The sequence below is a fragment of the Cyprinus carpio genome, unplaced genomic scaffold (assembly GCF_018340385.1).
Source record: "Cyprinus carpio isolate SPL01 unplaced genomic scaffold, ASM1834038v1 S000000001, whole genome shotgun sequence".
Classification (NCBI taxonomy): Eukaryota; Metazoa; Chordata; class Actinopteri; order Cypriniformes; family Cyprinidae; genus Cyprinus; species Cyprinus carpio.
In genome coordinates this window covers 884,795-955,522 of record NW_024872754.1, presented here as the reverse complement: position 1 = coordinate 955,522, position 70,728 = coordinate 884,795, and the positions used below count along the sequence as shown (strand labels likewise).

Sequence of the window (70,728 nt, the reverse complement as noted above, 5' to 3'; positions counted from 1 at the left end):
TTTAAACTAGTATAGTAGATTATGGCTATTAAAAACATGCTTATAATCACTTAGCACCTCTTTATAAATGTTGCTGTAACAGATGTATCTCAAGAGACACAGATATAGCAATCAAAAAAGAAACGCAGTAATGTTCTAAAGTCAAGGGTCAGGAGCCCAATTAAAGCAAATACTGATCTCCACAATGTTAACGTCAAACAAAACAATAAAGACATCATCATCTAAATCTCTGTAACTCTCAGTAAGATCTTTTGATCTCTGATCTCTGATCTGACAGAAATAAAGTCAGTCTGTTTAGTAATGATTGAAGCTGGTAAAGCTGTTGGTTGATTGTTTAAATCTTCAGTTGATTTAATGTAAGGCTGTAGCTGAAGTCAGTTGTAGTTCTTGTGTTTGTCTTGGTTCTCTTTTCTTCAGTGATTCTGCTCGTTAACAGCAGCTGTTCATCAGTGTCTGAATTCACTCATTAGTTTTCATTCTCTCTGTCAGGTGGACTATATTAGTAAACTCATGTAGGGAATAGTGAATGAGGGTGTAGGGTGTGATTTGAAACAGCCTCTGAGTGTTATCTTTGAGCGTTGTTAATTTCACGACAAAGGCGGACAATCCAGGAGTCAGAAAGTAAAAGTCCTGCCATTGTTTATTCCAAGTCATCTTTATTTATATAAGCTTTTAAACAAAAGGTGCGTCAAAGCAACTGAACAACATTAATTAGGAAAACAGTGTCAATAATGCAAAATGACAGTTATAGGCAGTTCATCATTGAATTCAGCGATGTCATCATGCAGATCAGTTCAGTTTAAATAGTATCTGTGCAATAATTTGCAATCAAGTCAGCGATATGGCTGTAAATGAAGTGTCCCCCAACTAAGCAAGCCAGAGGCGACAGCGGCAAGGAACAAAACTCCATCAGTGAGAGAATGGAGAAAAAAACCTTGGGAGAAAGGTTCAGTCGGGGGCCAGCTCTCCTCTGGCCAGACGAAACCAGCAGTTCAATTCCAGGCTGCAGCAAAGTCAGATTGTACAGAAGAATCATCTGTTTCCTGTGGTCTTGTCCGGTGGTCATCTGAAACAAAGGTCTTTACAGGGGATCTGTCTCTGGGGCTGATTCACCCATGAACTCAGCAGCTGATTTCAGCAGAGGAGGAACCAAGTCATTCCTTTTAAGTCACAAACGAGTCTCAAGTCAAATCCCAAGTCTTCAAAGAGTTAAAGTTAATGAGATAATTAAGTGACTGATTAAATGATGATTGTGCATTAGTGATAAACACCTGCTTTTATTGAGAATTACAGAGGATCAGATGTTGATGTTTTATTGGTTAAAATGATGCCACCATCATGAAGATCAAGTGTTTGATTAGTTGGGCTCTTCACCACAAAGTAACTTGCTTTGTGGTGAAGGAGTCCAACTAAATCAAACTGTTATTTTTAATAGCGATTTTTTAACAGTGTACTGTCTAGATGAGGATTTGTGACACACTAGGGTGATTAAGCGTGGCTTTTTCTCAGGACACATCCCGGGCCAGGATTTCTATATTTCCTAAAACATCCATGTTTTGGCTTTGTTTGCGCTTTCATGAGACCAATTGTTTTATGTCAAAGACGGCTTCTTGTGCTTTTGAATTGCTCTCACAGTATTTTTGATGTCATACACCCGATCGGTATGCTCGGTGCTGCTTCAAGGCCAGCACTAATATGTACATCGTATTTGCATCGCTTTGACCATTCTCTGTAGATCCCACCTTCTCACGCAACACAATTGGTCAATTAAGTAAAATGTCTGCATGTTATTGGTCAAAACGGTCATTACCTTCATTAAGTATGAAAACAGAGAAACCAAAGCCGAAAACCTGGATATTTTAGGCAATATAGAAATCCTGGCCAGGACGTGTCCTGGGAAAATGGCATGTTTGGTCAGCCTATGACACACATTTATTCTGATTCATGTTCATATTAATGTCATGAAGAGCAGAGGTGGGCAGTCCAGGGGCCAAAGACTAAAAGTCCTGCCCTATTTTTGTTCCACCCATGAACTCAGCAGCTGATTTCAGCAGAGGAGGAACCAAGTCAACGAGTCTTCAAGTCATCAAGTCATCAAGTTAAATCCTCAAACAGTTAAAGTTAATAAATATGTGACTAATTAAATGAAGATTGTACATTAGTGATGAACACCTGCTGTTATTGAAAATTACAGAGGATCAGATGTTGATGCTTTATTGGTTAAAATGTTAACACCATCATGGAGATCAGTGTTTGATTTAGTTGTGCTCTTGTCTTGACCCTTGGTAGGATCTGTTTTTGTAGCGCTGCTTGTAATGTAATGAAGCAGAAATATCAGTGATATATAAAGTGGTCCCTATTGTCACAATGAGCTGGTTTGATTATATCCAAGAAAAAAAAAAAATATTTGTATGTTTCGATATTGAATAAACAATCCTGTGAAACTGCAGCATGCAAACAAAATGCTACTCTGATAATTAAAAATTGAATTAATTTTAAATCTATGTAACACATAAAGACATCACATAATTAGACACACACAGACATCAGAACCAGCATATGAATCTCTATAATGGTGACAATCAACAAAATGCTACATTTGCTTAATGATGTTACTATTTTCTTTAATAATCAAATGTTGTTAGTTGAGTGAAAGAGATTGGAGTGCTGTCTGCAGCCTTTGTCTCGCGCTGATCTTCAGATACAAATGCGTCATTAAAATGAACTGTAGCGATGTCCGTTTTCCACGTCTCCTTCATTATCTTCTAATGCGACCCGCCTGGCGCTGCCGGCGCTGTTTGAGATTCAAATGTTTCACTGACGCGGCTTTTGAATACGCCCACACAACAGAAGACAACGCACCCGAGACTGTTCTTCAAGTTTTTATTATTTTACTGTTTGCTTAGCGATGAGAGAATAAGACATAATTCACCCCAAAAGATGTGATGTGGTTGAGGATTTGAGATTTGGATTTCCTCAGAAAAAAGAATGAAGCACTTTATTCAGCCAGAAATCATAAACATGAGTACGTCTCTTTTTATTGATTTATATACTTGTACTGACTAAATGTATAATCAAAAACATTTTACTAGTTAGACTTTTTCCAAAGACTTTTTCCAAACTATAATTCCTGACTAAATGTATAATCAAGTGAAATATTATGAAGTTTCAATAACAATATACACTACTATACCATTCAAAAGCTTGATGTAAATAATATAAATGTACCAATAAATGTAACTGTAACAAATGTAACAATCATTGCTGTTCTTTCAATTTATCCCCCTAAAAAACCTAAAAAAAATATTCTCAGCTCTTTTCAACATTAATAATAATAATAATAATAATAATAATAATGATAATAATAACAATAAATGTTTTTTGTAGAAAATAAGATTGTTAAAAGGATTTCTGAAGGATTGTGTGACTGGAGTAATGATGCAAGAAAGTCAGCTTTGATTGTTCCTAATAAACTGTTTAACTGCACTCACAACTGAATATTAAATTATGTTTGTTGGATAATTAAATATATTCTAAATAAACTACAAACATCAAATTATATAGATTTATTTTGTCCTCACATTCTTTCTTGTAACTCATCCCTCTCAGTGACACAGCTGACTGAATGGCTCATTATACAGCTCATTATGCAGGCCTTTGTCTTCTCAGGTGTGAATTCATGATAGTTGGCCTACTACGCATATGACTTTTTACCAACAAAAGTGTCTTAGAAAATTTAAATCAATATATTGTTTTCTGTAAGTGAGTAAACAAGATGATTTTCACATCATTTAGAAAAAAAAAAAAAATTCTAGGCTACAAGCTCCAGTTCTCAAAATATCTGGGGAACCAATTTTCTGTATGTGTTTTTATTGCCTTATTCAAGTGATTTAACATTTTTAGTTTTTCACTAACCACGCATAACATTTTTTTTTTTCTCAAAAACACAATCATGTACATACATGCTGCTCACATATTATTATAGCCTAGTTTGTGCTGATTACAGTGAGATTAGACTTTAGCCATTTAGATATTTATAAGAAACTGAAAAAAAAAGCACAAATGTCAGGGCATGACAAAAACTTCTCCAGGCCCCAAAAAATACCCTTAGACTCAGAGGGGGTTAAAGTATTAACATACATCCATCAAAAGCATAAGTTAACCTGCTACTTCAATGTTTCTTACAGCAATGCACAAATGTTTACTATGAAACAATATTGCAATTGCTTATAAGGATTTTTTCTGAATTTTTTAACCCCTTACTTGTCACCCCCATTTTCAGCATGGAGACACAAATGACATACCCAAAAATTAAAAAGGTTGCTGCTTATGAGTCTTTCTTACTAGATACACAATCACCATATGTTCACAAAGCTGACACTTCAAAGTTTACTGTTCAGGAATCAGAATTACTCAGACTATTATGATAATAGAGATATATAAGCTCAAACATGAAAACAAAAACATATTAAAAACATATTTTTTTTAAATGTCTTAAAAAATTGTTGATGTAGGATATAGTGTTAGAAACATAATGAAGTTAAAGCCACAAGTCTACTAATGCTTCTTTTTTTGATGTTCAGACATAATCTCACAAACTGTGAAATTTGATGAAACATTTTCTAAGCCCATGTCATGTGTTTTTAGAAGGCTCATAAAGGCTAATAAAATTGATTTATGACCCTGCACAGCAAAAAAATCCAGAGTGAAATTAACTCTGCTGGGGTACATGTGAGACCACACTCAAAAGTGTGTAGAAAGTGTTAAAATATGAGTGTTAAATTAACACTGAAGCGGAGTTAAAGTTAATGAGATAATTAAGTGATTAATTGAGTGATGATTGACCATTATTGACGAGACCTGATGTTAACAAGCAGAATCAACAAAGACAAAAATCACAATTTTTTATGTCACCATTATAGTGTTCAGTGTTTGCTTTAGTTGTGCTCTTGACCCTTACGTTTTTAAAATTAGATTTGGTTTGGTTGTTATAACTCAGTTGTAATAGAGAGATGAGCAAAAATAAAAACATGATCATGTGATATTATTTATGTTTTTACATAATTATTTGACCTGAATCATTGAACATATTTAAAGCCTAAAACATTAAAGGAAATTACTAAGACAATTCAGGTAATAATTTATCCATGCCACAGTGCATCATGGGAGAGCCATGGATGAATTTTTGATAGGTGGCACCAGAATGCACTGCAACACAAGTCTCCTGCAACATGCTTTTTTTGATTGTCACCGTCGTTGAGGTTCACAGGTTGATTCTTGATGTTTGCATGTCTAAATGAAAGACTCTTTTTGAAAGATTTTGAACAAACAACTTTTAGAAATTCCACAGATTGTATTTAAAATGCTGGTAATCCTATGCTGAAGAATCATTAGGCCGCCAATAATCAACAATGAAAGTTTAACTCAGTGATTCAGGAAAACAAATATTTTTGTTTGTCCGTCTGTTTTATAACTCCATTACAACAGCCAAGCTAAATCTGACTTAAAAATATTAAGGGTCAAGAGCCCAACTAAAGCAAACATTGGCCACTATAATGGTGACATTAAAATAGTGATTTTAAGTCTTTGTTGATTCTGCTCATTAACATCAGGTCTCGTCAATAATGGTCAATCATCACTCAATTAATCACTTAATTATCTCATTAACTTTAACTCTGATTCAGTGTCAATTTAACACTCATATTTTAACACTTTCACACTCTTGAGTGTGGTCTCACATATACTCCCCAGCAGAGTTAATTTCACTCTGGATTTTTTTTGCTGTGTAAGGCACTCATGGAGTGCAAATTATCTCTTGTTTGGATTCATGATACACAGGTCATGATTCATGATTCTATTGTTCTCCGCAGCGAGCCTTTCACAGATCGGCCAGGTATGACACAAAATCCTCATTTTTTCTATCGTTATTGTTTGTTTTATTCCGCCTTATTAGCCTTCTGTCTGGTATTTCAGGTTTACCAAAGCCACATCGCTTTCAAGCCAGTATACGTTTACCCCACTATTATCACCAGCCTTACTATAAAAATACAAACAAAACATTTTCTTACGACCTTACGTGAATTATTATGACACAATACCATTAAGAAGAACTGCCACCTGCTTTGTAGCGCATTAGAGCTAACGTTAGCATCAAGCTACATAAGACTTATTTATGAAATTATTAGTACACTTTTACTCAAAAACTCACTTTTAAACCCGATTCGAATGTTTGTAATAAAATTACTTTTGCCCCCCCCCCGATCACATTGTTATATATATGCCCCAAAATCTCAAGGAAAAATCACATACCAACCATTTACCCCTTAACATAATTGTGTGTTTATTATTTTGATCACCCCTATTTCATGGGTACAATAGAGTACGTTTTCTGTGTTGTTGTGGGCAGGATAATCAACACGGAAGTGTTTATTATTTGTACTCCCGAATCTCTAATTACTAACATAACCATCATCTAACAACAAAGTTTGTATCAAACAGCTGGTCAAACTATCAAAGCTAGAGATCTTTAAACTTTCAATGATGCACAGTTTGCTCCAGATCACTGTAAGAGAGTGATGTTTAACATGCTGTGAAAGTGAAACAGAGTAATAATCTGGGCCGCCGAGTCACTATATATTTGACCACAAAGGAGTTTAAAAGGCTCAAGAGCACAACTGAAGCAAACACAGAGCACAAATAATGGTGGCAAGTTTTTTTTTTTTTTTTTTTTTTTTCTCTTCCAGTTGATTTCATCCCAAGGCCTGTGCTTGCTGAAGTCCAGTTGTAGTTCTTTTTGTTTCTATTGTCTTCGAGTGATGTTGATTGTTAACAAGCAGCTGTTCATCACTAATGCTCAATATATCATTTAATTAGTCACTAATTATCTGCATTAAACTTCTAAATCTTTGAGGAACTTGGGATTTGACTCAAGATTAGTTGTGTGTTGTGGGAAAGATAATGATGTTGGTTCTCCTCTGGTGAAATCAGCTGCTGAGTTCATGGAGGAGCAATAAATATGGCTTTTATCTTTGGACCCTGGTTTACCCACCTCTGATGAAGAGAACTGCTAGATAGGAAGCATTTCAACGATGTTACTGATTCATCATGCAGCTCAAAGTCATTAGGGTAGAATCTCTCGTCAGTCTCACACCACAGTTCGCTGATGATGCCTAGAACCCACCTAAACCCCCCAGGATAGAGATGGGTGTTCGGCCTCCGGAGTGAATGTGGTCTGGACTGTGTGGATGAGGCTCATTGAGTCAGAGACGCTGTAGAAGGACAGAGTTCCTGCACCTGTGATCCACATACACTCCTATTCTCCCAATATCTTCTCATCATCAAACATATTCTCATTCTACTAGAAACCATCATCATCAATCATCATAATCATCATCACCATCATTCATAAATCCTATACTTCTGATATAAATGAGCATCCTCCTCCTTCACTCCCCATTCTGCGGAAATCATCTTCATCATACACTCTTGTGGGCTTTACAGGGAGATCAGTCAGTATGTTATTGTGTTTGAATGAAGTAACTGTAAGGAGAGCAGCACAAAACTCCAGGACCTGATCTTAGATCCAAACACACACTCATTAACCTCTCCCTCGCCTCCTGCTGAGACGTTATGCTCTTATATGACACTGATATATCCACATCTCCACTCCACTGCAGCTCCCAGTAACACCTTCCACACACACTATCTTCACACAACACCTGTGGCACACCATCAAATCTGTCTGGATGATCAGGATACTGGTGATCTGTGTCAGTGAGTGTGAGTACTTTAATAACTGTCGCCGTTAGACAGACGGAGGAGTATATTCAGTGTGTTCAGATCGAGAGTGAGCTGATGGGTATCTGATGGAGAGAAAACACATCACAATCAGGAATTATGAATGAATCATTAAATCAAACACATGATCTTTAATAACAACTATAAAATCACTAATATACTATCATCCAGTCCTGCACTAAAATTAAAACCTATTTCACAGAAAACACATTCTCATACGTATGCATATATTCTTATATCTCTTATATGCATGTGTTAACAGTCTTATATGGGAATAATAATAATAATAATAATAATAATAATCTTTATTTTTCTGTAGCACCTTTAAATAGTACTTCTCAAAGCGCTTTACATAACAAATAAAATATCAAAATACACCATATAAAAACGTATGAAAATAAGCAAAAACGCATTCAAACCACATTAGAAATATAAACAATATAACATTTATATAAAAATTCAAATAAAAGCTACCCTAAAGAAATAAGTTTTAAGGCGAGACTTAAAAATGTTAAGAGAATTTGCTTTCCTTATTTTAGTAGGAAGAGAATTCCATAGTTTTGGAGCTAGAGAAGAAAAGGCACTATCCCCCATCGATCTTAGGCAGATAGATGGAACAATTAACAACTAAGTATCAGAAGAATGAAGGTTCCGCCTTGGGGTATATGGAGTTAAAAGCTCTGACAGATATTGCGGTGTCAAACCATGCAGAGCCTTGTAAGTGAGCATCAGAATTTTTAAATCAACCCTAAACCGTAACAGGAAGCCAATGCAAAGACTCCAAGATAGGAGTGACATGATCCCTTATCCTTGTTTTGTAGTAAGGATTTCTGCCCAGTAGTGTTTTTGCACAAAATGTAATGTTTAGGATAGCTGTTTTGAAACCCCGGCCAACAGAGCATTGCAATAGGTCAATTCGAGAAAGACACAAAGGTGTTTATCAACTTCTCAGCAACAGAGAAAGACTAGTGATGGCCAGATGAAGCATCATGAGGCTTTTTCAGCTTTTCAGAGAAGCACCCGGCTGCAACCTGCAGATCGAGGCGGGGCTGCATCTGGGGCGGGGCTTCACGTGTCACCCCGCCCCATACCTACTCTGATTGGTTCGATCGTCTTCCATAGACATACATGATAGGAAATGTGTGCGTAGTTGGTGTAGGACGGAGTATGTTGTTAAAAAAGCTAAAAACGCTGTGCAGTTTTACAGAGCCTTCATTATAATGCACAGAAGAAAAAATAAAACTGTAAAAAAAAGTGTAACTCGCCATGTCCCTGAAATGATTGTTTTGCTAAATTAAGCTGATCTTTAGGCTAACAGACGAACAACCAACTACTTTTAATAAATGAATTGGCTTTATTATCCACAGTGGGAGGATCAGGTCTTCAGATAGAAGAATGAATTATGAATTAAATATTTTTTTGTAAATTTGATTGTATCATATCATCACAGTATGAGAAAAGGAAATGAAAAGGATGTATCAGTATTGTTTAATTTATATAGAATGACAAGACAATTATTGTTACATATAATTATCTGTCATGCAGATGATAAATGACACCGCAGTAGGCTAATGTATCTGCGGTGTGCCATTTAACTTTTTATGAAACTTTAATTTTCTTTACTACATCACAAAGCATAGACTTTTCCTCACCTTTATTTCAGGAAAATATTCTGCTACTTTTATTTCTACCGGCCAGTGATGATTCTGAAAGGACATACCTGTAATCTGTTGCTATAGTAACGAACGCAATTTCATGCGCATCGTGCTCTTATTTTAGTGCAGTTGTCTCACAGCCACTGCGGTCAAATATTGAGATAAAATTTATAAAGTATCATCTTTGTATATTTAATTAATTGTATTAAATTGGTATCTTCTCCGATACCCATTTTGTGACCATTATTGAGTAGATTCTTTTGAATTAACTGGAATGATTCGGAATATTCTATGCTTAACGTGGCTTAATGCATTACATTTTTTTTTAAAGACCAAACTCATTAAACACATTATTAATAAAGTATTCTATTCACAGACAAGCAGATGAGTCCAAAATAAGAACGCAATGCATTTAATTAGGTGTTAAGTGTTTTCCTCCCATAGAAAACCGTTAGACTAAAAAGAAAACGCTTAATGTGGAATAATGCATTAAAACGTCTTTTAAAAAGAACAAACTCAGTAAACATTTTTAATAAAGCATTCTACTTACAGACAAGCAGGTTATGGAGGGAAAATGCTTAACGTGTAATTAAACACATTGTGTTCATATTCTGGTCTCATATCTGTTTGTCTGTGAATAAAATGCTTTATTAATAATTTGTTTACTGAGTTTGGTCTTTTCAAAACACCGTTTTAATGCATTAATCCACATACTTTCAAGTTAAGCTTTTTAGAATGACCCAATGATTCATTTATGTATTCGACTGGTCCAGAAGATTAAACTTGCAGCAGCTAACATCTCGTGATTCAGTAAATCAGACATAGTTAGTCAAGTTAACAATAAACAACTGTGCATTATAATGAAGGCTTTGTAAAACTGCACAGCATTTTTTTCTTTTTAAACAACATACTCCGTCCTACACCAACTACACACACATTTCCTATCATGTATGTCTATGAAAGACAATCGAACTAATCAGAGTAGATATGGGGCAGGGCGACACATGCCACCCCACCCCAGATGCAGCCCCACCTTGATCTGCGAGAAGGGTATAACTGCAGCCTGGAGATCTCCAAATGGGGGCGGGAACTCCAAAACGGGGTGGGAGCTCCAAAATAGGGCGTGGCTTCCTCCCATTGACAGACGGGCACATGACACGCAAGCGCAATTTTTCCCCCCAAGCAACTTAAGTGCAAACGCCGCCCCATAACTGATTCTAAAGATTTTATTGGTTGTGTTAATTAAAGTGTTGTTTCCTACACTATGCGATATGAGATCATTTTTATAAACTCCCCAACTGGACCTCGCCGGACAATGGCACCTTTTTAGTTACACCCAGCGTCACTACCCCCCTTTCTACCCTGCAAATTTCGAGCCCCAGGATGCCCCCGTTGCTGAGAAAAAAACGTAAGAGCTGCGCTGGGACGGCTCGCGGGAGACCTCGTGGGTGATTCACGTTTATATCATTAAGCAGAGGTTCAAACTCCAGTCCGAACATCACTGGCCACAAGCTTTGGGGTTGCTCTCACAGAGAATATTTATTTATATAGCATATTTTATTTTATGAAAATAAAATGAACTAGAAACAATGTTAAATTTATAAAATTTTATTTTGAAATGTAAGTCAATAACAATTGGCTTGAGCCAGAGCCAATGGTGAAAGTCTTTGCGCCAGGAGACCCCACTCCATTTTGGAGGTTCTGCCCAATTTTGGAGTTCACGCCCCATTTTGGAGATCTCCGGCCTGCAGTTATATCTACTTGTGATCTGCAGGCTGCAGCCAGGTGTACTTGGCTTTTCAGCCAAGTGGTTCACAAAAGGGTGAATTTCTGGAGGATTAATTAGCTCACAATACCACCTGCTGGACAAAGAGTGTAAAACAATCAGATATATTACAGACAGAGGTGTAAAGTGCAGGGGTCAGAAAGTAAAAGTGCTGCCATATGTTTATACCACCGATGAACTCAGCAGCTGATTTCACCAGAGGAGGAACCAAGTCATTCCTTTCAAGTCACAAACAAGTCTCGAGTCAAATCCCAAGTCCTCAAAGAGTTAAAGTTAATGAGATAATTAAGTGACTAATTAAATGATGATTGTGCATTAGTGATGAACACCTGCTTTTACTGAGAATTACAGAGGATCAGATGTTGATGGTTTATTGGTTAAAATGATGGCACCATCACGGAGATCAGTGTTTGTTTTAGTTGTGCTCTTCACCCTGGACTTTTTGTGTTAGATTTCTCTCTGTAGCTCTACGTGTGATGTTGTGAAGCAGAGAGATCAGTGATCATATAGTCACAATGAGCTGGTTTGATTATATCCAAAATACTTTTTTATTTCTGTATGTTTAGGTTTTAAACAATCAATCCTGTGTAACTACAGCATGCAAACAAAGTACTACTCTAATATTTACAGCAGATTAAGTTTAAATCTATGTAACGCATATAGAAACTTTAACTTAACAAAACCGTTTTTTTTTTCTTAATATTGAAGCATTATGGTGGCATTTCCTTAATGAGGTTTTTCTTTTCTTTAATAATCATATGTCGTTAATAAACCAAAAAGATTTAAATCAAGAACATACATTTATCAAAAGCATAAGTTAACCTGCTAATTCAACTCTTTTAATTGGAAAACAACACGGCTGACAGGAAACCAACTCAGGATGTTGATGTCACATGATTAGCTCATGATTCGTTTTTCTGATAAGCGGGGGTATTTGGAACAGACGTCCTCTGTTGTGGAATCACGTTATCACTTCTCTTAATGCTGACAACGGGTGCAGACAATCTGAGTTCCCTTTTAGCTAATCATTAATGGTGTAGCCGATTGAAGATGGGAAGAAATAGGCTCTTTTAATTCCTTTGGCAGAAGTAGCCGATTGTGCAGTTTATTTGTGTGATTGTTCACTCAGGTCCTACAACAAACAGGATGCACTTTCTGTCTTGAGCAGGAGTGCTCCACAAAAATGAGCTGAAACTCATTAGAAAATATATCTATTGAAAGTTTTAAAAAATTACTACTTTAAAACAAAAAACAAAATCATTCAAAAAGTGAGGGGAAAACCCTGAAATCATAAAAAAAAAAAAAAAAAACTCTTTAATTATGTAATCTGTAAAGATGCATTTCTCTCTAAAGGCGGGTCCAATTAGGAGATGGCGAGTCAGGATAGTCAACTTCATTGCGAAACTGATTCATAATACACTATGTAGTGGTGTAGCGGACTGGCATGCACTGCGGGCAAAAGTTAGGGTTGTTCATTTCGGTTAAATTTCCTGACCGACAACCGACACTTAGAACATTAAAATAGACTTAAATTAAATTAAAACTTAGTGCATGCACAAATAGCAGCACAAACATCAGAACTACGGAATAAGGATTCACACAGTCACCTCATGCACCTGTAGCTTCTGTGTAGGGAGAAAAACTGAATAAAACAGAATATATAAAAGGAATAAAATAAACAGTCCTAAAAAATATATTTCACATAAAAAAAAACATATTAACAAAACCAAATTAAAAACTGCACAAGTCTACAACGAGTTCCGTTTCATTTTTGTGACCGCACCACAAGTTCAAGGAAACCGAGAATGCTGAAAGCACACCCTATTTGTTTTCTTGATTATACAAAAGCGCAATGTTTTGTTTTTATTGTGAAAAAAAATAAAATAATAATAATTGTTGTAGTATAACAAAAAAAAATAAAAAAAAGTGCGTATAGCACGATTTTTTGTTTCTTTTTGACGTAATATTTGTACACAGAAATTGACTTTGGCATGCAGAAAATCACGCTACTGATACAGATTTTCATGAGATCTGGTTACTAACGGAGATATGGAGAGAGAGAGAGCAGTTTGAACGTAAATTTATGATGGCATGGCTGGTTCAGACGACAGAAATACGGGACACATATACCTAATAACATATACCTGTGTAGTGTCTGGACCAATCAGACACACCATTTTTCATTTGATTTAACAAATCAATTATTCATTAGATTAACTAATGATCACAGACCCCTCTAAACATACTAGGTGCCAGGATGTCTGGGAATGACTCCAGACCCCTGGTTACCATGGCAACCACGACACCTCACCCAGACCAGATAATTTTTACGTCCTTAGAGTATGTGGAGAGAATCTTCCTCCTACTAAGTTCTCTCTGAAACATACTGCTATAAAAATGGACTCTTCTCTAATTAAGTCATAGAAAAACCTTTCTTTGAATGAACACACATATACTTCAGGTCATTGTATATGTTGTTACTGTTCTTGTATATTGTCTTTTTGTCTTGTATGTATGTCTTGTTTTATGCATGCTTATGATAATACTACTCGTTCATGTAATTTTACCTATATGTAATCTTACACAGCAAAAAATCCAGAGTGAAATTAACTCTGCTGGGAGTACATGTGAGACCACACTCAAGAGTGTGAAAGTGTTAAAATAGGAGTGTTAAATTAACACTGAATCAGAGTTAAAGTTAATGAGATAATTAAGTGATTAACTGAGTGATGACTGACCATTATTGACGAGACCTGATGTTAACGAGCAGAATCAACAAAGACGAAAATCACTATTTTAATGTCACCATTATAGTGGCCAATGTTTGCTTTAGTTGGGCTCTTGACCCTTAATATTTTAAAGTCAGATTTTGTTTGGCTGTTGTAATAGAGTTATAAAACAGACGGGCGAACAAAAAATATTGGTTTTCCTGAATCACTGAGTTGAACTTTCATTGTTGATTATTGCGGCCGAATGATTCTTCAGCATAGGATTACCAGCATTTTAAATATAATCTGTGGAATTTCTTAAAAGTTGTTTGTTCAAAAATCTTTCAAAAGAGTCTTTCATTTAGACATGCAAACCATCAAGAATCAACCTGTGAACCTCAACGACGGTGACAATCAAAAAAGCATGTTGCAGGAGACCTGTGTTGCAGTGCATTCTGGGCGCCACCTATCAAAATTCATCCATGGCTCCCATGATGCACTGTGGCATGAATAAATTATTACCTGAATTGTCTTAGTAATTTCCTTTATTCTTACTATTCTATTTTTGTTTTCAATGCTACTTTTAGCAGTTTGTTTTCTAATGTTCAGACCTAATGTTTTAGGCTTTAAATAAGTTCGGTGATTCAGGTCAAATAATTAGGTAAAAACATAACTAATAACACATAATAATGTTTTTATTTTTGCTCGTCTCTCTATTACAACTGAGTTATAACAGCCAAACCAAATCTAATTTTAAAAACGTAAGGGTCAAGAGCTCAACTAAAGCAAACACTGACCACTATAATGGTGACATAAAAAATTGTGATTTTTGTCTTTGTTGATTCTGCTTGTTAACATCAGGTCTCGTCAATAATGGTCAATCATCACTCAGTTAATCACTTAATTATCTCATTAACTTTAACTCTGCTTCAGTGTTAATTTAACACTCCTATTTTAACACTTTCACACTCTTGAGTGTGGTCTCACATGTACTCCCAGCAGAGTTGATTTCACTCTTTTTTGCTGTGTACCATGTTTAGTATCTATGAATTCGTCTTCTGATGATCTAAACGAGAGTGTACTAGGGCTGTGACGGTGGCCGTGACAACCGCGTGTTGTCTACTGCCACCGGCGGTAGTGCATGTGACGTCACGCACTCTACGCACACTTGTTTTGTATACAAGTGTAATAAGAGTAATAGTTGCAAATTGTTTTATTTAGACTTTAAGTCTATGGTAATTTACAAATTACCTCAAACGCCATACACAGCGTTTCCTTTAAATTGGCAGGTTTGAGCGCAGAGAAATACAGTTTATGCATTCAGCAAATTGATTTTGTGTTGGGCGGACCTTGGTGGGAAAGCAAATACTAACGTTACATCGCCAATCTGTTGCCATCTCCATTCAGGTCACCCATCCACGTTTGTACAACTGTCTTAAAGTTCCCATGATCGCAAACGCCTGTCTGGTCAGGTTTGATGAGGCTTTCATTAGTTTCTCCAAACTGGCCAAATACAAACGAGACTGTGATAAATGAAAGATGTTAACAATAAACAATAAACAACGATTCCTATTTCAAAGAGAGTGCGTGCAGACAAGGAGTTAATGCCCCCGCGGGATTTATACTTTCGCCTGTCTCCTCTTCGCGAGCCTCTGCTGACTGCGCGCGCACCTTCCCAAACGGACGATGCTTTTTTTCAGTGAACCGTATCTACACCGAATGAGACACCGCATCGCAACAGGTTTGTCTTGTGTCTACCCAGGTCATTTGAACTCTGTGTCAGTACCTCATAAATAGGACGAGGCAGTTTACTGTCAGGGATTTGTCATGTCGTGTAGTGCTGCATCCAGTGTAGCATCACCTATTGATTATAATGAATTCTATTTCTAAATCCGCTCGTGTCCTGCAGACAGGGTGTATTTAACTTTCTTATTTAGGCTACTTTCTTGTTTAACTGTATTATTTCTTTATTTATTTTAGTGTTTTGCAGGCTGTGTATTCACTGACGAAAGTGCTGAAATAAATACGCACGTTTGTTAATAGATGATTGAACCTCATTAATTATTAGTTATGTTTAAAATATGATATATATATATATATATATATACACACACATATATATATATATACACACACACACACACACACACACTTTTTTATACATAACTTATATATATATAATTAATATTAATTATATATGCATCAACACCGCGCTACCGGAGGTAGTTGGTCCATTACCACCGTGGTGGTAAAAATCTGCCACCGTCACAGCCCTAGAGTGTATGTTATATGTTGGTACATAAGCAATATATTAGTATTTTAAGAATCTTGAAGATTCTTCTCTTGAACCCCCACTCGAGTTTAGGGCTGTGCGATTAATCAAAATCGTAATAAAATCACGATTTGACCGTGCGCGATTTCTAAATCGCTTTATAGCACGATTTTCCGCGGTCCCGACCTCCCGCAGTATGCTATCCGATCCAATCAGAATGCAGTGCACCTAAGTGGAGCGCGAGAACAGAACAGACTGGGCATACGCCTAACTCCAGGTTCTCACACTGTCTGTGATGTGTATTTTTTCAGAGCCCATGTTAATGCATCAGAACGTTCACACTGCACACGGTAAAATATGTGAAAGATGTGAACAGAAAAGGTTAGAAATAGAAAGGTGCGAAAAGAATGAATATCTAGCGCATGAGCATAGAGAGAGTTGTGAGTGAGAGGAGACATGTTTTAATTGCGCGCACTCTCTCGAGAGCAGTGTGTATCTGAGCACGCGTGCCTGGTTTTGTGACAAAGCACACAGCAAAATCCCCAGTGTTAATTTAACACTCTGAGTGTGGACTCATATAAACAACAAAGTAGTGTTAAAAGTAACACTGAAGCAGTGTTAAAGTTAATGAGATAATTAGGTGGTTAATTGAGTGATGATTGACCATTATTGAAGACACCTGATGTTAACAAGCAGAATCACTAAACGAGAAAATCACAATTTGTGTGTGTCACCATTATAGTGGTCAGTGTTTGCTTTAGTTGGGATCTTGACCCTTGACTTTTTAACATTAAATTTTGTTTGGCTGATATAACCGAGTTATAACAGACAGATAAGCCGAGAGTAAAAGTCATCAGATTGTGATGATTATGTTTTAATGTAATAATTATGTGACCTGAATCATTGAACTCATTCAGAGTCTTTTCTCTGAGTTACAGTTCCTTGATTGAATATAACAACTTTTGATGCCACAGTGAAAAAGTCTGTATTTGCTATACATTTTGTAAGGGTCCCTTGCAAACTGTTCTGATTTCTTTGTCAAGATTTATTATTTTAGGCACACACAGACATCAAGAATCAGTGTATGAATCTCAACAACGGCGACAAACAGCATATTCAGATAAACAGATCAACTCTGAACATCACAAAACTAAATACTAAAAACTCACATAAAAACGTCAAAAATGATTAGTTTTTATTGGGCTATAACATGCTTTTTTTTTTTTGATGGTCACCATTGTTGTGATGCTCACGCTGATTCTTGATGTCTGTGTGTCTAAATAAAGACTTATTTATTTATTATGTAGCTGTAACTTTTAAAAACATCTGTCTGATTAGGCCAAAATACAAGGTCTTGTATTTTTCATTTAACTTATGTAATAAATAAAGACAATCCAACTCAAGTATTCAGACCCAAGACACAACCAACAACACATGACCACATTTCCTCTGGTTTGTTTGTCTATTATAACTCAGTTACCACAGCCACACAAAACCTAAAGTTAACCACTCAAGGGTCAAGATCCCAACTAAAGCTAACACTGACCACTATAATGGTGACACACACAAATTGTGATTTTATTCTTTGGCTATTCTGCTTGTTAAATCAGGTGTCTTCAATAATAGTCAATCATCACTCAATCAAACACCTAATTATCTCATTAACTTCAACACTGCTTCAGTGTTACTTCTTTTAACACTACTTCGGTGTTTATATGAGTCCACACTCAGAGTGTTAAATTAACACTGGGGATTTTGCTGTGCAGAGGAAATCTGCATGCGAACAGAGAGATTTGCGCTCGCGCTTTATTTTAATGTGTTTTTTTGCGTAACAATAACGCGCTCTCGCTGCTGCTTCTGAACCGCATACACATACTGTATACGCACTGCAAACGGAGTACGTGTGAACCTGTATAATGTATAACAAATCTATTTCAACACCTGAGGCACCACTACAATGAGCTCTATGACCAAAAAAAAAAAAAAAAAAAACTCTGGACACGGGTTTTTTATTTTATATTATTATTATTATTTTTATCTATTATTATTATTATTTTTTTTATTTTTATATTTTTGCCATATGTCTAGACACATTTGTTTGACATCTTTACTTAGTGATTATTTTGACTTATGTCTGTTCTAGAGGCATGTTACAAACTTTTTGAAAAAGCTCTCATGGTTTTCTTTTGGAAATATGTTTCAAATTTATACTGAAATGCATTTATGACTGTAAAGCATGTCTGTGTGTGTCAAAATCGTGATAAAATCGAAATCTCAAGATTGATCAAAAAATCGTGATAGGTTTTTTTTTGTCCATATCGCACAGCCCTACTCGAGTTCCATTTGGCAAATTGTCATGCTTTCAGACAAAGGGCCGTGAAACTCTTCATTACTTCCAACCTCCCACTTGGAATTTCAGCCTTTCTCATTGGACAAGCCCATCCTGAGAGGCGTGAACCTTTCTCAAGACCTTAAAGGCCTTACATCAGTGACCCGCCTTCATCTGCATTTCTGTTAGATTCAGGAATTTCAGGAGAAGATGCTAAACTAAAAGCAACTGGTCTTTCTCATCAACTCACTTCAGCAGGGACTAACTGGAGCCCCAGAGTGCATCAGGACTCTTTTTCAAACAGGCGAGACCTGCAAGTATTGTAGAAGATTTTTATTAATAAGATTTTTATTAATCAAGTATAATCAAAGGTGAATTTAGCCATATAGTGTTCCTGTGGCTCAAGTGGTAGAGCATTGCGTTGTGGGTTCGATTCCCAGGGAACACATGTTAGGTAAAAAAATCTTAGCCTGAATGCAGACTTGAATAGCAGACCCAGATCCCTAACTGATGACAAAGACTTGACATTTAATTTTAATATAAATATACAGTTATTATTCCATTATAATCATATAGCCTGTGTGTAAAAAGAATGTGACTGCCTTGCTGAAATATACAGACCCTCAGATGAGAAACATCTGGAAAAACATACAAATGGGCCTTTTTCTTTACCATAACAAGTCTAGGGGGCCACTTCTCTCTAGGGAGGAATCGAAATGTAAGCATAAGGAAAACTATATGAAATATTTGGAACTCCCTGTATAAACAAGAAAAACTGTATATAAGGATATACCACCTAACATTTGAGAGATATTCCTTGCAAGGAACTTTGGCTTTATTCTCCTTGAAATAAAATCTTTTCTTCTGGAAACAAAACCCCAGACTGAGTGTGATTCTTCAGATCAGCGGCAGATGACTTAATATTTGGTACCCCAGATGGGACTGGAAAAGAGCAGCAGAGTGGACGGCCACTTTGAGCTGACCGATGAGCAACACAAACAACGGTGGCCACCATAAAAAATAAGGTATGCATTTTTGCTTATACACAGCAAAAAATCCAGAGTGAAATTAACTCTGCTGGGAGTACATGTGAGACCACACTCAAGAGTGTGAAAGTGTTAAAATATGAGTGTTAAATTGACACTGAATCAGAGTTAAAGTTAATGAGATAATTAAGTGATTAATTGAGTGATGATTGACCATTATTGACGAGACCTGATGTTAATGAGCAGAATCACAAAAAGACGAAAATCACTATTTTAATGTAACCATTATAGTGGCCAGTGTTTGCTTTAGTTGCGCTCTTGACCCTTAATATTTTAAAGTCAGATTTTTGCTTGGTTGTTGTAATGGAGTTATAAAACAGACGGCAAACAAAAAAATATTGGTTTTCCTGAATCACTGAGTTAAACTTTCATTGTTGATTATTGCGGCCGAATGATTCTTCAGCATAGGATTACCAGCATTTTAAATACAATCTGTGGAATTTCTTAAAGTTGTTTGTTCAAAAATCTTTTCAAAAGAGTCTTTCATTTAGACATGCAAACATCAAGAATCAACCTGTGAACCTCAACGACGGTGACAATCAAAAAAGCATGTTGCAGGAGACTTGTGTTGCAGTGCATTCTGGGTGCCACCTATCAAAATTCATCCATGGCTCCCATTATGCACTGTGGCATGAATAAATTATTACCTGAATTGTCTTTAAATATGTTCGGTGATTCAGGTCAAATAATTATTATGTAAAAACATAACTAATATCACATAATCATGTTTTTATTTTTGCTGGTCTCTCTATTACAACTGAGTTATAACAACCAAACCAAATCTAATTTTAAAAACGTAAGGGTCAAGAGCACAAGGGAAGTCGTGGCCTAATGGTTTAGAGAGTCGGACTCCCAATCGAAGGGTTGTGAGTTCGAGTCTCGGGCCGGCAGGAATTGTGGGTGGGGGGAGTGAATGTACACGCCTCTCTCCACCCTCAATACCATACTTAGGTGCCCTTTGAGCAAGGCACTGAACCCCCAACTGCTCCCGGGCGCGCCGCAGCATATGGCTGCCCACTGCTCCGGGTGTGTGTTCACAGTGTGTGTGTGTGTGTTCACTGCTCTGTGTGTGTGCACTTCGGATGGGTTAAATGCAGAGCACAAATTCTGATATGGGTCACCATACTTGGCTGAATTGTCACTTTCACTTTCACTTTCACTTTCACAACTAAAGCAAACACTGACTCATAATGGTGACATAAAAAATTGTGATTTTTGTCTTTGTTGATTCTGCTTGTTAACATCAGGTCTCGTCAATAATGGTCAATCATCACTCAATTAATCACTTAATTATCTCATTAACTTTAACTCCGCTTCAGTCTTAATCTAACACTCCTATTTTAACACTTTCACACTCTTGAGTGTGGTCTCACATGTACTCCCAGCAGAGTTAATTTCACTCTGGATTTTTTGCTGTGTATAATTACATTGTGTTGTTTAACAGTCGGTTCTGAGTGGTAAGGACACTTAAAATCTGCTCTTCCAAATTTAGAAATAAATAATTAAATATATAATTAAAAAGGTGGTTTTTATTCCAGAAGAAATAACTGCATGCACATATTTTGTTTAATTGGAAGGCCTTGATAGGTGACCTTAATTGAAACTGGGATGGTGTAGGCAGAAATACATTGCATGCAATGGTCTGTGTTTTTATTGTAGACTGAGCCTAAAAAGGACAGCAATAAACGTGAAGCAGGTGTAGAATAGAAATCGTGCAGAAAATCCCATGGATTCCGCTTTAAGAAAGAAATAGGTGTAAGAGAACTCAAAGGTCTGAAAGGGCGGGCAAGAATCCTGCTTTGCACTGATTTTTTACTGAGTTGAGGGAAATTTTCAGTGAAAGAGCGAGAGCACCGCAGGTCCTCAAGGAAGAGTGTAATGTTTTGCTGTGTGTGTTAAACTGTGTCCGTATGAATGTCTGTGTGAGTGATGATGAATGTTTGAATAAATAAATACATTCCGTATTGGGTGGGTAAAAGCTGCGCACCATTCTTGGACCGTCACTTAAAGGGGTCATGAAATGAGAAACCAAATTTGCCTTGATCTTTTGGAATATAAGAGGTCTTTGTACCATTAAAACGTCCTGCAAGTTTCATAGCTTAAAGGGGTTCATGAAATGAGAAACCAAATTTGCCTTGATCTTTTGGAATATAAGAGGTCTTTGTAACATTAAAACGTCCTGCAAGTTTCATAGCTTAAGACGTCCTCCCCATTATAAACGAGCCATTTATTTAATCAAGCTTTAAATACAGCTCGTTCTGGATCCATGGTAAGAAGTGACGTCACGGTGTGAAGTGACGTTCCAACCATTTGCATATGACCGCCTCCAGCACAAGACAACTACGCTCATTTCGTATCGTTGTCGCGCGCCTCATAAGGGTCCAGTCGACGGACAGTGAGTGGGTCTGTGTACAGGAAAATTACAATGCCACGCAGATGTGCTCAAACATATAAGGTTTTATAATTGCAAGAGCCATCGCTGCGAATGCATCACCCGCTACTAAACAGTTACACTCTCAATCCGCAAAATGTTCTGGCTGGGGGTGTTAATAATTGATCTAATAATTGATCCATAGGCACTGTCATTAGCCAATCATAACAGGGGGCGTTAACAATGAACTCTTAAAGGGGAAAACAACCAAAAAAAAGACTGTTGGAATCAAAGGATGAGAAACAGGGTGGGAAAATGTCATAATTCACTACATTTTAAAAGTTTTTTTAAAAAAAAAACTATAGTAATACTATAATTGCACCTAGGGGACCATAATAATAAAATTAAAAAAAAACATGTCATGACCCATTTAAGTGTGACCTGGCAGAATTGGTGCAGCTAGTGCCACACCCGAGAGGGATGAATGGATGATGAGCCTTGAAATAAAAGGATAATTAATGACTGATAAGCCCTTAAATAAAGGGAAAACAGGATGAAATAATAAACACCCTGTCTGGATAAAGCATGTAGAAAGAGTGAATGTGTTTAGGAAAATATTATCAATAAAAATTTGAATCAAGATCTTTTTATAGGCTTTTGCATTTTGGATGTCTGTGTGAAAGAGAAAGAGAAAATTCTCTGAGACCAGTCAGGTAGAAGTGAGAGCATATATAGAATTTTTTATATACTGAGTGATAGTAAAATAGAGTTGAGACTATCAATTCATACAAAAAGTGTAAATGCATCAGACAATAAAAAACTAAATTCAAAGAGTCATGTCACGAAATAAAGAATAGAATTAGGGGGAAATTGGTTAAAGTAGTTAAATTAAGTGGAAGAGAAAAGAAAAATAGTAAACTAATTTTACTTATTTAAAAGGACAGCAGTTTGCAAGTGTTTTACCTCGTTTTCTCAGACTACAGCGTGGTTGTCGTTGATAGGAAATTGTTTCATTTACTGGTTTTTTACCGTGGTAAATACGTGCTGAACTGGCGTTTGCCTATCGCAGGGACTCCCCCAGTTTTCGCTCTGCTAAATAGTGAGGCGTGGACCAGCTGACTTCAATAACATGTACTCAGGCAAATATAAAAGTGGTAGCTTCACTTTTGCGGCAGTGGTCGCGGCAGCCCTCGTGTGAGTGTGAAGACCGACGAGTGTAAAAGACCATCGACTCTACCTGCGCGATTCCACCGAGCAAGGACACCAACAAGGCACCTGAGTATTGCTTTTTCTCCCCTTTTTTCTTTTGTATAGATTGTTCTCAAATACTTATTTAGGTCACTTGTACTCACTATGTTTCAGATCTCTACTATTACTACGAACACTCGGAGAGCATGCACTGTAAGTCGAAAGCAGGCCTATCCCAAAATACGGCCTGTCCCTCTGATCTCTACTACTTTACTCTCTGTTTCCAGTTGGTCTCTGGAAACTGCCAGTCTGCTGTTAACAAAGCAGATTTAATTTGTTCTGTTGCTACTCACTCCCACACAGCAAAATCCCCAGTGTTAATTTAACACTCTGAGTGTGGACTCATATAAACTTGAAGTAGTGTTAAAAGTAACACTGAAGCAGTGTTAAAGTTAATGAGATAATTAGGTGTTTGATTGAGTGTTGATTGACGATTATTGAAGACACCTGATTTTAACAAGAAGAATCAACCAAAGAAGAAATCACAATTTGTGTGTCACCATTATAGCGGTCAGTATTTGCTTTAGTGTGATCTTGACCCTTAAGTGTTTAACTTTAGATTTATAACAGACAGACAAACAAGCTAGAGGAAATGTGATCATGTGGTATTGATTATGTTTTGGCTTAATCGTCATGTAGTGACCTGAATACCTGAGTTGGGTTTTCTTATTGATTACATCAACTAGGTGAAAAAAAAAGTGCAAGATCAGACAGATGTTTTTAAAAAAGTTACTTCTACATAAATAAAGAGTTCTTAATTTAGACACACAGACATCAAGAATCAGTGTGAGCATCACAAACAATGGTGATGACCATCAAAAAATTAAAATTAGCATGTTAAGAAGCAATAAAAACTCATCATTTTTGCCGTTTTTATGTGAGTTTTTTAGTATTTAGTTTTGTGATGTTCAGAGTTGAATCGGTTTATCTGAATATGCTGTTTGTCACCGTTGTTGAGATTCATACACTGATTCTTGATGTCTGTGGTGTGCCTAAAATAGTGAAATCTTGAAAAAGAAATCAGAACAGTTTGCAAGGGACCCTTACAAAATGTATAGCAAGATACAGACTTTTTCTCGTTTAGTGATTCTGCTTGTTAAAGGGATAGTTCACCCAAAAATCAAAATTATGTCATTAATGACTCACCCTCATGTCGTTCCAAACCCGTAAGACCTCCGTTCATATTCGGAACACAGTATAAGATATTTTAGATTTAGTCCGAGAGCTTTTCTGTCCCTCCATTGAGAATGTATGGTACGGTATACTGGTCCACGTCCAGAAAGGTAAGTAAAACATCTTCAAAGTAGTCCATGTGACATCAGAGGCTCCGTTAGAATTTTTTGAAGCATCGAATAATACATTTTGGTCGAAAAATATCAAAACTACGGAATTTATTCAGCATTGACTTCTCTCCCGGGTCTGTTTATCAGCGCGTTCACAGCACATCCGGTTCGCGAACGAATCACTCGATGTAACACGGATCTTCTTGAACCAGTTCACCAAATCGAACGAATCGTTTTGAAACACGGTTCGCGTCAACATAAGCATTAATCCCACAAATGACTAAACTGTTAACTTTTTAACATGGCGGACCCTCCATCTCGAGTTTCAAATAAACCAATATCCTGGAGTAATTCATTTAACTCAAACAGTACACTGACTGAACTGTCTGACCGAGCCAGATAACGAACGAAACATTGACTGTGTTCTCGAGTCAAGAACCGTTTCTGTCGGTACGCGTGCGATTCGAGAACCGAGGAGCTGATGATACTGCGCATGCGTGTGAAGCAGGACTGACACACAGCGCGTCTGAACCGAACTGGTTCTTTTGGTGATTTCTGATTCTGAACTGATTCTGTGCTAATGTTAGAGAGCGCGGGTAAACCGAAGGCTTGAATCAAGGGCAATTCATCGCCAATGAAGTCATTACGTCGAGCGCAAAAGAACTGGTGAACCGTTTTCGGCAAACGGGTTATTGAATCAAACTGTCCGAAAGAACCGGTTCGCGGAAAGAAGAACAGAACTTCCCATCACTACGGTGATCCGGAAAACCGATGCAACCGGTTCCTGGACTCGAGAACGAAGGTCAACTGTTTTCGTTCGTTATCTGGCTCGGTTCAGTCAGTGTACTGTTTGAGGTAAACGAATTTACTCCGGGCTGATATTGATTTATTTGAAAATCAGAGGGAGTGTCAGCCATGTTAAAAAAAGTTAACAGCTTAAGTCATTTGTGGATTAATGCTTATTGTTGACGCGAACCGTTTCAAACGATTCAGTTCGATTTGGTGAACTGGTTCAAGAAGATCCGGTTACATCGAGTGATTCGTTCACGAACCGGATGTGCTGTGAACGCGCTGATAACAGACCCGGGAGAGAAGTCAATGCTGAAACAAAGTCGTAGTTTTGATATTTTTCGACCAAAATGTATTCGATGTGCGTCAAAACATTCTACACGGACCCCTGATGTCACATGGACTTACTTTGAAGATGTTTTTATTATCTTTCTGGGACGTGGACAGTATACCGATACATACAGTCTCATGGAGGACCGAAAGCTCTCGGACCTAAATCTTAATATACTTACGGGGTGTTCCGAATATGAACGGAGGTCTCACGGGGTTTTGGAACGACATGAGTGTGGGCATTTTAATGACAAATTTTTCATTTGTTGGTGTGAACTATACCTTTAACATCAGGTTTGTCTTCAATATGGGTCAATCATAACTCAATTATCACCTAATTATCTCTTAAACTTTTAACACCTGAATTCAGTGTTACTTTGAACACTACTTCGGTGTTTATATGAGTCCAACACTCAGAGTGTTTTAAATTAACACCTGGGATTTTGTTTTGTGCTACCAAACTCCGATGACTACCAAAACGAGGCCCAAATTTGGGAATAACCTTTTTGTCATTTAACATTATTTTACAGAACCATATTGTATTGCTGAATGTTTAGGATTTTTGGGGACATCCCTAAATTAACATAGTCTTGTTTTAGGACCACTCTGGGTCTCTTGGTGTCAGTATTCAGATTCGCCAAAATCTAAAAATTGAAAAATGGAAAGTAGAGGATTCCAAAATGGTATAGCAATAGATTAGAAACAAGACTATGAGTTTTCCATAAAAACCAAGGGAAGAGGAAACACAATATGTGGGAAATCTGACTAATGTAAAGGAAAAACTGTGCTAATTATTTGGTATAAAAAAGTAAGATTTTAAGTGAAAATTCTTGGAAATCGGCAATTTCCTTCTAAAGCCTCCAGAACTTTTTAGTACTCGGAAACAACTAAGGAAGGTAAATAGCACGCTGCAAAGAATGTGGAAAAATCAAACTATTGCATTACCTTTCAATAGAACATTTATGACGAACCAATCATAAATAATAGCAGATTTCTCTTTTGATCTGTGGAGGTGAATATGATTAGGTCAGACAAGGGTGTGTGGAGCTTTGTGTTATGTTTGTAGATGCAAAGGTTTTAGTTTTTCTACCAAATAATACTGCCCGCTGGGGAGCTTTTAGTGAAGTTATGACTAATCAAATAAAATAAAAACAAAAGGACTACAGTTACAGCAAATGACCAGAAGAGACAAAACGAATTTGGGATTGGATTGATTTTGAAATTTGGAGCATGGGGAGCTATGTGTTTTGCTCAGCCTGGAACGTTTTTTAGACGTGTGCCATATTAGTAGGAGGCTGAGTATTTTTGCGAGTGTAATTACCTATATTAAGAAACATTAAATCGTCACAACGCTACTGCCAAGCAAAGCAAATAGTGATAATAACAAGTCCCCAATAAATCAACACTATGGTCCACAGAATGAAAGAGCGAGGAATGTTATGAAGGATGGCCTCCCACAAACACACCTAAACTTAAAACCTGGTGGCAAACTTTTGATGATAGTTCTATAGTGACGCTAACGCCAGAATGCGGAAGAGGTCTAAAGATGAAAATGAAAAACCATACCACTGGGTTGTTAGTTGCTAGCCTAGACGTCGCTGCCCAAGGGGTGGCCCTCTATGATGCGTAAGTTATCTGGGCTGACAGGTCAACCTATGTATAATCGTGTGATATTCAATGTGTTAGATTTTGTATGTATTTTTATGCCCTGTTTATAGATCAACCACAGGCAAAGTTGCTGAAGCCCAGTTGCATGCTCATGCTTATAAACAGTGTGTTTTGATTTAAAGAAGTGGTTAGGGAGCGGCTGGATCGGTTACCCACGCCTAGTCAAGTACGGAAAGCGAGATGTTTTGTTGGTCCCTTGTGTTGCTCCCCCAGAGGGCAATGTACATAATCTAGTCACTTGTGGTAATGATACCAGTGTGACTAATGTAGTCGCGAGGTCGGTGCTTAACTCAATAAGAGGAAATTATGGATCTAGCACTCTTATACATAAAAATAAGCAAAATGTGAGACTTTACGAAGTCTCAAAGGGGGTGGAAATGTAAAGTACTTTTTAATAAGATTGTATTAATCAAGTATAATAAATGGTTAGAATCTTCTGCCTATAGATATCTAGATATATATATACATTATCGTATATATCTAGATCTATAATAATATATATATATATATTATAGATATACACAGTTAATATTCCATTCTACTCATCATAGCGTGTGTGTAAAGAAATAGTGACCCGACTTGCTGAATATATACAGAACCTCAGAATGAGAAACATCTGGGAAAACATACAAATGGGCCTTTTGCTTTACCATAAACAAGTCTAGGACCGGAAGTCGAAAATGTAAGTAATAAGGACCACTATGAAAAAGATTTGGAACGCCATGATATACAACGGGCGAAAAACTGTATATAAGGATATCTAACAACATAACATTTGGTGGATATTCCTTGGCAAAGAATTCCTCCGCCTTTATTCTCCTTGCAATAAAATCTTTCTTCTGGGAAACAAAACCCCCAGACTGAGTGTGATGATCTTCAGTATCAGCGGCAGGACGACACTACAGTATCAAACTTAGTCTGATTAAAATTGATACATTAGTAGTCTCATATGCCACCTTTTACAAAGGTGGGTTTGTACTGAAGAAATTAATTTTCCTTCAGGCCGTAGATATTCTGAATATCAACCAATTGTATGATAGCTTTATGTTCTTATTTCTCTGTCCCTTCAACTGCTTAAGCTTTACCCGTTTTCTATGCCCACTGTATTGGGTGTGTGTGTATGTTAGGACTAGTTTAAGTTGTTTATTGTAGGTTCATAAAGTCTTGTTATTTGGTACCACACGTGAGGTTTTTCAGTGGATTTGTGTCATAATTGAAGTCCCTAATCATGCAGAATTATTTGCTACATGCTATGATTAGTATTTTACATTTAAAAAGTTATTTTCCTTACTCAGGAAATTAACGTGTTTTAGAATTGACAGAAAGTTGGACACTGAGAGATCAATTCAACAAAAAATACTTACATTGATCTAAATATAATTAATCATAACTAGTTATGACTGATTATTCATATTTCCCCTTGAGCTGATTCGCTACACCTGAAATGTGTGTGATGGGGCAAATCTCAGAGTCAGTCTGAAGCACTCATGGTACGCACAGTGCCTACAGCTGTGCACCTCAGGTGCCACTGCCTCACATCAAAATATGGAATGCTTCAGAACACTTGGACTTGACTTTATGGTGCTGGATTAATGTGTTTTGTGCCTTTCCTGGGGCTAACAATAACCCAATAGATATGCACAATACTCGTAGTTGGAATTTTCTCGTCTGACCTATACCCGATCTGGCAAGGAAAAGTGCCAGAGGATGACGAACGATACCGATACCGATACTACGTATCTGATCAAATTCATCCCTACTAGCTAGTTCCTTGACACTGTAGTTCATAGAACCACACATGTTCGAAAGAAGCCTAACTGTCAAGGGCAGTCAGTTTAAACTGACATGCATTGCATCTATAAATGTGAATGCGTGTTCATGTCTGAGTTTAAGTCTGGCTCGACATTCTGCTAACGCCACGGGTTCCCATTGTCCTCTCTCCAACTCCTTGTTCACTGCATCAGAAACCACTGCTCCGCCTCTAAAAGTATTTGCAGAATGTTTGAAATATACACAGTTCTGTCCATAACATATCTTAAAAGAAAAAATAAATAAAATAACTAAAATAACAGGAGTCGTTTTCAAAACGCTTAGTGGAACACTAATGTTCAAACTTTTTTTTCCTACCATAATCCCAAGCTAATAACGTGGTTGTCAAACATTAAAATATATAATTCTGCTGATTTTTCTGGCAGTGCCAATGGTTGTAATGCAAATAACAGTACGTTTTCATCATTTATTTTACCTACGGTATCGGTGCATTTCTTAACCGATTTATGCCTCATTTCGAAATAAGATACAGATGAAGAGAAGCACTGTAGCAGAATGCTTGATTGAGAGAGGAGCAAAGAACTTTTTATAAAAACCTTGTTTTATATTTTTGCCTAAAAAAATACAAAAAACAACAAAAAACTATCTAGAAGAAAGAAACAAATTCCTTGAGAACTAATAACCCCGCTCATGTCGCATTTGCTTGAGGTTTTCGCCAACATCCCATAGCCGTCACATTCTTTTTAGTTTGAGTGATCGATCTCTATCAATCTAGGCTAAATAGATTTAACATTTGAATTCTTTGTTAAATATGCAAGGTATATATACGGGGACACTGGCCATGAATGTACTCAGTGATAGAGCGGAGGGGGGTGGAGAGCTCTCGGAGCACAATGAAAACCGTTGTGAAAAAATCTCTCAGTCTTGCTCCATTTCAAAGTCACACCGCTCCATTTACATACTCTGCTTGTGTACTTACCTAAACCATATATGGTCAAACAACTGTCAGCCAATTAATGAACATGCAACCTTAAATGTGTGTGCGGTGTGTGTGTGTGTGTGTGTGTGTGTGTGTGTTGTGTGTGTGGGTGCATACATACTATTGTGTAGTCGCTTCTGTTAATTATTTAATATTCTTCGCCATGATCTCCCACTCTAAATACTACACACAAAGTCATATTATTACTATTTCGAGTTTATGATCTTTGTGCTTCCAATGAATTAGGAAAAACATTATACATTCAAGATAACCCAAACATGTTAAAACATGCTTTCAACATTACTATCATTATTCAACTAAATCGCACAGCAAATAACAAGACAAATTTCAATCACTCAATCTGCTCAGAATTTTCCCACTGGTCTTGTTTGGTTTCACAGAGACTGAACTGGTCTGACGCACATTAAACCAAATAAAACCAGACCATGAAATGAACAGCTAAGGTGATGATGGAGTTTTGGTCAGTAGCAGCTGCCGCTTGCCGGTGTCTTTTTTTTTTACTCCCTCTCCTGAAACGTCTGTGTTGTGGTTCTGTGTCTAATAAACTCAGTTCTTTGCCAAGAATGATGCTAACCTCGACACGCTTCATGTCATCTTCCCACTCATTAAACTATGACAATCACCTTTTACTGCAAAAAGACGGTCACTGTGACACTCTAAGTAATGAAAACTATGTGCTTGATGTATGTAAATATGAAAAAGACGATCGGTTCACGTTTTTTTTTTTGTGTGTTTTTTTTTTTGTCTCCGCGCAAGAGACTGTATGACATTCACGTGTTACATGATTTGACAGGATTTTCATGTTTTCAAGTGCGACAGCACACCATATAAAAAAAAAAGAACATTCATGTTTTCATTAAAATGCTGGCCAATTCAAATTGAAAATTAAATGAAAGGCTACGAAAAAGTACAATTAAATAATCTTTTAAAGGCGATGTGGGGGGCCTTACGCAGCTGTTACTTTGCGTATAGGGAGGATTGGCTCTGGGCAGGGGGGGCTCATACTAGTGCTCTTTCAATCTGTTATATTGTTGTGTCCTCTAGAAACCCTAGACTTCTAGCTACATAGAGACACTGAGTAATTCAAATAATAAAACCTAAAAACTTGCTGCTCAACATACTTGAGTTTTGTCCCAGATTCTGGAGTTGTGTAGAGAGTAGCTTCACTCCTGAATCCCCTGGGTTTATTGTAGCTCAGATCCACTCTCTCAGGTGTTTGGGGGGTTTGAACTCAGAGCTGAAGACAACTAACCACAGCCTTCCTCTGTCACCATACAGCCAGACAACCTACAGACACACACAGCAACAGTCCACACATCACATTAGTTTGGCAGTCATTACGCATAAGCTGTTATTTTTATGTAGTTTCAACAACAAAAGTATAATAATCCAGAAACAGTTATACTCCATTAAGGTAACAAATGTACTGAAGACTAAGCAGCACCCAATTATTTCTACATTATCAATCAGACACCCATGGGTTAAAAATAAAAGTGCCATTTTTTAATCGTATCTCGCTGTGTCATTGCATAAAAGAGGGGGATCATTTGTGCTCATTCAGCATTTCATGAAAAAACTAAATTAAATCTCGAAATCATTTGAACATTAAAAATCTTGGCCCACGTTCAACAATCTAACATAAAAAATGAGTCCTGATTCAAGTGCAAAAATCAACAGGGATTCATGTGTGTGATTCATAAAATATTCATATGCCGCCAATCCCAAGTGTACAAATAATCGGACCTTGATATATGTGGTGGCTGAAAACAATCGTCACTTTAATATCATGGTCCTAGAAAAATCCCGGCTTAGAAGCCTTGGCCCCTATAATTTACATTATGGAGAAGCATAACCCAGCCAAAGAGGAAGAGGAAGTATGCTAATCTCATGAACCAGAAATTGATTTTTACACCTAAAACCTCTGTTAAATCCATAATTGCAAAAAAAAAATACAAATGTACATTTACTACAGTCCATGCCCAAAAATAAGGACACCCTTGGTAAATATGAACAAAGAAGGCTGTGAAAAATAATATGCATTGTTAATCCTTTTGATCTTTTATTTAAAAAAAAAATCACAAAAATCTAAACTTTCATTGGATAATAAGAATTTAAAATGGGGGGAAATATCATCATGAAATAAATGTTTTCTCTAATACACATTGGCCACAATTAAAGACACCCCTAGAAATTCTTATGAGTAAAATAACTACTCTGAAGTATATTCCCATTCATATTCACAATTTTGAGTACTCCAGGGGTGATTATGAACATGAAATTATACATCCAAGGCTTTCCTGTTTCACAGAAATATAAATAGGAGGAAAACAAAGCCCAAATTCCCTTAATCATCCATCACAATGAGAAAAAAACCAAAGAATATTATTTCTGATGTGCCAGCAAAAGATAATTGAGTTCACAAATTAGTGACGTGGCTTTAAGAAAAGAGCTAGAGCAGTGAAAATTTCCCATTTTCACCATCAGGGCAATAATTAAGAATTTCCAATCAACAGAAAATGTTACGAAACTGCCTGGAAGAGGACTTGTGTCTATATCGTCCTAAGCATGGTGAGGAGGTCAGTTTGTGTGGCTAAAGACTCTCCAAGGACCACAGCTGGAGAATTGCAGAAAATAGTTGAGTCTGGGGTCAGAAAACCCTTAAAAAAAATTGTCAAACAGCACCTAAATCACCACATTATGTTTGGGAGGGTTGCAAGAAAATTCTCCTAGCTCATCCAAAAAACAAACTCCAACATATTCATTTATCAGACACGAATGGAACTTTAATGGGACTGGCTTTCTATGGTCAGATGAAACTAAAAAAAAAATGGCTTTTTTTCGCAGGCAAACACTCAAGATGGGTTTGGTGAACAACAGGGATTAAAAAAAAGTACCCCCATGTATGTACAATGAATAATATACTGCTGTATTTTTGATGTTGTGGGCCTATATTCTGCTGCTGAGGTCCTGGACATCTTGTTTGTTTAGACACATGGCATCTTTGATTCTATCAAATACCATAGATAAAAAATCAACAAGTGACTGACTCTGTTAAAAATCTTATAATGGACCATGTTTTGATCATCAACCCTACAATAATACAAACACAAACCTCAAAAAACAACACAAAAATGGGTCACTGGGCACAAAACCAAAGCTTCTGCTATGGCCATTCCAGTTTCCCTGACCTGCACCCTATAGAAAATGAGTATGGTAAACTGAAGAGGAGAAGCACCATCATGGAGCTGGGAATCTAAAGGGGTCTGAGGTCTGAAATGATTCTGGATGAAGGAATGGTATTCTGATCTCTTGTCAGGTGTCTCTAACCTCAGCAGGCATTATAGGAGAATGTGTCCCCTTAATTGTGTTCAATGTGTATTAGAGAAAAATATTTATTTCATAATGATATTTCCCCCCATTTTAAATTCTTATTATCCAATGAAGTTTAGATTTTTTGAGGATTTTTTAAAATAAAAGATCAAAAGTGATAACAATGCAGATTAATTTTCACAGTCTTCTTTTGATCATATTTACTAAGGGTGTCCTTATTTTTGGGCATGACTGTATCCATTTAGTCATTTAGCAGACGCTTTTATCCAAAGTGACTTACAAATAAGGACAATGGAAGCAATCAAAAACAATAAAAAAAGCAATGTATATGCAAAGTGCTATAACAAGTCTCAGTTAGCTTAAATAGAGCAGCTAACACCTCTCCTAACAGTCCTGCAGACACTCATGAAAGCAAAAGTGACATGATGTGACATGTTGCCAAGTATGATAACCCATACTCGGAATTAGTGCTCTGCATTTATCCCATCCTAAGGGCACACACACAGCAGTGAACACACACCCTGAGCAGAGGGGAGCCATTTTTGCTGCAGCACCTGGGGATCAGTTGGGGGTGGTTCGGCCTGCCTTTGCTCAAGAGCACCTCAGTCATGGTATTGAGGTGGGAGAGTGCTGTACACTCACTCCCCCCACCCACAATCCCTGCCGTTACCAGACTCGAACCCTCGAAACTGGGTTGCAAGTCCAACTCTCTAACCATTAGGCCATGACTTTCCCAAGTTAGGAGGGGCTGTTTCATTGAGGGCCATTGCACTGCAGCTGTCTTCTAGCCACGTTTCGTTTAGAAACATAAAAATCCAGGGTTGTTTGTGGTTATAATGTCATTGATCAGAAATTATTTATTTTTAAATGAGCGAATGTTAAAAAATGCTAACTCAATTGGATTAATTTGTGTCTCTACAGTAATCTTAGTTTGATGCATTATAGGCAGCAGATTAGATGGGTCAGCCGTTACAGCTTGAGGGAGGTCTTAGACATTCTATCACGTGATAAAATAGAAATAGAGAGTTCCCACTGTTCTGTAAAACATTTGTAAATTTGTTTTGCTATCATAGCGGGGACCAGACACATATCACTGAGAGATGCTATCAGTTGTTTTTGGCTAATCTACAGCAGATGGAGGCGGGTTTGGGCACTAATGTTGTGGCAGTGGCCGGAGAGCCCTCACAGGAGGAAGGAGTTTGTTCGGTGGAGGCCATCCAGTTTAAACAGTTGTCTATTTGTTTTAAAAGGGTTTTATTATTATTATTATTATTATTATTATTATTATTATTATTATTAAGTTTAAACATTACAGTAAGAAACACAAATGCAAAAAACAGTAACCAACATATAATAATATAATACACATATTTACACCCACACACAGACAAAAAAAAGAACTGCCTCAATTAACAAATATATACAACATAATATATATATATATTTATAGAGAGAGAGTCTCAGATAGGTCCCCATTGTGACTTCAAATCTTTTCTGTTTACTTTAAACAACAATAAGTGATTTCACAAATGAAGAGAGAAAAAGGAGACATTAATCATTTACCAGTTACCTAAATCATAAAATACAATCACATAACTACAGGGATTCACGTTCTGCTTTTAAAAACATGAATTCGCTTTCTGTTTTATGTACCAGCACTCCGCTGACTTTTCCGCTGTGTAGGTAACATTAATGATATATGCCTCATATGCGCCAAAACAAAATATTAAAAAAATTATTATGCAGGCCTTATTTTCATCCTCCCACTGTGTCATACACCCGCGGGTGTGGTAAATATTTACCATCACTCTGTTAATTAGTGTTCTGTGGTCCCACCATATCGCTCCTTACCTACCGGCTAGCGAAATTGGAGTTTTAACACATTATAAGGAAGTACGTTCATCCGTACCTACTTCCGTGTGGCAAAATAAGGTGGATAGATTAAATGATACGGGACAAAATTCATCAATACAAACTACATAACATTATGAAGGTCTAAGCCTCAAGCATCGATGACCGAGGATCACTTTTTTTCAATGGAAAGCTTATAAGGAATGTATTTGCTAAATCTGTGTAAGCAGTACACATCAAAACACATGCATAATAAAAATGTGTAGTACGTACCAGATTCGTTCATAATAACGCTAGTCATAAACACATCCACAGCTGTACATCCCGGTTTAGCTAGAAAGGTAAGGGTCAACTGAACGACATCTCACAGAGCACTTTTAGTCCAATGAAGCAATAACGTTTAATATGGATGATCATTTCTTTGTTTACATCTCTCTTCTTATTCAGGCACCAGTATTGTTTTGTATCCGTTATGGAATAAAAATACGCTCAAAAAACTGCATGGTTTTGTAGCATACAGTTGTCACTAACAGGATGAGAACCATCCACTAAAAAAATAAAGCCAAAGATAAGCAGAATATGTTTATTTGAATTCTGGGCGCTCTCTCGTGACGGATCGTGATGCACTTTTGACTCACCTGTCATCTGATGGGGGCGTAACTTAGCGATCGGCTTTTTGCACAAATAATTCTTTCTTTGTTTTTCTTCTTCAACATTTTTTTCATATGTTGTTTTGTGTTTTGTGGGGAATGTGGCTTTATCTGCATGATTATCATCTCTATGACTGATAATCAGCGATTGATAGGCAGCTATCAGTGTGAATGCGGTCTATATGAATAGAGTGTAATTACTGACTGCTATTGCCCATCTATATAATTACCATCTATTAGGAAGGCCATCAGCATGTGATTACCGACTGTTTGATTCCTCTACAGTGTAAATGCTGTATTTTCGTAGTAAATCTCAGGATGTACTGTAATTGGCATAGGCCTATAGTTCATTTTTAATTATTATTTTATTTATTTTATTAGTTATCACTCAAAATTATTCTTATTGTATTTTTATAGTTCTCAAATAAATTCACTTATACGATGTTGAAAATTCGTCTGTTTGTTTTAAATAATTGAAAAACTATGCAGTGGTATGTTTAAGGACTAAAATAGTTTGTGGAACCCTTCAATACATTTGTTATATAGAGGAGGACTAGAACCTAGTCTCAGAAAAATGGTTGCAGGAATCTCATTTTTCATAGTATCTTCTTCAGATTTGAGATATGAAATTCGTGAGATGGTGATTTTCAACCACTGCACTGCTCAGGACTGATTTCATGTATTTTTAAATCATATTAAAAAAAAAACAAAAAAAAAAAAAAAAAAAAAACAGTGTGTGGTAAAAAAATTAAGGCGCTTCAGTGTCTACAGTCGTGGCCAAAAGTTTTTGAGAATTACATAAATATTGAAAATGGAAAAGTTGCTGCTTAAGTTTTTATAATAGCAATTTGCATATACTCCAGAATGTTTATGAAGAGTGATCAGATGAATTGCATAGTCCTCTTTGCCATGAAAATTAACTTAATCCCAAAAAAAAACCTTTTCCACTGCATTTCATTGCTGTCAGCAAGGACCTGCGGAGATCATTTCAGTAATCATCTTATTAACTCAGGTGAGAATGTGACGAGCACCAGGCTGGAGGATCATTATGTCAGGCCTGATTGGGTTAGAATGGCAGACTTGACATGTTAAAAGGAGGGTGATGCTTTGAACAATCATTGTTCTTCCCATTGTTAACCATGGTGACCTGCAAAGAAAACATGCATGCATAAAAATGGCTTCACAGGCAAGGATATTGTGGCTACTAAAGATTGCACCTAAATCAACAATGTATAGGTTCATCAAGAACTTCAAGGAAGAGGTTCAATTCTTGTTAAAGAAGGCGCTTCAGGGCGTCCAAGAAAGTCCAGCAAGCGCCAGGATCGTCTCCTAAAACGAGAGGATTCAGCCTGCGGGATCGGAGTGCCACCAGTGCAGAGCTTGCTCAGGAATGGCAGCAGCAGGCAGGTGTGAGCGCATCTGCACGCACAGTGAGGCGAAGACTTTTGGAAGATGGCCTGGGCGTGCAAGAAGGGCAGCAAAGAAAGCCACTTCTCTCCAAAAAAAACATCAGGGGACAGATTGATCTTCTGCAGAAAGTATAGTGAAATGGACTGCTGAGGACTGGGGCAAAGTCATATTCTCCGATGAAGCCCCTTTCCGATTGTTTGGGGCATCTGGAAAAAAGGCTTGTCCGGGAGAAATGAAAAGGTGAGCGCTACCATCAGTCCTGTGTCATGCCCAACAGTAAAGCATCCTGACACCATTCATGTGTGGGGTTGCTTCTCATCCAAGCGGAGTGGGCTCACTCACAATTCTGCCCAAAAACACAGCCCATGAATAAAGAATGGTACCAAAACACCCTCCAACAGCAACTTATTCCAACAATCCAACAACAGTTTGGTGAAGAACAATGCATTTTCCAGCACGATGGAGCACCGTGCCATAAGGCAAAAATGATAAATAAGTGGCTCTGGGACCAGAAATGTTGAAATTTGGGGGTCCATGGCCTGGAAACTCCCCAGATCTTAATCCCATTGAGAACTTGTGGTCAATCCTCAAGAAGGCGGGTGGACAAACAAAAACCCACTAATTCTGACAAACTCCCAGAAGTTATTATGAAAGAAATGGGTGCTATCAGTCAGGATTTGACCCAGAAGTTGATTGAGAGCATGCCCAGTCGAATTGCAGAGGGTCCTGAAAAAGAAGGGCCAACACTGCAAATACTGACACTTTGCATAAATGTCATGGTAATTGTCGAAAAAAAAGCCTTTGAAACGTATGAAGTGCTTGCAATTATATTTCAGTACATCACAGAAACAACTAAAACAAAGATCTAAAAGCAGTTTAGCAGCAAACTTTTTGAAAACTAATATTTATGTAATTCTCAAAACTTTTGGCCACGACTGTACACAGCAAAATCCCCAGTGTTAATTTAACACTCTGAGTGTGGACTCATATAAACACCGAAGTAGTGTTAAAAGTAACACTGAAGCAGTGTTAAAGTTAATGAGATAAGTGATTAGGTGATTAATTGAGTGATGATTGACCATTATTGAAGACACCTGAGTTTACAACAAACAGAATCACTAAACGAGAAAAAACAACACAATTGTGTGTCACCATTATCATGGTCAGTGTTTGCTTTAGTTGGGATCTTGATTGACACACAGTCAGTTTTTGATAGTTTTTTGATGGTCGCCATTGTTGTGATGCTCACGCTGATTCTTGATGTCTGTGTGTCTAACTAAAAACTTATTTACTTATTATGTAGCTGTAACTTTTAAAAACATCTGTCTGATTAGGCCAAAATGCAAGGTCTTGTATTTTTCATTTAACATTATGTAAATGAAGATTGTGTGATCAGATGATCCTCAACAGTGGTGAAAATCATTATTGCATACTGCAGTGCATTATGGGAGTTTTTCATGTATTGCAACATGAAGCATTTTGTTGATTGTCACACCATTTTAGAGATATGGCTGGTTCTTGATGTCTGTGTGTGTCTAAGAAAGACTGGAGTTCAATTTTCGGTATGTGCTACACAGATTTAAAATTCATTCCCTAATCTGTAAATATTAACGCAGCGTACTGTTTGTTTGCATGCTGTAATTTCACAAGATTGATTACTCAAAAACCTAACATATTTATATATATATATATATAAAAAAATCTTTATTTAGAATATAATCAAACCAGCTTCATTGTGACTATATGATCACTGATCTCTCTTCGCTCACCAAATACCGCATACAGCGCTACAGAAAGAGATCTAGCACAGCAAGTCAAGGGTCAAGAGCACAACTAAATCAAAACACTGATCTCTATGATGGTGGCATCATTTTAAACAATAAAACATCAACATCTGATAATTTTCAATAACAGCAGGTGTTCATCACTAATTGCACAATCATCATTTAATTAGTCACTTAATTATCTCATTACCTTTAACTCCTTGAGGACCTGGGGATTTGGACTCAAGACTAGTTTGTGTCTTGGAAGGAATGACTTGGTTCCTCCTCTGGTGAAATCAGCTGCTGAGTTCATGGGTGGAGCAAAAATATGGCAGGGACTTTTTACTCTTTGGCTCCTGGACTACCCCCTCTGCCGGACTGCACAGCACATTTTTCAGAAATCAGAGAGCTTGGCAAGTGTAACACCAACTAAAGTATGACGTCCATACACATGTTATACATTTGATATATTTAATTTTTTAGAAAATTAATAATTTTATATTTTAGAACACTGATAGGGCAAAAGGTCTAGACACACAATGCAAAAGCATTATTTTATACAACCTCTACAATTTTATAATTTTAGCTGCTGACTAAAACATATTCAAGTGACAGTTATATAACGAATGTGGGCTTAAAGTGCACACTCTGAGCTTTAATTTGAGGGTATTCTCATAAAAAATGGGAGGAAGGTTAATGAATTACAGCTCCTAAATATCAGAATAAGAACCAGAAAGAGCTTTATTGCCAGTATGCTTGCGCATACAAGGAATTGTGTTTTAGTGACACAAGCTTCCAGTACACAGAGACAACAACAACACACAGAGAAAAGAAAAAAATAAAGAAATAAATAAGATAAAAAATAAATAAATAAAATTGCAAACTAAATAAATTGTATGAACAGTTGTGCTATAGATGATAATGGAATAGAATGAGTAAGATGCAGAGATGTACTAGGATGGAGGGGTAACAAATAAATATAAGGATATTGCACATTTTTATTGCATAAGTGGGGAAACATTTAACTGTTCATGAGGTAGATTGCCTGGGGGAAGAAACTGTTCTTGTGCCTGGCTGTACTGGTATTTGTGGCTCTGAAGCGCCGGCCAGGTGGCAAAAGTTCAAAAAGGGGGTAACTTGGATGTGAGGGATCCAGAGATTTTTCTGAGCCCTTTTCCTCACTCTGGATGTATACAGTTCTTGAAGAAGTGGGCAGGGGAGCACCAATAATCCTTTTCAGCAGTCGCGAACTGTTCTCTGTAGTCTTCTGATGTCTGATTTTGTAGCTGAACCAAACCAGACAGTTATTGAAATGCACAGGACAGACTCAATGAGGGCTGAGTAGAACTGTTTTAGCAGCTCCGGTGGCAGATTAAACTTCCTCAGCTGGCGAAAGAAGTACAACCTTTGTTGGGCCATTTTAGTGATTCAATGTGATTGTCCCACTTCTGGTCCTGAGAGATGGTGGTTCCCAGGAATCTGAATAACTCCACTGCAGCTACAGTGCTGTTCATGATGGTGAGTGGAGGGAGTCCAGGGGGGTTTCTCCTGAAGTCCACGATCATCTCCACTGTTTTGAGAGTGTTCAGCTCCAGGTTGTTAAGACTGCACCAGACAGCCAGCTGCTCAACCTGTTGTCTGTAAGCAGACTCGTCACCGTCCTGGATGAGACCTAGGACTGTAGTGTCGTCTGCAAACTTCAGGAGCTTGACAGAGGGGTCTTTAGAGGTGCAGTCGCTGGTGTACAGCGAGAAGAGCAGTGGGGAGAAAACACATCCCTGAGGGACACCAGTGTTAGTGGAGCGGCTGTTTGACATGAATTCTCACTAGCTGTTGCCTATTTGTCAGAAAGCTGGTGATCCACTGACAAATAGAGCTAGGAACAGAGAGCTGGGTGAGTTTGGTCTGGAGGGCTGTTGGGATGATGGTGTTGAGAACCGAACTAAAGTCCACAAACGGGATCCTCACATAAGTCCCTGTTTTGTCCAGATGTTGCAGGAAGAATTGCAATCCCATGTTGATTGCATCATCCACGGACCTGTTTGCTTGGTAAGCAAACTGAAGCCGGTCCAGTAAAGGTCCAGTGATGTCCATCCTGAATCAGATAAGCCAAAACAAGTTTTTCAAACGACTTCATGACGGGGAGTCACGTGACCCACCGATAGCAATGGCGGTGTAGTTTGATTGCTCTCAGACTCGGTATCCTGAATTTATCGAACTGTTCTCAGTAAACCACCAACGTTGATTCGTTTTTGATTACGTTTGCTAACGGGGCAACGAATAAGGATGGCAAAACGTCAATTAACACTGGCTTCCCCGGAGAAAAAGCGAGTTAAAGACCCTAATTGTCTTCCTGAGGGGGAACTTCGCATCATTGTTGCTGATGAGCTAAAGATGCACCTCAGCTTAATTAGAGAGCTATTTAAAGAAGAATTCGCCCCGATTGCAGAGAGGCTTGGAGGTTTGGAAGAGGACGTTCGTTGGATAAGAAATAATTTTGACAACATGCAGACAGCCCTCCGTAACGCAAAAAAAGACACCGTGGAGATTAAGCTAGCGGTGGACTCCTTTCAGGAAAAGTTGGCAAGAATCGAAGATAAAAGTCGCCAGTCCAATATCCGTTAGTAGGCTAAAAAGAGGGTGTGGAAGGAAATGACCCTCTGCAATTTATACAAAATCAGCTCCCTAAATGGATTCCCTCCCTTGGCGGCAAAGTAATGGAGATTGAAAGAGCCCACCGTATATATAGCGGCGAACGGCCAAAAAACAACCCCTTCGTACATTCATCTTCAAGTTGCTACGTTATCAAGATCGGAATGCGATCCTGAATGAAGCCCTGCCGCTGGACAATTCTTCATATGGGAACGCTGCTGCTTTTCTTCCCAGACTACAGCACCCATACTTCGGACTAAGAGGGAGAGACGATGTCATCGCTGCTGCGAAAAGAAGCTAACTCCAGCTGGGAATAACGTTCCTTTTTGCTTTACCCCGCGGGTTGTGAAAGTTACTCATCGAGGGAAGATTTCACTTTTTGAGACACCAGCGGAGGTTGAAAAGTTCGCTCTCAATCTGGATCCCGCCATAAAATCTTCTTTGAAGGGAGCTGTATCGGCGGCGTCACGAGAATCTGAGGTGAATGAAGACGAATCTGCAGTTCCTATGGAGGACCTTACTGAGAAAATTTGATTGTCTTTTCATCCGGAAAATGACCGGGTTGGGTAATAGTGATGACGGACGAGCCGCACTGCTAAATTGGCCGCATATCCAAATAATGTTACTCCAAGTAAGTTAAAACAGTATCATTCAAATTCTTTTGTTCTTAATTTTATTTGTTACTGTCCTTGTTTTGCTTTTTGTTTTATGACCAAGACCGTCCAAGTAAGTTTAACCTGTATTATGCATGTTTTTTTGTGCGTAATGTTTGTATGTTTATAAACATGTACGTGTATGCATTTGTTCTGATCACCATTATCTTTCCGGGGGATCACCGCTATCTTCTCTTCCCGCCTCAGTTCTGGCTGGTCTACTCTTCCTTAGTAATATATGGCTATAAATATATTGTCGTGGAATGTCAATGGGTTAAATAGCCCTGTTAAACAAACTAAATGCTTAGATTACCTAAGATGCAAAAATGTCCATCTCGCCCTTATACAAGAGTCTCATTTGAAAGCAGCTGACGTGCATCGCTTTCAAAATAGGTACTTTAAAGTGATATGCTCCTCTTTGGCCACCAACAAAACTAAAGGAGTGCTGATTGTGTCTAAGCGTAATTTTGATTTCTCAATTATAAGATCGGGTGGAGATACAGAAGGCCGAATCACTTATGCTGTTGGTTCCGTAAATAATACTAAATATGCTTTTGTGTCTGTATATGCACCCACCGATAGTTGTGAGTTTAGAGGACTGTCTTGTGGTGCTAGTGGGCGATTTTAATACTGTGTTGGACCCCCAGTTAGATAGATCTCATGCCTCTAAGGCTGATTCAATCATTTCTGGGTGTTTTAATTCATTTTTGCGGCACACTAACATATGTGACGTCTGGCGTTTACAAAATGACGGTGTTAGGATAATAATTTTTTTTTCAGCTCGTCAACTATTGATTCAAGGAGCTATTCAAGGATTGATTATTTACTTATGTCCCCTTCTCTTATTCCCTTTATTAGTAAAGTTAATATTCTGCCACTTCTTTTTTCCAGTACTTACATCTTTAACCGCGGTATCTTTGGGCTCCAGACACAATCGCTGGAGATTCAACACCTCCTTATTACAAGACTGTATATTTGTGGATTAACTATGCAGCTCCTTGAAAGAGTTTTTGCAGATCAACAAAGATTCAGTCTCTAACCCCCAGGTATTGTGGGAAACCACTAAATGTTTTATTAGGGGTAAATGTATAAGCTTTTCATCCTTTAATAAAAAGCGTAGAGAGAGCCATAAATTGAATTAGAAAATCAAATCATTTTACTAGAGAAAGAACTAAAAGGTAAATTTTGCGAATCTAAAGCTAATGAAATTAAAGTTCTTAAATCAGAATTAAAATCTATATATTTACATCGAGCAGAATTCATCTTTCATCGTACAAGACATTCTTATTATTTCCATGGAGAGCGCTCTTCTAAGCTGTTGGCTTTGAGGCTGAAAGATGCTGAATCTAAGGCCAGTATATCAGCTATAAGGCATGAGGGTACAGTATATACTCAAACTAAGGACGTAAATAGGACATTTGAATCCTATTACAAACATTTGTATACTTCCGAATCCAGCACTGACCCAACTAATTTTGATTTATTCCTTAAACATCTAAATCTTCCTAAATTAAATGACTCTCAACGCAATATATTAGATAGCCTATTGACAGTCGGGGAATTAAAATCGGCCCTGGATTCCATGAGCACTAATAAGGCCCCTGGGTTAGATGGGATTCCCCCAGAGTTACTGAAGATATTATGGGATATAGTAGCACCCTTGATTCTCAACTCTCTTAACTTTGCTTTAGAAACAGGTGCTTTACACAGGGACCAAAGCACAGCTTTCACCCTCTGGAGTCTAAGGGTATTTTTGGAGCCTGGAGAAGTATGTCATGCCCTGACATTTGTGCTTTTTTCAGTTTCTTATAAATATCTAAATGGCTAAACTCTAATCTCACTGTAATCAGCACAAACTGGGCTATAATAATATGTGAGCAGCATGTATGTACACGATTGTGTTTTTGAGAAAAAAAATGTTATGCGTGGTTAGTGAAAAACTAAAAATGTTAAATCACTTGAATAAGGCAATAAAACACATACAGAACATTGGTTCCCGGGACTTTTGAGAACTGGAGCTTGTAGCCTAGAATTTTTCTTTCTAAATGATATGAAAATCATCTTGTTTACTCACTTACAGAAAACAATATATTGATTTAAATTTTCTAAGACACTTTTTGTTGGGAAAAGTCATATGCGAGTAGGCGTCAACTATCATGAATATCATTGTGATTCACACCTGAGAAGACAAAGACCTGCATAATGAGCTGCATAATGAGCCATTCAGTCAGCTGTGTGACTGAGAGAGAAGAGTTACATGAAAGAATGTAAGGACAAAATAAATGTATATAATTTTATGTTTGTAGTTTATTTAGAATATATTTAATTATCCCACAACATAATTTAATATTTACTTGTGAGTGCAGTTAAACAGTTTATTAGGGAAAAATCAAAGCTGACTTTCAAAGCTGAATTTTTTGCATCATTACTTACCCAGTCACACAATCCTTCAGAAATCCTTTTAACAATCTTATTTTCTACAAAAAAAAAAAAAAAAAAAAAAAAATTTTATTCGTTATATTATTATTATTATTATTATTATTATTATTATTATTTATTATTAAGGACATACAATTACATAAAATACAATACATTTAATATTTTTTTTTCAGGTTTTTTAGGGGGGATAAATTGAAAGAACAGCATTGTTTGTTACATTTGTTACAGTTACATTTATTTGTTACATTTATATTATTTACATCAAGCTTTTGAATGGTATAGTAGTGTATATTGTTATTGAAACTTCATAATATTTCACTTGATCATACATTTAGTCAGGAATTATAGTTTGGAAAAAGTCAAACTAGTAAAATGTATACACGTTATGTGAAAACTAGTACAAGTATATAAATAAATAAAAAGGGACTTACTCATGTTTATGATCTCTGCTGAATAAAGTGCTTCATTCTTTTTTTCTGAGGAAATCCAAATCTCAAATCCTCAACCACATCAAATCTTTTTGGGGTGAATTATGTCTTATTCCTCTCATCGCGAAGCAAACAGTAAAATAAAAAAAACTTGAAGAACAATCTCGCTGCGTTGTCTTCTGGGCGTATTCAAAAGCCGCGCGCTTCATTCAAACAAACAAATGAATCAAAAAAGCGTTCACAGCGCGGGCGCGTTCACACAATAAAATAAAAAAAAGAGACACGAAAAAAAGACAACACCTCGTTTTTCACATATGGATTACTTTATCACAGAATATTTGTTTTCGGCAGCACTTGTTTAGTTTAAAAGTAGACACGTCAGGCTTTCTATAGATATCTCTCTCATGTCTCTGTGTTTGAGTATTCACTGAGTTACAGTTCATTTTAATGACGCGTTTGTAAATGAAGATAAGCGCAGACAAAGGCTGCAGACAGCACACCTTGTTTGTTATCTTTATTTTATAAGTGCACAAAGTTTTGTTGTTACTATGTCCGTATACAAAAAAAGTAGACCCTGTACAGATTCGATTGATGTATTGTTCTTATCTGTATGATCAAAACTGGAAGTGTAATTTAAGTTATTTTCAGGGTCATCAGGAGAAAATGCCTCAAAATGCGTATACATACACGTTAATCGACTCCAGAGGGTTAATAGTTTTGCTGCTGAAGAAAGGGAAGGACCCACTTGAATGCTCTCGTTATAGGCCAATTAGCCTTCTGTCCACAGATTCTAAGCTGATGGCAAAAGTTTTGGCCCTAAGATTGAATAGATGTGTAGGAGACTTGATAAGCCATGATCAATCAGGTTTTATAAGGGGGAGATTTGCGGCAGACAATATACGTAGGCTTCTTCATATTGTGCAACGAGCAGACTCCTATACAGCTTCTTCTGCAGTCCTTTCTCTGGATGCAGAGAAAGCTTTTGACCGAATTGAGTGGAATTTTTTGTGGTCTGTCCTAGAGCATTTTGGATTTGGCTCTTTTTTCTTGCGAGCTGTCAAAACTATTTTAATTGTTCAGCCAGGGTACTTACTGGTTCTTCTATTTCTCCTTCCTTCTGTCTTGGCAGGGGCACTCGTCAGGGATGTCCCCTGTCACCCTTGCTTTTTAAATTATCCTTGGAGCCTCCTGGCCCAAGCGATTAGACAATGCCCTGCAATAGCACCTATAAGCTGTATGAATACGTCCCATAAAATTTCACTCTATGCTGATGACGTTTTGTTGTATGTATCAAACAACACACATTCAACTAACGAATAAAAAAAATTAATACATACATTAAACAAACCTGTCCGGTTGTAAAATTAACTGGAGCAAATCAGTACTTCTGCCCTTCAATCTTGCTGCCAAATCAGAGATTCAGGCCTTACCTAATATGATTCCTGTTAGTGACCAGTTTAATTATCTTGGAATTAGAGTTTTTCCTTCATTATCTCGCATCTCCAAGTGGAACTATCAGTCTCTCCTTGATAAGATCACGAGTAATCTTCTCTGTTGGTCTCCACTCTGCTTGGCGCTGCATGGTAGGATAGCCACTATTAAGATGAACATACTTCCAAGGGTAAGTTTTTTATTTTCAGTGTTACCTCAGGCTCCACCTATTGATTATTTCAAAAAGCTTAATACAGCAGTAACAAAATTCTTATGGAATAATAAAAGGCCTAGAATTCGACTTAAATCTATGCACCGGCTAAAAACCTCATGGTGGCTTATCCCTACCAGATTTTTGTTCCTATTATCTAGCATACCAAATGAGGCCGCTTAGGACTTGGATGGATGCTGACTCCCCTGTGCCATGGCGGGCCCTAGAACCTAATATTATTTACCCATTCCGTCTACAAGATTTATCCTTTACTAATGTATCGAAAAAAGCGCTGGAAAAGTTTGGCCCAATTATAAGTAATTCTATTAAAATCAGGAAAGCAGCAGAAAAGATTATGGGAGTTTCAAATCTCTACTGTGAATCTACCCCCATATGGCATAATAATAATCTTTGTACTGGTAACAAACCGTTCATTTCTAAATGCTGGGTTGAATGTGGTATTTACACTTTAAAAGATCTATACAATTATTATTGGGCTCAAGTCCTTTCAGATTCTAAAAGATGAATTCTCTCCCCCAGGATTCTCCTTTTTCTTGTACTAAAGATTGAGATCTGCATTGAAAGCATATGGTGTACCCTGGTCGACTAGCTCCTCATCCTATGATAAACTGGATAGATTCTAGTATGGATTCTAGAGGTATAGTGAGTATAATTTATAAATCGCTTGTGATGCGACAGTACTCAAATATTCCGATTGAAAGCTTCTGGGAGAGAGAACTTAACACTCTGATTGACTGGGACATTGTCTGGAGAAATTGTTTTGCTACCTCAAAGAACCCAGCACATCAAATGATTCATGTTAATCTATAAGGCGTATGCTACCCCCTGTTTATTATATAAAATGAAAAGAAAGCCTGACCCCTTATGTCACCTATGCAGCAGTGCAAGTCAAGGTACATATATGCATATGTTCTGGGGCTGTTTCTAAAATTGAGATGTTTTGGTCCTCGGTGCAGGACATATTGACTGATCTTCTAAAGACTCAGATCCAAAAGGATCCACTGCTTTTTCTTTTGTTGGATGATTCCTCGCTATCACTGTCTGTCAATCAGATGAGGATTTTGTCTGCTGCCCTCACTGCTGCCAAAAAGGTTAGCCTGAAACTTTGGTTTGAGCCATCTATCCCAGCTACGTCTACTTGGATGTCCTATCTGCTGGAAATTGCTCTTTTGGAGTGTATCACAGCTAAAGTGCATGGCGCCACCAGAAGGACAGTACAGTTTTGGTTGGACCTTGTTGAGACTTTATCAGACCTCTTGAAATCTTGAGAGGTATTGGTTATACCTCTAAACAAGGATTCCCCTCTCTCTCTCTTTTTTTCCCCCTTCTTATCTCTGTATCTTATGAATGTGGGCAGATCTTGGGCTTTGTTGTAAATAGTTATAAATCTAAATTGTTTAAGAAATAAAGAATCAAAAAAAAAAAAAAAACGACTTCATGACAACAGACGTTAGAGCCACAGGTCTGTAGTCATTAAGTCCTGTTATCTTGGGTTTCTTTGGAACGGGGATGATGGTGGAGCGTTTGAAGCAGGAAGGTACTTCACACAACTTCAGAGATCTGTTGAAGATCTGTGAAAAGATTGGGGCGAGCTGGTCAGCACAGGTTTTCAGACAGGCTGGTGTAACACCATCTGGGCCTGGTGCTTTTCTTCTTTTGTTCTTCCTGAAGACCTGGCGCACATCGTTTTCACTGATTTGAAGTGCAGGAGGGGTGGAGAGGGGATTGCAGGAGTTGTTAACGGTTGTGTAGAGAGATGGTCAGAACGGGTGTGGGGGGGTTTCAAATCTACAGTAAAACTCATTCAGGTCGTTAGCAAGTCGTTGATTAGCCTCAGTGCAGGGGGATGGTGACTTGTAGTTTGTGATGGCTTTCAGCCCTTTCCACACTGAAGTTGAGTCGTTGGAAGTGAACTGGTCTTCCAACTTTTTAGCTTAGGTCCTTTTAGCCACTCTAATCTCTTTGTTCAGTGTGTTCCTGGCCTGATTATACAAGACTCTGTCCCCTTTTCTGTAAGCATCCTCTTTGGCCTGACGAATATGTCTGAGTTTTGCTCAGTTTTATCATTGTTGAATGTTAAATAAGTCCTGGTAGGAATACATATATCCTCACAAAAACTAATATAGGATGTTACAGTCTCTGTGAGTTCGTCCAGATCGGTGGTGGCAGCTTCAAAAACACTCCAATCAGTGAGGTCAAAACAAGCTTGTAAATCTTGCTCTATTTCATTGGTCCATCTCTTTACAGTCTTTACTACAGGTTTAGCAGATTAAATTTTCTGCCTGTAGGTCAGTATAAGATGAACCAGGCAGTGATCAGACAGCACCAAAGCTGCTCGTGGACCAGAGTGATATGCATCCTTTATTGTGGTGTAACAGTGATCCAATATATTGGATCTCTGGTGGGACATGTAACATGCTGTCTGTATTTTGGCAGTTCATGGGAGAGATTGGCTTTATTAAAGTCCCCAAGAATGATTAAAACAGAGTCCGGGTGTTGTTGTTCTGTCTCTGTGATCTGATCAGCGAGTTTCTGTAAATCCAGGCTCACGTGCGCTTGCGGAGGGATGTAAACACTCACAAGAATGAACGAGTGAAACTCCTGCAGCGAACAGAATGGCTTGCAGTTAACAAAGAGCACTTCTAGATCTGAACAGCACATCATCTTTGACACAGTTACATCTGTACACCACCGTTCATTGATGTAAAAGCATGTCCCACCGCCGCGCGATTTCCCCATTGATTCTGCGTCTCGATCTGCTCTAAACAGCTGAAAGTCCGTCAGATGGAGCACTCTGTCTGGAATGGCATCACTCAGCCAGGTTTCAGTGAAACAGAGCAGCAGAGTGTGAGAAATCTTTATTTTTCTGGGAGAGCAGAAGGATTTTGTCAGTTTTGTTGGGTAGAGAGTGGAGCTTTTTGCCAGATGGATGCTAGGCAATGCAATCGAAATCACCGCTTCCTGAGTTTGACGAGCGAGCCAGCTAGCTTCCCCCATCTGCGCTTCCTGAAGCGTTTGATCAGCGCCACTGCTCCACCGACAACAACGTTCAGTAAAACATCTGAATAATTGAAATGCGGTAAAAGATTTTGTGGTTTGTTCTGCCGAATGTTCATCAGTTCCTCCCTGGTGAAACTGATCGGTTTGATATACAAAAAACTGGAAAAACTAACAAAAACAGTACAAACACTGGAGAGCCAAGCACTGAAGCAGCCATGTGCGGCGCCATTGAGAGCATTAGACCTAAATATGTACCTACCCCTTTTTCAAGGGACCGTAAGTAATTGTACAATTGACTCAAAAGCTGTTTCATGGACAGGCATGGAGTATTCCTTCATTATTTCTTTATCAATTAAGCAGGTAAAAGGTCTGTAGTTGATTCTAAGTGTCCCATTTGCATTTGGAAGCTGTTGCTGTGAACCACATCATGCGGTCAAAGGATCTCTCCATACAAATGAAACAGACGATTGTTATGCTTTAAAAACAAAACAAATCCATCAGAGATAGCAGGAACATTACACTGTAAAAAATTGCATGTGCTGAAGTACTTAACACAAAGATCATCACTGTATCAGCAACTCCATATTTACTGTCTTTATATAAAGCAGCAGAACATCAGTGTTTGTGGCTCATCATTGACTGAAGCACAGACTCTACTCTCCAGCACAATGTTGACCAACAAAACTACATTAAACTAACAGATCTCTCTTGTGCAAACACACATTAATACAGTTGAGTTCAGTATTTACTCTCCTTATCAGTGTATGACTTTGCATAACTTTTTTTCTATGGATGTTCACAAATATTTTAGTGAAATCAACTTTTTTTTTCATTTGGTAAATCTGACTTTTACTTTTTACAGTATATTGCTGTTTTTTCCTTGACTTTACGGAAACAAACTGTAGAAAAACAGTTATTTACTGGCAACCATTAATTTATGGCAACAAACTGTAGAAAAACAGTTTTCTACAGTTTGTTTCCTGTAAATTAATTTCAGTTTATTTTTACTGTTAAATTATGTTTCATGCTGTTTTTTCTTCATCTTAAATCTTTAACCCTTTAAACCCCACAACAAAATCCTCAGTTTTAAATGAACACTAATGTGTGCACATAACAGAGTTTTAGAGTAACAATGAATCAGTGAAGTTAATGAGATAATTCTGTGATTAACTGATGATTGAGCTTTAGTGATGAACAGCTGCTATTAACAAACAGATTCGCTGAAGGAAAGAGAAACACAAGAACTACAACTGACTTCAGCCACAGCCTTAGATGAAATCAACTGAAATAAAAGAATACATAAAATCTCTCAAGATCTGATTAAACAACTACTAAAACAGCTTCACCAGATTCACATTACTAACCAGACTGACTTTATTTCTGTCAGATGTCTACAGAAGATCTTATTGAGAGTTACAGAGGTTCAGGTGTTTTTTTTCACTACCATGATGGAGATCAGTATTTACTTTAGTTGTGCTCTTGAACCGTGACTTTTCAACACTAAGGTGTTTTTTGTTTTTTTTTGGCCAGCTGTAACAATGTGTTTTTGGAGATTGTTATAGCAAAAAAGTCAGCATAAAAAATAACAACAAAAAAAATCTGGTATTGTTGTTTATAGATTGATAAGAACAAACATTCTCTTATTTCTGATCCAAACCCACATCTCTTCTCTTACTGAATATTGATACTAGAGCAAAAGAAGGAACACTGCTGAGCCATGAAAGACTGTTAAGAAAATACCACTCATAAAAAAAAAACCTTTGTTGAAATTTCGACAGACACATCAAGAATCAGCGTATGAATCACAACAATGGTGACAATCCACAAAATAAATAAACAGATAAGTTCTGAACATCACAAAACATGCTACTAAAACTTAAGATAAAAGCAAAAATACAAGCACATATGAATTCAAGAAAATAAGTGGACAATTCAGGGGCATAATTTATTCATGCCGCAAGGCATACTGGGAGTCATGGATGAGTTTTGTCCTGTGATGGTAACCCAGCATGCATTGCATCATGAACCTTTTGATTGTCACCATTGTTGAGATTCATATGCTGAATGTTGATGTCTCTACTGACATCCAAGCTCAAAATATATTTAACTGAAACTATTCTTAAATCCTTACGCTTTGATTACCACATTACTGTTCAACCTTATAAAGTCAAAGAAAAACAATAATAATTGTGTAACATATTCATAGAACTTCATGCCAAATGATTCCAAGCAACATTTAATATCAGTCTAGCAGATTATGATTGAAAGAAACAGCCATAATCACTTGACTGCTAACATAAATGTTGTTATAGCAGATGTATGTTAAAAACACAGGTGTAGCAACCAAACAAAACTTAATGCTCTGAAGTCAAGGGGTCAGGAGCCCAACTAAAGCAAATACTGATCTCCACAATGGTAACATCAAACGAAACATTAAAACATCATCTAAATCACTGTAACTCTCAATAAGATCTTTTGATCTCTGATCTGACAGAAATAAAGTCAGTCTGGTTAGTAATGAGTGAAGCTGGTAAAGCTGTTTGTTGATTGTTTAAATCTTCAGTTGATTTAATGTAAGGCTGTGTCTGAAGTCAGTTGTAGTTCTTGTGGTTCTCTTTTCTTCAGTGATTCTGCTCATTAACAGCAGCTGTTCATCAGTGTCTGAATTCACTCATTAGTTTTCATTCTCTCTGTCAGGTGGACTATATTAGTAAACTCATGAAGGGAATAGTGAATGAGGGTGTAGGGTGTGATTTGAAGCACAGCCTCTGAGTGTCGACATTGAAATGCTGTTAATTTAAGCAGGCTACTTTCTCGAAAATGATGAATATTACCCAGAATGCAGAATGTTTTAATCAGAGGTGGGTAGTCCAGGCGCCAAAGAGTAAAAGTCCTGCCATATTTTTGCTCCATCCATGAACTCGGCAGCTGATTTCACCAGAGGAGGAACCAAGTCATTCCTTCCAAGACACAAACTAGTCTCAAGTTAAATCCCAAGTCCTCAAAGAGTTAAAGTTAATGAGATAATTAAGTGTCTAATTAAATGAAGATTGTGCATAAGTGATGAACAGCTGCTGTTAACAATCAACATCACTGAAGAAAAGAGAAACACAAGAACTACAACTGACTTTAAGCACAGCCTTGGATGAAATCAACTGGAAGAAAAAGAAAAAAAAAAAAAAAAATCCACCACAATTTTTGCTTCAGTTGGACTCTTGAGCTTATCTTTACCCTTTTAGCAGTTTTGATAAATTTGCTTCTAAGCAATTGCATTATTTTTTCAAAGCAAAGATTTGTGCAATGTTGAAACAAATCTTCAGCTAGTAGGTAACTTAAGCTTTTGATGACTGTATGATCTTGATCTAAATTTCTTGATTATTCTTAAAAAAGAGAGATGTCTCATTACGTAAATGCCAGCATAATACTTCAATATTTAAAAAAAAAAAAGCGCTGTTTGAAGTTTTTTTCATTTTGAAAATGTTACAGTTGAGGGCAATACAGTCTATCAGAGAAAAAAAAAGTTGAGAGTAGACAGACAGAGAGATTAAAAGAGACAGAAACTCAAATACTTTTTACAGTACTCACTACATGGTAAGGAATTAAAGAACTATCTAGCCACATGAAATGGGTCTCTTCTCTCAATTTCTTTTTACTGACAATGTCCCTAAAGAGTCATATGAAGTCACATGAAGGTAAATTTAAGAGGTAACACTTTACAATAAGGTGTCATTGGTAAACACTAGTTAATGTATTAATTGACATGAACTAACAATGAACAATACATTTGTTACAGTATCTACTAATCTTTGATAATGTTAGTTAATGAAAAAGATTACAAATATGAGACATTTTTTTTCAATGCATGCAACTATCAATTGCATTACTTATATTAATAAAGTCTTTCTGGTCTATTTTAAGGCATCTTTAAAGGCTCATTTTAGGCGAAATAAGACTTTTAAAGACCGTTTAAAAAGCAGCAGAATCCCTGTCACTTTGAATAATATATCATAAAACATGTCATAAATGTTTGAAATCGCTCACATTTACAATGACACTCTCTATGATTATGACCAAAGCATCCTTACAATTAAAAGCCATTAACACAAACGCACATTTTTAAGAAAACAAAAGTAATTAATTGTTTTTTGACTTTACTGTCACCGAATCTCAAATCCACCATACCTTACGAACATCCGGAAGTGAATGAACGTTACTGCGCATGCGTAAATCATCAGACATACCTTACGTCACTTTGCACATGCGTGGTAAACACATATGTGCCGTACATACGTGATGTCACCGCACTACAGTCTGCAGCGAGAAGTACTTGGAAATTTCACCAGAGCAAACACAGAGTGCTCACCACAAGCTGCAAACAAGGCCAGATTAGACTTTGCCAAAAAACATCAGCATGGCTTCCAGTGGCACTAGAAGCAGCCGGATGAATTCTGAAGTGTACAGAGATATACTCTCTGCCCAGATTCAGTCAAATGCAGCATAGTTGACTGGGCGGCACTTTATAGCACAAATGGACAATGACCCAAAACATACAACAAAAGGGTCCGTGTACGTTTTGATAGTTTGTTTTTTCGTTTGAAACACAAAACAAAATAACGAGAAACAACCTGTTTTTCGTTTGTCGTTTCAAACCAAAAACAAAGAAACGGTAAAAAAAAGAGCCGTTCTCCCGTTTTTGGTTCTGAATCCAAAAACGAAAAATGACAAAACCAAAATCAAATAAACGGTCCGATTTTGGGTTTTTTGAAATTCCTTTTTTTTTTTTTTTTTTCGTTTGAAGATCTACATTGAAATACAGACAGGTTGGCCACGTGACCCGGAAGTAATAGTTATTAGAACGGTCATAATATGCAGCGCTAATGTTATACCAGAGTAACGTTAGAAGAAAAAAAATCAATTAATAAATAGCCTTATATAAACCTGGACCGGAATAAATATGTTAGCAACAGTAGTTTATTACAGCTATTTAATATTGTGCCTATCCAGACATCACCAGTCACGTTTAATGAGCGCATTGTTTGGCTCAATACAGTTGGTAATATAGGTTAACCTAAGAACTTATTGTGTGTGCAGAGTTGTTACTGTTAGCGCTATATTATATAATTAAATTTATATTTGATGTGGTTTCCACCGTAATGGACAGCGAACTGACAGCGATTCAACGTGACATTTTTATGTTAACATTGAAATATAAAGACAGTGCTGCAAGTCTGATCATAAGTAAGGACATTCAAAGTATGGACAGATGAGGTCACCACCAAGGAGAGCCTTGAGGATTATACATCATCAGTGTGACACGTTACAGCAGCAAATGGTGGTGATCACCTGACTGGAAACATCACAAATTGCCATGGGATGTGCACGGCCCAGGACCGGAGGGGCTCTGCAGCGGGAGATTAAAACTGCTCAGAAGATCACTGGTACCCAGAGCCAAAAGGATACAAAAGGACAGTACCCACCCAGCCACAGCCTGTTCATCCTGCTGCCTTCTGGGAAGAGATATAGAAGTTTCTGCTGCCGCACCAACAGACTGCAGAGCAACTTTTCCCCCCCAAGCTATCAGACTCTTAAACTATAGTTCATCCTCAGCACTGCTCCACTGATCATAGTTTATTTCTGTTTACCATTTTTATAATTGCTTCTATATTAACCTGATAATGTCTGCTATGTACCAGAAGGGAGTTACAAACTCAATTTATACTTTATACTATTATATATATTATATTGTGACAAAATATACCCACCTACCTTAAAGAAGAATAAAGTGAATGTTTTGGAAAGGCAGAGTCAAAAGTTATGGCCTTAAAATGATTGAAATGTTGTGGAAGGATGAGGAAGGGAAGCAAGCAGCTCATGTGAGGAAACCCACCAACATCCAAGAGTTGAAGCTGTTCTGTACAGAGGAATGGGCAAAGATTCGTCCAAAGTCAATAAGCAGGACGTATCAAAAGTTACTGGAAACGTTTTGTTGCAGTTATTGCTGATGTAATCAGCGTTGACAGCCTGTTTTTTAGTAATGTAATTATGTTTTTGGGTTTTCTTTTGAGGACCTTGTAAAATGTTCTTACCTTAGGGCTTAACAAATGTTCTGCAGCCACTGATTGTACATGCAATGCCCTTGAAAGCATTTATGTGCTATATAAAGTTTCAAGACTTGTATGGATTCTCTTCACTTGCATGACACAATCAGAGTTTTGTATGTTATACAAACTGGAATGTGTATAGAGAAGAAAGATTCACACAGTATATAGCACACTGGTAAATCATTCTTTTGGCCAGATGGCCTACATTAGGATTAGGACATGTCTGATGTGAGTTTGTTGTCTGAGCTGCTATAAGAAGCTGATAGCAGTGTTATAATCAGTGTTGGGAAAGTTCACTTTCTACATGAACTAGTTCAAAGTTCAATTCACAAATTTTAAAATGAACTAGTTCAGTTCATAGTTCAAACTTCAAAATTTTGAACTAAGTTCACAGTTGCAAAAATGAACTAGTTCATAGTTCTTTTTTTTTCCATATGTTGCTGCGAGCTATTATTTTTCAAAATTATTGCCACAGCCCGTATAGAATCACAGACAGCAATTATTTTATCAGTTTTAACAATGAAGCTATGCGTCAGATTTCATCTTCATATCCAATTTTGAATCCTTATCCAACCAGGGTTTACATTAGCATTGAGGGGACAGCATTTCTTTTTTTAATGAGGAATTATTAAAAGAAAAACAGGACAGTAATCATTAAGGTGCAAACGTTTTTCATTTTTAATAATTTTCCATTCTTCACATGCTAAAAAAGAATATTAGAATCCTGGAAAAATATACCAGGATTTTCTTTTTGAAAGCCGGCGGGCAAAGTTTGCACAGAAAAGTGAGATTTCTCCCATTCTCACCGACCTTGTCATAAACATCATAAAATTCTTTTAAATGATCATACGCCTGCTGTCGCCTCCATGCTTTTTTTTTTTTTTTTTTTTTTGACGCGTCACGCATGCGGCGGGCGGCGGTGCGACACTGGTGGCTGGTGTTGCCAGATTTTGTGTTTTTCCGCTACATATTAAGACCCGTTTACGGTGTGTTTTAGCCGGGTTTTCGCCTGGAAGGCTCTATAGAAATCTGGCACCCTATTGAACGAAGTTAACCTGAGAGAACGTGCCGTTCACAGACACCAGAATGAACGAGTTGACAGTAACGTTCATCAGGCAGTAATACAGCACGTTCAGTTCACGTTCGCCCAAAATATGAACAAGTTCATGAACTATCGTTCAATGAATGCGTTCAGGCACAACACTGGTTATAATCAGGTTAAAACAGAAGCAGGTTTAACTCTGGGCTGGGTGAATGATGATGATGATAACTAGGCAAATAAAATCAAAAACAAAATAAAATGAACAACAATAAATACATCTGTATCAGTAATCTTGATTTAAAACAGTTACCAAAGACACCATACAGTCAGTCATTTAAATACTGCCACCTGCTGGTAGAAAGAGGGAACAGTTATCCATTACGGTGGAAACCACATTAAATATAAATTTAATTATATAATATAGCGCTAACAGTAACAACTCTGCACACACAATAAGTTCTTAGGTTAACCTATATTACCAACTGTATTGAGCCAAACAATGCGCTCATTAAACGTGACTGGTGATGTCTGGATAGGCACGATATTAAATAGCTGTAATAAACTACTGTTGCTAACATATTTATTCCGGTCCAGGTTTATATAAGGCTATTTATTAATTGATTTTTCTTCTTCTAACATTACTCTGGTATAACATTAGCGCTGCATATTATGACCGTTCTAAAAGCTTGGCTTTTATTTTGATAGGCCATATTTACTATTACTTCCGGGTCACGTGGCCAACCTGTCTGTATTTCAATGTAGATCTTCAAACGAAAAAATGGAAAAAGGAATTTCAAAAAAACAAAATCGGACCGTTATTTGATTTTGGTTTTGTCATTTTTCGTTTTTGGATTCAGAACCAAAAACGGGAGAATGGCTCTTTTTTTACCGTTTCTTTGTTTTTGGTTTGAAAGGACAAAACGAAAAACAGGTGGTTTCTCGTTATTTTGTTTTGGGTTTAAAACGAAAAAACAAACTATCAAAACGTACACGGACCCAAAAGCAACCCAGGAGTTTTTGAAGGGGAAAAATAGTGGATTATTCCACAATGGCAGAGTCAATCTCTTGATCTCAACCTGATTGAGCAGCATTTCACTTGCTGAAGACAAAACTAAAGGCAGAAAGAGCCACAAACAAACAACAACTGAAGTCAGCTGCAACCTGAAAAGGCATCACAAAGGCGAAACCCACACAGTAAAGCCCCCAGTGTTAAATTAACACTCCCAGTGTTTATATAATCCACACTCAGAGTGTTAAAAAAGTAACACTGAAGCAGTGTAAAAGTTAATGAGATAATTAATTTAGTAATTGAGTGATGATTGAGCATTATTGAAGAACATCTGATGTTAACAAACTCAACCACTGAAAGACAGAGAAACAAGAAAAGAAAAAAAGAGACGAGCAGAAACACAAGAACTAAAACTGACTTCAGCCACAACCATAGATAAAATCAACACAATATAGAAGACATTAAATCTCTCAAGATCTCAGCAGAGGATAATTAAACAACTCCACAAACAGCATCACCAGCTTCATGCATTACTAACAAGACTGACTTTAGATGTTGATGTTTCAGTTTTGTTATCAATTAAGTTACCATTATCGAGGCCAGTGTTTGCCTAAGTTGAGCTCTTGACACTGGATTTTACTGTACGGTCTCTGCTGATGTCCATGAGTCCAAACTTAAGGCAGTCATTGTCTGCAAAAGATTCTTAACAAAATATTGTTATTTTTTATTTATGATTACATTTATCTGTCCAATTATATTTGAGCTCCTGAAAATGGCTGTGTATAAAAATGGTTGTAATTCCTAAGCATTTTATGTTATGTTTTCGTTCAACCCTCTTGAATCAAAGCTTAAAGTCTGCACTTCAATTTTATCTTAATTGTTTTATTTGTAATTCTGTTCTGGTGGCATAAAGAGCCAAAATTATGAAAATTGTGTCAGTGTCAAAATATATATGGACCTGACTGTATATACATTCACAGTAAAATTACAATACTAATATTGATGCTATATTTATATATTTGTTTTCAATTACTAAACCATAGATTTGTAAAAAATCATTTTATAAAGTATAAAAATAAAATAATATTAATATATTAATATTAATAATATTTTGTAAAATCATGAGAAACTGTAAAGCTTCTTGTTGCAACAGATCACTAACAATTCTCATTACAGATTTGGGAAGATGTTTGGTGCAATTTTTTTGTGTGTTTGTGTGAAGCAATATTTCACTCTGAGACATGATTTTCTTGTGTGGTAATGAATACAGTGTCATGCTTTACTCTCAAACACAATGTGGTAGCGTGTTGATAATTATTTTTATGGAAAACTGTTTACCTCAGTATTTCCAGGTTACAGTTTATCTTCAGTCCATCAGAAAGCAGCTTCACACCTGAATCTTCCAGGTCATTATTAGTCAGATCCAGCTCTTTCAGGCGGGAGTTTGAGGATTGTAAAACTGATGACAAACTCTCACAAGAAGGAGTAGTGAGATTACATATGGAAAACCTGAACAAGAAAAACACAGCATTTGCACACAGAATCAATTTTAGCAATATGATTTTTAATTATTAATTAAATGGGGGGTGAGAGGGGAATCAATGAAAGTGTTTGAAACCAAACCTCAGTATCTCCAGCTGACAGTGTGAACTCTTCAGTCCATCAGAAATAAGCTTCACTCCAGAATCATTCAGGTTATTGTTACTCAGGTCCAGATCTCTCAGACGAGAGGTTGAGGATTGTAGAGCTAATGATAAACTTTCACAGGACTGAGCAGTGAGATTACAGCCACATAGCCTGTGAAGAGAACAAAACAAACAGCCATATTAATGTGTTTATCAGGTTTATAATCCGGACTGCATGTTTGTCCTAAATACAACGTAAACGGATATTAAAATGGTATTAGTAACACAAATATCAGGGCGTCAAAAAAACTAGGGCTGCACGATATATCGAAATTATCGAAATATTGCAAATATCACAATATGCATATCGCAAGGGTGTGCAATATCTGAATCATTTTAATAACAGGCTACTTAAAACGCAAAAGGTCAAAGTTTTAGTTCGACGCATATAACAGAGAATTACTTGATCTTAAAAAGAGTTAAGTGCAATAAGTTGCAGAAAACAACTCTTTGCTTTCTCGTCTTGCTGCCTGACTCAGAACTGAAGCGCACAGCATCTCTTCAGTTCTGCCTACACACAGAGACAAGTTTCAGATGGTGCGCGAACACCAAGATCCGTCTTTCGCATCTCCTCATGTTTGAACAGACACATACACACAGAATTATTGTCAATAGTACCCGTCTTGACGATCATTCTCGTAAACGCAGTCAGTTATGTTTTAAATGAATTTAAACAGCTGAGAAAGAAATCGGATGTGTATCATTATACTGGATCCGTGCAGTAGGTTTTAAAGGGACAGCAGCCTATAAATATGTGCTGCTGAATATATGTCACTAATGTTAATCAAACAACAAAACAGCCATAAGAAAGATTAATCTAAATTTAATTCATACAGTGAACACTATGCAGTGTTATTTTACACTTAATTATTAAATTTCTGTACCTGAATAATACTGTTTATTTTATCTATGCTTGTAAATTGTGCATTTCTTTTTTTTTCTTTCTTTCTTTTCTTTAACATACTGTTCACTTGCCTTTAATCATGTTTAAACTTTCTCAGACTATAGTTTTTGCTGTGGTATATGAAGAAGTACTTAAAGTGTATGGAAAGCAAAGTTACAATTATATAAAATTAGTGTCATTCATTTTTTATTATTATTATTATTATTATTATTAGTTTCACACTGATGTTAAAATTACATTTTCTGATTTGTGACAATACTTTTTATTTAATCCTAAAACACTGCTGGTCACTTTCAGAAGTTATAGTGAGTGTTTTTTTACAATATTTTTTTTTTTTTAACAAGGTATCACATTTCACATTTTTCTTTAATATCGCACAGCCCTAGCAAGAACTGAGAGTAATATAGTCCTTGAGCACAGTGTGCAGAGGATTTGTCTGACAAAGTGAAAATAAAGCTACTATAATAAATATATAAAGAAAAGGAACATGCTTTAACTTGACATGAAACAGTTAATTGAAACAAACTGTTCACAAATCTTTTAAGGAAATGTAGGTATTATTGTATTCTCATAATTGGGAAAACTGCATTACAAAATTCCAGGTTTTCCAGGATGCTTGGAAATCTTGATTGTTTTCTCAACAGGTTTTTTGAGTGTACATTGCCTGCCTGTGTCCTTGAAGAAGAATCACTGATACATTCATTCTACAATATAAACAGGAAATTCTGCTAGCAAATTCATCTGCATATTGTAACACAATGATTCAGTGAATGTCAAACCTCAGTATCTCCAGCTGACAGTGTGAACTCTTCAGTCCATCATACAGCAGCTTCACTCCTGTATCTTGCAAGTGATTTCTACTCAGGTCCAGCTCTCTCAGATGAGAGTCTGATGATTGGAGAGCTGAAGATACAGTTTCACAGCATGTCTCATCAAGACCACAGCCATCAAATCTGCCCAAACAGAAGGTTTATTCTGATTATTTTCTGATGCTCAGTGTTTCTGCAATAACTTATTTTGCCCTTCATAATCAGGACAACAAGATATTTTAGATAATATTTTGACAATTGTTTAGTGATGCAGAATAAAATATTTGGTCAAACAAAAGTCAGTGAAATTACTCACAGGGCTTTTCTGCAGCATCTCACAGCTGGAATGAGTCTCTTGTAGTTTGAAGGTGATGTGAATCTCTTTGGGTTGAACTCATCCAGCACCTTCTCTGACATCAGCAGTACTGTGATCAGCACGGTGCACATTGAAGATGAGAGGTCTCTTCCGGGATGTGCATCTGAACTGAGGTATTTCTGTATTTCCTCATATAATGAACGATCCTTGAGCTCAAGCAAACAGTAGAATAGGTTGACTGAAGCTTCATCTGAGATAGAGTAACTGTTTAGCACTTGTTTAATGTATTGAGTTGTTTGTCTGATGCTCTCTGTGGTGTCTTCAGTGTGTGTGATCAGGCCTTGGAGCAGGTTTTGACTGGATTCCAGTGTAATGCCCATCAGAAACCGCAGGAACAGGTCCAGATGACCTCTCTTACTCTCCATGGCTTTATCAACAGCCTTCTGCAGTAGCTCCTGCAATGTGCTATTTTCTTCTGGCTTATCAAAGAAAAACTGTCGCTCCTGCGATGTGCTTTTTTCTTCTGGCTTATCAAAGAAAAACTGAAGCTCCTGCATGTTTTTGTTCAGGTAACAGAGGAACACATGCACTGCAGCAAGAAACTCTTGAACACTCAGATGCACAAAGGAGAAGACCTTCTTGTCATGAAGTCCATTTTCCTTTTTAAAGATCTCAGCGATCATTCCTGTGAACTCAGTGTCTTTACTCACAATAATACCACATGCTTTAAGATCTTTCTCACAGAATACAATGTTTTTCTTCTTCAGCTGTTCAAATGCTAGCTTCGCTAACTTTAAAATCATTGTTCTGTTTGAATCTAAGTTCTCTGTATATTCTCTTTCTGATTTTACATCATACTTCTGGCTCTTGATGTTCATCTGTATCAGCAGGAAGTGGATGTACATTTCAGTGAGTGTTGTGCTGATGGTCTCTTCTCTGTTCTTGATAAGAATATCCTGAAGTACTGTGGCAGTGATCCAGCAGAAAAGAGGAATGTGGCACATGATGTAGAGACTATGAGACGTCTTAATATGTGAGATGATTCTGTCGGCCAGACTCATATCTGTGATTCTCTTTCTGAAGTACTGCTCCTTATTCAATCCACTCAACCCACTAAACAAAGCGAACAAACCCACATACTGAGGAGGGATCTGATTGGCTGCTGCTGGTCGTGAGGTCACCCAGACCAGAGCTGATGGAAGCAGCTGACCTTTGACCAGACCTGTAAACAGCACATCTACAGATGATCTTTTCTCTACAATGGCTCTTGGTGATGCTCTAGTATTAAAATTCAAAGCCAGACGACTCTCATCAAGTCCATCAAATATAAACACTAGATTGCATTCCTTATATAATTTGGTTTTCTCCAGGCCCTCCAGTTCAGGATAAAATTCGAGCAGAAGCTCATGGAGACTGAAATCTTCATTGGTCATTAAGTTAATCTCTCTGAATGGAAGCAGGAACACACACTTTATATCCTGATTGGCTTTTCCTTCTGCCCAGTCCAGGATGAACTTGTGCACAGAGACAGTTTTTCCAATGCCAGCGACTCCCTTGGTCACCACAATATTTTTCTCGCTGTTTTTTCTTCTTAATAATGTAAATATAGCATTGCATTGGATTGGTTTGCCTTCTGTTTGTTTTTTCTTGTTGAAAGCACCATCAATCTTCTGAATCTCATGTTCCTGATTTACATCTTTCATATCTCCCTCTGTGATGAAGAGTTCTGTGTAAACAGCCTGGAGATGTGCTTCATTTTCTTTCTTGCCCTCAGAAATGCATTCTGCTTTCTTCTTCATGTTGGCTTTGTGAGTTTCCAAGAATTTACAGAATCAAATCTGCTTTTATAAAAGATAATTAAGTTAATTAAACAGGGAAAAAGCAAAAACAGATTTAAGTTTTTTTAAAGAAACATGACAAAGCTTTTACATCATCGTGATCTCTTCAGAATTCATTCAGCATATTGTAATTAAACCACTTTTGAAATTAACACCAAATTCTTTAAATATACAAAGATCGTACAAAAAAGGCTGCTGTCTCTAAGTCCCGGATGATTCTGACCAATCAGAGTGTTCAGTGCGGCTGCAACGTGACCACGGGAGGCGGAGCTGAATCGCAGGTTAGAGAGAGACTCAGCACATGTGAGAAGATGGAGAGTCTGGCAGCTGTATTCTAGTTCATTCAGAGTTATTTTAAAGACATTGACTTCGAGTTATACTGGGTTACAGTGTGTGTACATGTGAAGTAAGTAATCGCTGTATATATATTTTCTGTTATTCTTGTATCGAGTAGTCAATTAGCATAGCACTGCCTGTTTTTCCTGCTCAATTCAGTGCATTCACGAGTATTCCTGTGATACTCCTTGTTGTGAGATGCTTATAATGCTGTACATTGTGTTATTAAGTAAAATTAATATTATATATTATATATAATTTCTTCAATTAAGAAATCATCTCATCTCAGTATTTGCTTCAGTTGGGCTCTTGAGCCTTTTAGTAGCTTTGATAAATTTGCTTTGAAGCAATTGCATTACTGTTTTACAGTAAATGTTTGAGCAATGCTTAAACAAATTTTGAGCTAATAGGTAACTTATGCTTTTGATGACTGCATGACCTTGAATGAAATCTCATTACGCAAATGCCACCATAATGCATCAATATTAAGAAGAAAAAAACAGTTTAAGATTAGGCATTTAGCCATGAACATTTATCATATGATCCTCAACAGTGGTGAAAATCATTATTCATACTGCAGTGCATTATGGGAGCTTTTCATGTATTGGAACATGAAGCATTTTGTTGATTGTCACCATTGTAGAGATTCATATTCTGGTTCTTGATATCTCTGTGTGTGTCTAAAAAGTACTAGAGTTCAAATTTCTATGTGCATTACACAGGTTTAAAGTTCATTTTCTGTACATATTAGAGCAGTACTTTCTTGCGTGCTGTAGTTTCACTGGGATGATTATTCAAAACCTAAACATATGGGGGAAAAACCACCATCATTTTGGATATAATCAAACCAGCACATCATGATTATATATCACTAATCTCTCTTCTCCACAACACCACATGCATTTCTACAGAGAGAGAGATCTAGCACAACAAGTCAAGGGTCAAGAGCACAACTAAATCAAACACTGATCTCCATGATGGTGGCATCATTTTAACCAATAAAAACATCAACATCCGATCCTCTGTAATTCTCAATAACAGCAGGTGTTCATCACTAATGCTCAATCATCATTTAATTAGTCACTTAATTATCTCATTAACTTTAACTCTTTGAGGACTTGGGATTTGACTCAAGACTAGTTTGTGTCTTGGAAGGAATGACTTGGTTCCTCCTCTGGTGAAATCAGCTGCTGAGTTCATGGATGGAGCAAAAATATGGCAGGACTTTTACTCTTTGGCTCCTGGACTACCCACCTCTGTGACAGACTGTCTACTGCAGGGGTGTCAGACTCGGTTCCTGGAGGGCCGCAGCCCTGCAGAGTTTAGTTCTAACCCTGCTCCAGCACACATATCATGCAGTTTTCAAATAAGCCTAAATGATTAGATTAGCTGGATCAGGTGTGTTTAATTAGGGTTATATCTAAACTGTGCAGGAATGTGGCCCTCCAGGAAATGAGTTTGACACCCTTGGTCTACTGTTTCACACCCCCAAAATTAATAAACCAACGAACCCCTACATTTCAAAGATGGAGCACATATATAATACTTGAATAAGAGAGATATAGTGGAATAGTCCTGCTTCTGAATAAAAGAGCCAGCTGCTAATTGAGGAGGTCAGTCATTGCGTCACTGCAGCTGTACTAAGAAACTCTGGTTGCTATAGAAACAGTCAGCATCCTGAGATGTGCTCTTAGGACTGTGTATGTGCAACTGGTCTAGCCTGAAAAATAAGCTTTTTTAACACTATCTGAGCATAAGAAACACATTTTATGAGACAGTTGTCAGATTTCATTGTTGATTTAAAATGTAGCCATAAGCATGGTGAATAGCTTTGGAGAATTAGATATTCCTCATTCAGAGACACAGGAGTTGCACTTGCATGACTGAAATGGCTGCTTGAGAGGCATTTCAAAGAAGGCCGTCGAGTGAAATGACTTGGTTATGCAGTCCTGAGGTTTTCAATTTAATTCACTACATTTGTCATGTCTCTATTGAATTAAGCATTTAAATCAAATCATCCAGGAATATGTACTTTTTTCAATGTGTAATTTGTAAACTCAGTACAGAGGACAGGGCTTCAGGAACAGCTGACAGTGAATGCACAGTTTCTGTGTATATGAGGTATACTGGTGTGGTCATTGCTGGGCACATACAGTGGATGGCTGAAGTTTTTGGCTGTTGAGGAGGTCAGTCTAGTTAGATCTGGTGATACAGTGCATCACATCTCACATTTCATCTCTGTTCTAATATTAATAATGCTCCCAGCCCTGATCTGTCCAACATTACGAACAATGCCATTGCATGAAGGTGTGTTTATTCATTGCAACTGATAATCTTACACTAACTGTGATTTATACTGTGAACTGTGAAAATTATATATTATATAAATGTTTTGAATACCACTGATAAGACTGCACCTTGTTTTTCGGTTTGTTTCTCTGCCGTCTCTGTCTCTGAGATTTTTCGTGGCTCTGTGAAGAGAGAGAAAGAGGACAGAAGTAAAAAATGTGTGACAAAATATACAAATACATATAAGAAAATACATTCACTTCCCTTCTGTTCAGTCACCATAGAAAATGTGTGAGTGAAGAAATGTCACATAGCCTCCTGTGTATTTTTATAAGAAGTTATTTTTTAAATGATGTATGTTTATTATGGTTGCACGGTGCACCGACACTTCAAAAGTATCGCGATTGTCGGAAATTAAAAATGTCACGATTCCTAAATTTATTAGTATCGATACTGAAAAAGAATGACCGCGTTCCAGATTTGTAAGAGACGTATTTCATGTTGGTGTGTGCAACGCACGCTTCCAGTGCCTCCCTATGGACGTCTGTGTTTTTTCTCCTCACGCACGCAGCAAAAAAGCCAAGTAGGGCTCGCTGCAGCCTGCGGTGGACATCCAACCCCGCCCACATCCAAGTGTGACGTCAGAAGTCACGCCCATCCCCGACACAACCCCGCCCACATCCAAGTGTGACGTCAGAATTCACGCCCATCCCCGACACAACCCCGCCCACGTCCAAGTGTGACGTAAACGAAAGCCCCATCGCCCATATCAAATACGTCTCCTCATGTGATTTCCCCATCCCCCGTACCTGGAAACCCGAAGTATGTTGAAGCAATTTATGGAAGTTAATGGGATCTAAATAAAATAATATTGTCCTTCGTTTTACTAATACACGTTTTTCTTATTTTTGTACAGGATGTCTAGGCTAAAATGGCACAACTTAAATCTAATATATATTTAATATGTCTAATATACGGAGCTGATTTCATAACAGCTCCTAAAACGCTTATGTTGATTAAAGTAGGCTAATTGTCAATTAAAACTTTTAAACCTTACCTTGTTCATTTATGTAATGAGATAAATTCACTTTTATTAAAAAACGATTTTGACCTACCCAAGGCAAAATTGAAATGCATCAAATTTAAAGGGGACAATTAGATTTTTGGTATTGTAAAAAGTATGCAAAATTATTGTAAAAGTTGGTATTGTATAATTGTCATTTAATTTTCTAAAGATTAATTCCACTTATCATAAAGTGTTAACATTTGAATGATAGAATCAAACAGTTCCCCTATGCAGTAGGCTACACATACTTATGCTGAATAAAGATTGCATTGATAAGATTATATAAGTAACACGACATTGACCTTCAGGCCTTGTTCATCACAACTTGATATGAAAACATGTCCAGGTCCTCCACATACTTAAAGATGAATGAAAAAGACATCCATTGTTTTCATTGGGTATTTTTATATTTATTATTTTACAAAAATAATTACATGTACAATTTTACAAAAAAAAATAAATAAATAAATACTAATAATAATAATATACACCACCAGTTTTTGAACAGTAAGATTTTTATTATTTTTTAAAGTCTCTTCTGCTCACCAAGCCAGCATTTATTGGTATACAAAACACAGCAAAAACAGTAATGTGAAATATTTTTTACAATTTAAAAGAACTGCTTTCTATTTGAATGTATTTTAAAATGCAGTTTATTCCTGTGATCAAAGCTGAATTTTCTTCATCATTACTCCAGGTCTTCAGTGTATTAACATAATAATAATAAAATGTTTTTTGAGCATCAAAATCAGCATATTAGAATGAAGGATCATGGGGACTGGAGTAAGTCACCCTTTGAAATCACAGGAATAAATTTCATTTTAATAGAAATATAGAAAAATTGTTATTTTAAATAGCAAAATATATTACAAAAGCAAAATATTATATACAAATATTTTAAAATTGGACTGTTTTTGCTGTACTTCGAATTAAATAATAAATGCAGGCGTTTAACAAAAAAGATATTTCTTTAAAAACATTAAAAAATCTCACTGTTCAAAAACTTTTGACTGGTTGTGTTTAACAAAAGATATGCTCCAAATATTATAAAGTCTGAGCAGCTGAATGAGCAGCTGAATGATCAGATAAACAGTTCTTGACATGCAGTACACACACACATACATACACAGACTACACAGAGAGATTCCTTGCTTTAATATATCCTCCGATTCTCCCTCCAGGTAGTCTTTGATGGCATTCTGTTGATTTTTACTGTCCATCTGATGAAAGGCAGGCCCTGTCACCTCCCCACAGAAATAACCCACGATGACTCTGTACCACGCTGGACCAATGTCCCTACAAAACTTCCACTTTATGTCCTCTTGGCGCTCCTGTTAAAAATACAGAAACATACGTGTTGGGGGTATATGTGTCCACTAAAAATTATTTACCTCATCATTCTACATAAACATATTTATGATTTTAAACCACAAAAATCAATCAGTATCTAAAGAAATGCTCTCACCATACCTCCATGCACCACTGCATGGCTTATGTGGTCCTTCAAGTGAACTGTAACAAGTAATTTTTCTTTACTGGTGAAACTGCAGCAGGGACCCCTTAACCCGGGAGACCTGCCCTGCATCAGGCTTGGACTGAAAATGTGTAGAATGCTGTAAAACATGACAAACAAACATTATGTGATCTTTTCGTTAATATAGAAGAATACAAAGATAATTTGTGACATACAAAGAGTTATCCAGCAAGACATTGTGAAATGATGCGGTTGCCCAACCAAGTTACTGTGCATGGGTACTGTGATCAGAGTATATCATTAAAGATGTCGTGTGTGTGTGGTGTGTGTGTGTGTGTTTGTTTGTGTGTGTGTGTGTGTGTGTGTGGTGGGGGCAGGTAAGTACATATGTGTGAGAGGGATGAAGTGTGTGTGTCTGAGTGGGTGAGATGAGTGTTATGTGTGGGGGGAAGGGTATAAAAAATTTTTCACATTGATTCATAATTGATTTTATGTTGTAAGACTTGTGCCTTCTATCTATCTATCTATCTATCTGTCTCTCTATCTATCTACACATGTATGTATGTATATATGTATGTATTGGTGTGTGTGTACGCATTCATTCCACGAATACATACATACATATATACATACATGTGTGGATAGATAGACCCTCCAACATAAAAACACTCATATCACCCCCCACCCCCAAACACACACACACACACACACACACACACACATATATATATATATATGTGTGTAAGTATATTTGTTGCTAGCAATAACGTGCCTGTGTGAAGTTGAAATTAAAAATACTTACTGTTGTTTATGCACATGCACACAATTGACGCACACGTTCTTAAAGTTGTCAACGTTTGGTAAAGACCAAAGATATATTTTTTTTACTTACCGACACGGCAAACAACAGCTTCTTTTTTAGCGGTTGGCAAACAATACAAATTATCTTCTTATCGATGCTTCTTCCTGTTTCAAAATGAATGATAATGTGACGTATTTAGACATGGGCGTGGTCTGTGACGTCACACTTGGATGTGGGCCGGGTTGGATGTCCACCGCAGGCTGCAGCGAGACGCTCCTCAAAAAAGCTGCAGCTGTCATGTGACAAACACTACAGCGAGATGGCTGCATGTGCGAGCACAAGTGATACTGTGGCAGCCGGTCCACGACTGGTAGAAAAAGATGACCCGAGGAGTGAAACATGGAAGTACTTTCAAAGTTCAGAATCAAGATAAAGTTATTACTCTTATGTTTCTTATGATAACTGAGATAATGCTGCTAAATTTATTCTTTTTTTTTTACCTTGAATGTCATTGCTCTAATTTATTTTTTATATTTTGATATTTCATATTTTGCTCAAATGTTTAATATATCTGCTGTTCATATTGTCACGGGAGGAGCAACATATTGTCACGGGGATCGACAGCCTGATCCTGGCCGGATGGCCGTATAAACGGGTGCGGTTCTTGTCCAGACCGCGGGTCCGGCAGCTCACGTCTCTGGTGGTGCTGGAGTCCCTCAACGCACCCTTCCTGGACCCACGAGGACACCAGTGTGCATGCAAGGGGAAGAGACCGGTCTCCCATGGAGAGGCACGTTGGGCTTTTAAACAGCAGCGGTGATGAGGCTCCATTTCCTTCAGGTGTGCCCCATCACACGCCGCCAGCCCTGGATCATCCAGCGCCCTTCCTCTCTCACACACTCAGTCCTGTCGGGAGCCTGGTGAAGGGCGGCGATTTAGGATGGGGTGCTGATAATAATTAGGGGGGAGGCAGCTGACTCGTCACAATATGTTCATTTATTAATGTGTTATATGATTAGAATGTTGTCCCGGTTTTAAAATAAAGCACAGCAATGATATTTGAGAGTGTATTTTCCCTTTCCAGAAAAAGTATCGAAAAAGTATCGAAATCGCAATTCTTGACTTGGTATCGTTATCAAAAAAACAATAATGTAAAATATACAACA

General features: G+C 37.2%; 1 protein-coding gene across 3 annotated transcripts; it reads right to left on the bottom strand.

The window, feature by feature from the left end:
• Positions 1-31,278: 31,278 nt before the first annotated feature.
• On the bottom strand, positions 31,279-62,847 carry LOC109092179 (NACHT, LRR and PYD domains-containing protein 3-like). 3 transcript variants are annotated; one of them, XM_042753756.1, is made up of 5 exons: positions 61,758-62,847; positions 61,412-61,585; positions 59,667-59,840; positions 59,382-59,552; positions 31,279-31,339 (listed from the first exon to the last, which is right to left on the bottom strand). In XM_042753756.1, the coding sequence occupies exons 1-5, from the start codon at positions 62,816-62,818 to the stop codon at positions 31,300-31,302; spliced, it is 1,620 nt and encodes a 539-aa protein (XP_042609690.1). In that variant the 5' UTR covers positions 62,819-62,847; the 3' UTR covers positions 31,279-31,299. The 3 variants fall into 3 exon arrangements, with proteins under 3 accessions (XP_042609690.1, XP_042609692.1, XP_018961466.2); XM_019105921.2 differs by lacking the exon at positions 31,279-31,339 and adding an exon at positions 58,544-58,745; XM_042753758.1 differs by lacking the exon at positions 59,667-59,840.
• Between the last annotated feature and the right edge of the window lie 7,881 nt (positions 62,848-70,728).

What these genes read in the sequence shown, in the direction of transcription:
- LOC109092179 (XM_042753756.1), bottom strand. Translation starts at nt 62,818, where the DNA reads ATGAGTCTGGCCGACAGAATCATCTCACATATTAAGACGTCTCATAGT. An exon ending in AGATGCTGCAGAAAAGCCCT is followed by an intron (nt 61,586 to 61,757) that starts GTGAGTAATTTC and finishes CTGTTTGGGCAG; the next exon opens with ATTTGATGGCTGTGGTCTTG. An exon ending in TGTCAGCTGGAGATACTGAG is followed by an intron (nt 59,553 to 59,666) that starts GTTTGGTTTCAA and finishes TTTCTTGTTCAG; the next exon opens with GTTTTCCATATGTAATCTCA.